General features: G+C 36.6%; 1 protein-coding gene, 1 long non-coding RNA gene and 1 other non-coding gene across 3 annotated transcripts; 2 read left to right on the forward strand and 1 right to left on the reverse strand.

The window, feature by feature from the left end:
• The first annotated feature begins 15412 nt into the window (after positions 1–15412).
• On the forward strand, positions 15413–19033 carry LOC141639568 (uncharacterized). Its single transcript, XM_074448657.1, has 3 exons — positions 15413–15515; positions 17757–18685; positions 18774–19033. Exons 2-3 carry the CDS (start codon positions 17782–17784, stop codon positions 18815–18817), a joined length of 948 nt encoding a protein of 315 aa, XP_074304758.1. The 5' UTR covers positions 15413–15515; positions 17757–17781; the 3' UTR covers positions 18818–19033.
• Positions 19034–27398: 8365 nt separating this feature from the next.
• Positions 27399–27505, reverse strand: LOC141639569 (small nucleolar RNA R71). The gene has a single exon (XR_012542578.1). It is a non-coding gene; the product is annotated as a small nucleolar RNA R71 (small nucleolar RNA).
• Positions 27506–37445: 9940 nt separating this feature from the next.
• LOC141639567 (uncharacterized) lies at positions 37446–40481 on the forward strand. Its single transcript, XR_012542577.1, has 3 exons — positions 37446–37648; positions 39519–39892; positions 40227–40481. It is a non-coding gene; the product is annotated as an uncharacterized LOC141639567 (long non-coding RNA).
• The last annotated feature ends 27660 nt before the right edge of the window (positions 40482–68141 follow it).

The following is a 68141-nucleotide window of genomic DNA, read 5'->3' on the forward strand; positions in this document are numbered from 1 at the left end:
CTTGTATTGTTATATTAGAATTTAGATGAACAACTTATGTGAGATCTAAAACTATTTTAGAGAAATAAAGAGAAGCATCTTAGAGAGAATAAGAGGAAAATGTATGAATGAATATAATAGAGAACAATTTCTCTATCTTAAAGAGGGGGAGCCGGTTTTTTTTTGGGGGGGGGGGGGGGGTGTTATAGAAGGTCAATGCATGGCCTTCACCCTTTTGCTTTTTCTCTTTTCTAAATGCATAGGCATGCAAGGCTATTATATAGGTTATGATGATGTTTTATTTATCAACTAAATAAAACATCCACTATCCCATAAACCCCTCTATATTTCAGTCCATATATAAAATGGACTTCCATTTTATTTTGTAAATTTATCTTTTGTCACACAATATGTCACATGTAGCATGTAACATGTTATTAATTAATTTAATGCATATTTATCAAATAAATATCATTATATACATTAATTAAATTACATATAACAAATTGTCTAGTAATTCACAATTACATGATATAGAATGGGACATGTTAATATAATTCACAATATTTTGTAATAGTAATTAACCATTCATTCATATCTCAATTGCTTCATAAACAATAATGAATTTTAGTAATAAAATCTTTTAATTACCAAAATAAATCTTATTTAATCAAATTACAATAAGATATAAATATTCTCACTCACAAATGAATTGTTCAAATTTAAGGAATTGATTAACTTGTATCAATATACAATTAATCAACTAGTCTATTAAGGAAATTGTCCTATAGGTGTGACCTTAAGGGATCAACTGATCACCACCGTCAAACGACAGTAATGTCAAACTCTAGTTAGCCAATCATTACTGATTAATGTTGATCAGTTGACTATATAAATGAATCATTCCTTACGTATTCTTAATTTGAGATTTAGACATGTGATCGCACTATTGTTGAGGAGACATACTCCAACAATCTCCCACTTGTCCGAGACAAGTGTGCGTCACCAATTCTCTTGTCCTATTACAATCTCTCACTCAATGCAGGGTGTCTTGCAGGTTGTACTTGCATTTGATCATATCTTGAGTGGTTTCCTCGATCTCGAGAGTAACTGTCTGACCGGAATTATCTAACGTAGATACCTTCTGAGCGTGGCCACGCATTTTCAGTTCACTTCTCCTCGAGTGGCCCTCAGATTTTCAACAACCCTGACAAGGGGGTGGACAATTCCTATCGCACTATTCCCTTCGTTTAGCCACAGATCATCATGACCCAAAATACACTCATTTGACTTCAGTTACGGCAGTAGTAGAGTATAAATCAAAGCCAATAAGAAACCTGTGCCAACTTGGGCGAATAGTCTCTAGTCAAAAGAATTGTCTCATAAGAATACTATAGTAGCTCTTGCCACGACCAGGCTTTATGAATTTCCAGAAATCTATATGCGGTCACTGCCCGACAGAGTGTCTCATACAGTCTGTCTATGTGATCGACTAGTCATCCCATATGACCCTATGGCACTTGAACTTGCCATCAATCACATCACACTCTAGTCACTTCGAGACGTCACCTCCTATAAGTAACGAGGGGCGAATACTCTGTTAATCCAGTTCACTTAATAGGGTTCAAAATTTTCTCAACAACCTATTTGGATATAACAAAGTACTACACAAATGAGTTTGCATAAAGAAACTCAAACGATAAATGCGATTATCATATAAACCAAAAACAAGGTTTTTCATTTCATATCTTATAATCTAATACAAACTTGGCATGCGTTTCAGACCCATGGAAATAACATGTTGGTCATGCTTAGCCTGCGATAAAGGTTTGGTTAAAGGATCAGCAATGTTATCATCCATCCCAACCTTACAAATCGCTATTTCCTTCCTTTCAATGAAATCTCTAATTACATGAAATTTTCTAAGTACGTGTCTAGACTTGTTACTAGACTTGGGATCTTTAGCTTGAAAGATAGCCCCACTATTATCACAGAAGATCGTGATAGGATCTTTGGCGGTAGGAACTATCCTTAGCCCCTCCAAAAATTGCCTAATCCACACGGCTTCTTTGGCAGCTTCAGATGCTGCAATGTACTCAACCTCCGTCGTAGAATCCGCAATGACCGACTCTTTTAAGCTCCTCTAGCTAACCGCCCTACCATTAATCATGAAAACAAAGCCAGCCTGGGATTTCAAATCATCCCTATCAGTTTGAAAGCTCGAGTCAGTGTAACCCTTCACACTTAGCTCAGAATCTCCTCCAAACACCAAGAATGAATCCTTAGTTCTTATCATGTACTTCAGGATATTCTTGATGGCTATCCAGTGACTCTTACCTGGATTGGCTTGATATCTACTTGTCATGCTCAAAGCATACGATACATCGGGACGAGTGCATATCATGCCATACATGATTGATCCAACGGTGGAAGCATAAGGGATCAATTTCATGTGTTCAACATCTTCAGGTTCTGTGGGTGACTGATACTTGCTCAATATAACCCCACTACCCATTGGAATAAAACCCCTTTTGGAGTCGTCCATGTTAAAACGTCGACGAACCTTACCAATATAAGACTCTTGACTTAGTGCCAATATCCTCTTAGATCTATCTCTATAGATCCGGATACCCAATATGCGTAAGCATTGGTATATCATTGCCAATGAGAAGTATGTCGTCTACATACAAGATTAGAAAGATGACTTTGCTCTCACTAAACTTGCTGTATAAACATGGTTCTTCGACACTTCGAGTGAAACCATTCTCTTTTATTACATGATCAAAACGATGATTCCAACTTCTCGATGCTTGCTTAAGACCATAGATGGATCTCTTAAGTTTGCATACCATGTTAGGATTTTGAGGATGTACAAAACCCTCAGGTTGTGTCATATAAACATCCTCCTCTAAATACCAATTTAGGAAGGCGGTTTTGACATCCATTTGCCATATTTCATAATTATGAAATGCGGCAATTGCTAACATAATCCGAATTGATCTTAGCATGGCTATGGGGGCAAAGGTTTCGTCATAGTTTAGACCATGAACTTGGGTGAAACCTTTCGCAACTAGCCTCGCTTTATAGACATCATCATGCCCTTCTATACCATTCTTTAATTTAAAGATCCATTTGCATTGAAGGGGTTTCACACCTTTAGGCAAATCAACCAAGTCCCATACTTGGTTCTCATGCATAGATTTTATTTCGGATTGCATGGCCTCTTGCCATAAAGTTGAATTTGGATAAGAAATTGCAGCTTTGTAGGTTGCGGGTTCGTCACTTTCCAAAAGTAAGACGTCCAGTTCGTCGTCCAACTCGATGATACCCACGTATCGATTGTGTTGGCGACTAACCCTACCTGACCTCCTAGGTTCGGAAGGAACAATAACTTGATTAGACGATGAAGGAACATCTTCTTGCACCTCTTCTCCAGTTTGTGGTTCTTGAACTTCGTCAAGTTCAAATTTTCTCCCACTCTGTCTTCTAGAAATGTAATCCAATTCTAGAAAGATAGCCTCATAAGCCACAAACACTTTGTTCTCATGACGTTTGTAGAAGTAATATCCACGAGTGTTCTTTGGATAACCTATAAAGTAACACTTGTCAGATTTGGGTGCTAGTTTATCGGTAGATTTATTCTTGACATAAGCATCATAACCCCAAATTTTCATATATGACAAGTTTGGGACTTTTCCCTTCCATATCTCATATGGAGTCTTATCTGCAGCTTTGGTTGGGCATTGGTTTAAAGATTTTATTGCCGTTAGAATTGCAAAACCCCAAAACGAATCCGGTGGATCCATTTGACTCATCATAGATCGAACCATATCTAGTAGGGTTCGATTCCTCCTTTCGGCAACACCATTGAGTTGAGGTGTGCCTGGTGGAGTGAGTTGTGATACAATTCCACAATCTTTTAAGTGAGAATCGAATTCATTGCTAAGATATTCTCCACCACGATCGGATCGTAGTGCTTTAATCCTTTTGTTCAATTGGTTCTCTACTTCCTTTTGAAATTCTTTAAATTTCTCAAATGCTTCACTTTTATATTTGATTAAGTAAACATACCCATATCTACTTAAATCATCGGTAAAAGTGACGAAGTAGTCATAATTTCCCCTAGCGGTGATACTCATTGGTCCACATACATCAGTATGTATTAGTTCCAACAAATCACTTGCTCGTGTCCCTTTACCACTAAAGGGAGCACGAATCATTTTGCCAAGGAGACAAGATTCGCATATTCCATCTGACTGAAAATCAAATGGTCCAATAGTTCCAGTCGACACTAGCCTTTTGATACGTTCCTCATTTACGTGACCTAATCGACAATGCCAAATGTATGATTCATTTAGATCACTTGTTTTGAGTCTTTTGGATTGTATGTTTTAGATATCTTTGTTTGAGTTAAAAGTTTCAAGAACATAAATGCCATTAATTGAAGTGCCTTGGCCTATGACCAAGTTATTCCTAGAAATTTCCCAACAAATATTCTTAATAGCAAAAGAAAATCCTTCCATGTCTAACATGGCAACGGAAACGATGTTCTTAGATAAAGAAGGTACAAAATAACAATTATTTAAGTACAACTCAAAGCCATTAGCTAAAACAAGTACATAAGTCCCTTTTGAAGTGGCGGCTACCCTAGCTCCATTTCCTAGTCGGAGATCTACATCACCCTTGTTTAGCTTTTCCACGTTTCTAAGCCCCTATAAATGATTACAAAGGTGAGAACCACAACCGGTATCCAATACCCACGTTGAGGTGGAAGTATAATTTATATCAATAACAAAGATTTCGGAAGAAATATTACCAAGTGGAACGTCAAGTCTATCATTGATATCTCCCAAAAACATGGGGCAATTCCTTACCCAATGGCCCATGCCATGGCAATAAAGGCATACATTATTGGTAGTCCCACTAACCAATAAAACCCTACGGTTTGGACTAGTGATGTGACCATAATTAGCGCATATTTAGCCCCCGAATTAGCCTTGTTCCCATGCTTTTTAGTGCATATTTGGGTCATTTATTATCTTTAGTTCTTTGTTTTGCATATTCTTTGAGATTTTGATCCCTTGGTAGGAAAGGAGTATGAATCTTGCATTTTCATGGCAAAACGAGACTAAATTGATCGAATCCAATGACCAAGCATCAAGGAGAGACAAGATTAGAAGGCCTTTGTACATATGATAGTAGATGAGCAATGTTGATAAAGGATCCTTAAGTCCCCAAGGAAATCCCCAAGGAATTTATGAAGAAAATGGAAGAAAAGAAGAAGATGTCTTGCTGAGGCACAATCCGTGCGGATTGTCTACAATCCGGCCGTCCTCCACCTGCACAATCCGTGCGGTTTTCCACCAAGACGCTCGGATTCCATCACCACAATCCGCCCGGATTCTCTTGAATCCGCTCGGGTTCCTTCGCCAGAATCCGCCCGTCCCGACCCTGATCCGCTCGGATTCTTCTACAGCGCATTTTCGTCTTCTCCAAGCTACAAATAAAGAAGCCCTTCCTTCGGAAAATACCGGCTCCTCCCTGCTCAATCTAAAAAGTGTAATTACTAGTTTAGCCCTTAGTTAACCCTAATGCATCCCCCTAATTTCCACTATAAATACCCCATTAGTCTAATTAGAAGAGCATGTTCTTCTTATCAATAATTAGAGTAGTTAATATCAATCAAATCTCTCTTTAGTTTTGTAATAAACAATTAATCAAGTTCTAATACAAGTTTTATTTCCTTAATCTCTCTTTTGTTCATCCTTTATTTTGGGTAATTGAAGATTATTTGGGTTATTATTGGGAGATTGACAACCTCTCAATCAAGCATCAAGTACTTCTTTTATCTTTGCTTTATTATTAGAATCATTAGTAGGTATAATTCTCTTAATTCCTTTTTAATTATTATTAATTACTTTCATTTATTCATCATGTTTCATTTTGTTGGTATGATTGACAACCTTGCTAGCATGATCAACATGATAATGAGTGAGTAGTCTCTTAGCTAGGGTTAATGGGTGATTAGGGGAAATCAACATGGGGAATGATTCATGCTTAAATTAATATGCTTTCATGTTTTATTTGCTTGCTTGTTTTGATCTCAACTCATGCACATGTTATGTTTGATGAAATGCTAAGCCTATGAATCCTTGCATTTACTACCATCACCTATCTTTTCAATGAGACTTGTAAGACATAAACCAACTCGAGTCTCCCTGAATTGCTTAATTGCTTCAAGCGACTCAAAATGACAGAATCAAGAGGTTTCTCAGGTGCCACTCTATCAACTTGCACCCAACGATGGCCTGCAAGCAAATTCAGCAGTCCATAATTAAAACAGCCCTTAAATAGCTGACACCCAGATTCGACAACATTAGCCCATTGCCACAAATAGTCCCGCAAATGGTGAGGTCACAAGAAGTCGTATGTACACAATCTTACCCCATCAAATGAAATGCTACTAACTGAACTCAAAATTAGTAATTTTTACCTGGCTCTTTGCTTGCTTCATGTCTTCCATGTTCAAAGCTCTCAAAACGATGGCCTCTTTCGGCTTCACTTCTCCTTTTACCTCAGATGAAGCATTAGTCGAGTCTACATTCTCTTATGCTTTCTTCTTCATTTCCTGTAAGAATGACAGTTGAAAATCGAGTGAAAAATAATATTGGACAGGCATATATAATCCATTACTCCATCACTAATACATCAATTTCTACCAATTAGCATATCCAAACACCCCAATTTATGGCTATACTCGTATCATACTCTCTACAAAGACCATTACAACTATTCAAACTTTCAAAGAGGCGAATTTATAAAAGGCTAATTGTGTTGGTTCACAGCAAGTGAATGTTTAAGTCGAGAATTACTTTCATTTAAGCAAATTTTGGAAGTAAGACTATCTAATACTGAACTACTTCTTCAATTATAGTTAGTAAACACCACTCGTCATAATTCAATCAATGTTGTTGTTGTCGTTTGTACGCTAAATACCGTATCATTCACCATTACAACTAAGTTGATCAACTGCCACCTTCCAAAACAAACACTTCAAAGATAATTCTACTTTATCAAACTAAATTAAAACCAAAACCAACCCATTAAACAGTTTAAATCCCTTTCAATATACTCAACTTTGTCCCAATCAATTGTTTACCTTTTCACTTTCGTGAGCGGGAATTTAAACAAGATAAACAAAATGACGGTACGGAAAATAACTGAAAGTGCTCATCTTCATCAAATTAAACATACCCAACTAAAAAGATTGAATCATTATACTTCTAAATAATAGTAAGGGAACAAGTAGGATATTAGTTTAGGTATAGAGAAATTACAGTAAGATTTATAAATCATCGTTGTCACTGATAACCTAACACAAGACACAAACAAAGCGTACAAATAAATAAGTAAATAATTAAAAGAAAAGGACAACTTTCATCAAAAAGCATTGATTTTTAACAATTGACAAAAGGCTCGAATGCATACTCAATCTCATACTTATCACCAACACGTCCGAACTTGTATCGCATTAATTTTTGTAATCAAAATGCGTTTCTTGATTGAGCAAGAAAGGAGGCACTGCATCCAACTCACATGAAAATATCAAATCATTATATTTTGCTCTGAATATTCTACTCCGTAATACCATTAACAAAAATCTTAACGAAACGAATACAATTGAAGCAAAGAATCGAAACAAATCACTCTCCCAATCTTCTTACCACAAACAATTAATCAAAAATCAACCTATCATCAATCTCAACATCACAGTCAACAACTTTACAATTCCATTACAATGTTAAACTCTCTAAAATTCGCGATATCAACTATCGCAGGCGGGCGCAATTTTACGACAAAATGAAGTAAATTAAGCATCGTAAATCGGAATCATTTGATATTATCAAATAATAATTCTCAGCTATACAACAATTCAAAATCATAAAAACTCAGAACAAATCATCATTATTATGGATGCAAATCGAAACGGAATAATTAACAATTCAATTAAACTACAAATTCAATCGAAATTGATAATTAGGGTTTTACAGTCGTTGATAAACATACCTGATTAGAACAAAAGAAAGAAAAGGGGGAAAAGACAAGCAGGGTGGTGGTGGTGCGGCGGCGATGCAAAGCAGACGAGGAGGGGGCGGTCGGAGATCGTGGGGGAGGGGTAGGAGAAGGAGAAAAAGGAAAATAAGAAAAGGAAGTAGAAGGACAAAGGAGGTTGTTGTGGTGGTCGGAGTTTGTGGGTGAGGCAAGAGGAAGGCGGAAGTGGAGAAGAAGGAAAAAGGAGGTTGTAGAAGTTAGGGTTTAATCGATTTGGGAAATGAATGAGGAAGGAGAGTGTCAGGTTTTAAGAATGTTATATATGTGACGGATTTTCCGTCAGAATTTACGACTTTTCTTACGGAATTTCCGTCAGTAAAACACCCATTCTGACGGATATTCCGTCAAAATCCGTCACACTATATTACCGCCATTAACACTGGTCAACGCGCCAATATTATTTGACGGATTCTGACGGATAATCCGTCAGGAATATTTTCTGACGGATTATCCGTCCGTATTCCGTCAGTTTCCCGATTTATCTGACGAATTTTTATTTTCGTCAGGATTCCCGTCACTATTACGCGTTATTTTAGTAGTGACTAAGTCGACTTGTAGGTGTTGTACAATCTAATCGATTCGGCTCCGGGACCCAAACTTTCCTAGGATCTCAATCCATCACAACAATAATTGCTTGCTTATAATTTGAGAACATGTTTGTATGATCAATTCCCATGATTCCCCTATGATCCCATGACACCCTTGTGCTTTTTAATCAATTGTTTACACCCCTTTTTATTCATCTTGCTTGTTTATTTTCATTGCTACTTTAGTTAGTGACCTTCTACATCAACCCAAATTGTGACACCCCTAAGACACCACTAGTTGCAATAGAAATCTCATTTCAATACCCGTCCCTTGGGATCCGACCTTTACTTGCCTCTTTACTAATTGTAGAGTTGTTTGTGAAGCTATAAATTGTGTTTTGATTCGGACCTGAACCAACGACCACATCTTTCTATTTGTGAACACGAAACGGACCGATCAAAAATGGCGCCGTTGCCGGGGACGGTGTTTGCTTGATTTAGATTTCTTTACATTGTTATCAGTTGTGTCTTTTCTTTGCCTTGGGGAAGTAAAACTCCTCAATGTTTGTTCTAATTGTTTTCAAGTTGTTTGATATTTTGCATGTCTAGAAGATCACAAGGTGATTTGTTACCTTTTGATCGTGAAATTGAAAGAACCTTGACGAACAATAGGAGACATGCTAGGAGGAATTTGAGAGGTATTAGTGAAGTTATTCAACCAACTATTGAGTTCATCAACCCTTTCGCAATAGAAGGAGAGGAGTGTTGGAATATGTGTCCTCCGACAATAATGCGATCACGACTGTTGATCATGATGATCACATATTTAAGTCTCATTAAAATGAATACAATTGGGAAGTAATATTGTTACTGTCAACTGGTCAACATATATCGGTAATGATTGGTCGACTAGAGTTTGACATTATTTTTGTCGTGTGACGGTGGTGATCAGTTGACCCCCTAGGTCATACCTATAAGGCATCACTCTTAATTGATTATTTAATTAATCGTATAATGTTACGAGTTAATTAAATTACTTGGAAATTGACGGACGATTTTGGAAGTAAAATTTACGTATCATATTGAAATGTGATTAAATAAGGTACGGTCTGAGTGATTGAATTGTATCATTACTCGGATGAAATAATTGTTTAATGTAACAATTAAATTGAATGAATTGTTATAAATGCAATCAGTTGTAATTTATAATTGGTAAAATATTTTGGTACAAGTAATTATGATATTACTAAGTCGATTTTGTATATGACGTTTTTTTATTAATACGTTGATTTTTAATAAGTTAAAAATACATAACAAATATATGTGACATGTGACATGTAACATATAGACAATTGACAAAAATAATATGGACACCATATTATGTAAAGTGCCGAAAATAAGAGGAGGAATAGACTTAATATTGTGTTTATATTTTAATAAGAAAACATAATGATTAAAAAGTAGTCTAGCCATGCAAGCCTATGAACATTGTTAAGAGCAACAATTTCATGCATTGGCTCCCCTAATTACTCCCTTCTACCCGGTTTTACCAAGGAAAGGCAAGGGTTTTTGCCTTAAATTTTTGCTTAACACTTCACTTCTAAGTGTAGAGTATTCATTCAATTATTCAATCATCCAAAATATATAGTTTTAGAGAGAATAAAATCCTCCTCTTTATCTCTCTAAAAACCGAAATATATAAGAGTTTATAAATATTTTGGTTCCTTTTTCCTACCTTGATTAATATTATAACTAGTATTTGTAATATTAATTATATTAAGAGGAGCCTTGGGTATAAAACATAGGGAGAGATCTTACACTTAGATCTTTATTCTTCCATTGGAAAAGCTCAAGAACAAGGGAGATAGGTGATCTCTCTTGTGCCCTAATAGCCGAAATCTACAATGTAAGGACATGATTTCTCCTCTATTTATTTTATTGTTTGCATGCATAAGATCCGTTTTAATTTTATGAAAAATTAGTTTAGACATATATGAGTATGTTAATATGTATAAAGATCTACATTTCCTTCAATTGGTGTCAGAGCCACGGTTGTTTGCATGCAAATCGGTTAAAAGTTTTTCCGAGTTATATGAATAACAAATAAAACTTGTAAAATTTGTGTTATTATGAGATATCACTAAATTAATCCATGCATGTTAATATTTCTGGTCCTAAAATGTTTTAGGATATTTTGGTTAATTTTACGGATTTTTATTGTTCATATTTCTCTATAATGACATTTAAATGTGATTTTATGAGTAAAAATGTCATTTTTGTTCGAAAATTAGCTATACTTCGAATTTTAAGTTGGTTTTTGGATATGTTGTTACATATATTATTTTGAGATAACCTGTAAATTTTCATAATTTTTGGACTTGTTATGCTCGAAAAATGAATTTTTCATTATTAAATACGGATTTAAGAGAAAAATAGGTTAATATGAGTTAAATTTCGAATCTGGTCATAGAAAATTAATATGTTGGCACATGCAATTTTACAAGATGTGTGTAAAATAATTGGCTATAAAGAAGTCTTTTAGCATGATTTATGAATTTTTGAAGAAAAATAGCATAAATAGTGACATTATTAGTGAAAAATTAATAAAACATAATCTATGACTTAGGAAAAACGTCCAATGTTGCATTTTATTATATTTTTCAGATCTAAAATTGAAAAGTTAATGAAAAAATTTTTTTTCCATTTTTTTATGATTATTTTAATTAAAAATCGATAAACCGCAACATTGTTTTTCCGGAAAAATTTCGAAATTTTTAACCTAAGATTTTGAACATTATGAGTGTCATGGAATTTTTCCAGAATGTTCATGAATTTAAATTTCAAATTTCGAATTTATTTGGAATTTTTGGATTTATTTGAAGTTTAATAGCTTATTTTTGTAATTTTTGGTCCATTTATGAAAAATTTTGTATATAAAGGTTAATTATGGTCAAATTTTTAGTGAAGACTAAATTTTGAGTCCTAAGAGGTTAGGGTAATTAACTTATGCATAAATATGAGTTCATGTATTTTTGTGATTATAAAATGTTGAAATCACGCAAATCCGTAAAAACCGAGTAATATACGATATTGGCTAATTAAAAGGCGATTTAGCATAAAAATTGAGCATGTTCATACATATTATAATGCTGCATTTTTCTTTATGATTGTCATAATTTTAATTTATGTAATTTTGAATTATGTAATTTTACTTAGTATGGCCTTAGATTTTAATTGATATTTCCCGAAATGTATGAGAATATCGATTCGGTTGTAATTTTTTGTGATCTCGTATCACCGTTTTGTAATTTAATAGATTTATTTTATTTTAGTTACAAATGTATAATAGGAAATTATGTAATTTATTATGTAATTTTATTCATTCCGGAGTTCCTAAAGACGGATTTCTTCAAGAATGGCGATACATAAAGACGGTGTTACCTCGAGATGCGTGCCACAACCGAAGTTCAAGGGACCAATGGAGTTGGTTTCCGAATATGTAATAGATTAATAGTTTTTCTATTTTTTAGGAAAGGCCATACTAGGATTTATTTATCTTTATGCTTGCATTTTATTTTATGTCACATGCATCGCTAAATCGCCATAACTAAACATGCATTGTTATTTTATCGAGTTTATCGACCGTGTCAATTCGAATTATCGTAGTTCACCGCTTTAGTTCACTTAAAACGTGATAGATAATAAATTGACATGACCTCTCGCTAAAACAAACAATTGAGACATAGCCTTACCAAATAGTAGAAACCATGAAAACCTATTTCGCGAGGGAGTGCACTCGGCTACCCCGGGGTACAAACCTTGTTACGTAGGGGAAGTGGGTGATAAATGTCTAATCCACCGAATTCATGTTGATAAGGGTTTCATCGGCTACCCCGTGCCTAAGTTAATGTGGGTTTGGACAATGGACACATTTATTCGAAATTTGGATTGAACTCAACAAAAGTAATTGATAAGGGTTTCATCGGCTACCCCGTGCCCTTATTGATGTGTTTTGGGCTATAGATAAATATTAGAGTAATTTTATCGACCAAGAGTTCTAAAAGTAGAATCGATTAAAAGGTTAATCCAACGAGTTATATTGATGAGGGTTTCATCGGCTACCCCGTGCCTAAGTCGATATGAATTTGGGTCTTGGAATCATTTATTCTAGTTGGGTAGAGGTCACTAGAAAAATGCATAAAACTTGTTTAAATCATTCATTTTTACGAGTATGATTAAAACGACAATTGTTTTACTCCTTATATTTTGTTTTGTAGACCACTTCTTTTTCATAACAAATGGCAACACCAACTCCTAATGCTACACCACTCGCTACTTCATCTTGGCTCTGATCCTTTATGGATCGATGTAAACTTGAATAGAATGGGTCAAATTTCTCCGAATGGGATGCCCAACTCAAATTAGCCGCCGAAGGTGACGACAAGCTTCGTTACCTTACCGAGGCCTCTCCACCCGAACCCTCCACTAGGTCCACCGCGGCCACAAGGGAAGCCTATGAGACTTACCAAAAGGAGTCCGCCGCAATGAAAAATGTCTTAATATTTGCGATGGAGGCGGAACTCCAAAGGAGAGCCTTTAAAATGGGCAATGCTAATGAGATTTACTCCAAACTTGTGACCATGTTTTCACAAACTCCGCGGATCGTCCAATATGAGGCGGCCGCGGCATTCTTTGATCTCGACTTCAAAGAGGGCCAAAAGGTTAGCCCTCATGTGCTCAAACTCATGGAGCTTGTCGAGACCTTGAAGATTCAAAAGGTTGAAATCCCCAAAGAACTCATCGTAGATAGGATTCTACACTCCTTGTCTAAGGTTAAGGCATATGTGCAATTCCGGGTGAATTTCAACATGCAAGACAAGGATGTGTCTCTTGAGGAGTTGCACAAGTTACTTGTGCAAGCCGAGAGAGACATGGGGTTAAATATGAACCCTCCCAAGGATGTGCTTAACATAAGCACAAAGAGTAAGGGGAAGTTCAAGAAGAATGGGAGAAAGGGCAAGAAGCTAGCTTCCACATTCACCAAAGCTAAGTCTTGTGAAGCTAGCACATCCAAAGTCAAGAAGGGTCCTCTTGACAAATGCCATTATTGTAATGTCATGGGACATTGGAAAAGGAATTGTTCCAAATACCTTGGTGATATCAAAGCTGGAAAGATCACTCCAGTAGGTAAATGACTAACCTTCTTTTATGTTTCTAATTCAACTATGGTATTATGATGCAAAGTTGTGATAATGTATCTCCCTTTTATTGTAAATAGGGCCTCCACCAAGCAAAGACAAAGGAAAAGAAAAACAAGCATGATAAACCATGGAGAAGCTAAGGATAGCTCTTGTGGAGCTTTGTTTTTCATTGTCTTATTTTAAGTTATGTTTTGAATTTTTAGAACTTTAAGTTTCCGTGTTCGACATGGAAAGGTATTTTGGATAATGGTTTGTATTTTGGATGATAGTGACTTGGTTTGCAACCCAAGTCACCCGTTTTATCATTTATCCTTTATGTTCTAAAATTTCATCTTTAAATGCTTGCGTTTTGAAACATAAGATTATTCACTTAAAAGTGATCCAATAGACAATTATAATGACGGGTTTCATTATATGTCCACATGCTTAAGGCTTGTGTATGATCATTTATAAAGTGATTTTGAGTCTATGAACTCTCTTAAGGTATGTCAATCACCAAGTACACATATTGTTGGGAAATGTGTCCTCAACAATAGTGCGATCACATGATTTAAATATCATTATTAAATCTCATATAAAGAATACGTGAGGGATGATTATTTATAAAGTCGACTGACCTTCATTAATCGGTAATGATTGGCTGACTAGAGTTTGACATTACTGTCGTGTGACGGTGGTGGTCAGTTGATCCCTTAAGGTCACACCTAAAGGACAATTCCCTTAATGGATAAATTGATTAATTGTATGACGATACGAGGTAATCAATTCCTTAAAAGTGAACAATTTACTTGTGAGAGAGAAGATTAATATCTTATTATAATGGGATTACATAAGATTTATTTTAGTGATAAAAATAAATTATTACTGAAATTGCTTATTGTTTGAGAAACAATAGAGATAAGAATGAATGGTTAATTATAATTACAAGATGTTGTGAATTATAATTTTATGACCCATTTTATTTACGTGATCAAGTATCACTAGTCAATTTATTATATGTAATTTAATTAATTTATAAAATGATATTTATGGGATAAATATGCATTAAATTAATTAATAACATGTAAAATACTACATGTAACATATTGTGTGACAAATGACAAATTGACAAAATAAAATGGTAGTCCATTTTATGGTGAATGGACCGAAATTGTGAGTGTGCTAATGGGTAGTGATTATTTTATATTATGTGATAATATTCATATAAATAATTGTGCCTACCTTTATGTAGCCTTACACATCTAGGATTTTGATAAGAGAAAAAGAGAAAGGAGATTCCAATTTTTGTTTGGTTCCCCTTGCCTCTTCCCACCCGGTTTCCCAACTCTCTTTATAGAGTTTTTGGTCTCTTATCTTACTTACTCAATTCATTCAAAGTATACATGCAAGTGTCTTTGCTCTTCCTTCTCTCTAGTTTTCTCCAACAAGTTTTTGGAGATTCATAAGTTATTGTTCATCATTTCTAATATCAAAACAACATTACTAGTGTAGTAATAATAATAATATTAGAATTATTTAAGGATACTAGTATAATAATCTAGTTAATTAGTATACTAGTTTAAGGGTAAGTCTTGGGTGCAATCTAAGGAGGATTTCTATACTTGGGATCTTGGAAGATCATCCATCATTATAAGCTCAAGAACAAGTGAAGGAAGGTGACCTTACTTGTGCCCATAATTTCGAACCAATCTACAATGTAAGGAACATTGTTTTTCTCATAAATCTTTCATTTTGTTATGCATGCACTAGATCTAAAGAACAAATAATTAACAAGTTAATTAGTTCACTATTAGAGGAGTCTAATAATAGGTATATGAACCTAACAAGTGGTATCAGAGCATAGGATGTTGCATGCATAATCGGTTATTGTTTTTCCGAGTTAAAAGGTTAACATATAAAACTTAAAAATTTGTGATTTATGAGCATAAGCCACGAAATCACTTTGCATGTTATATATTCTGGTCCTAAAATGTTTTTAGGTCATTTTTATGATTCATGGAAATTTATTGCTCATTTTAAGGATTTTTGGTCATTTTATTACATTTTTATGACTAAAATGGGAATTAAAATGCTAAAAATAGTTAAATTTCGTTTCTGACCTTGAAAAATTTATATGACCTCACATGCATATTTTACAAGTTGTGTGTAAAAGGACGAGTTAATTTGATTAATTTTGCATGATTTGTGATTTTTATGAGATAAAAATGGATTAAAAGAGGTAAAATGGTTAAAATTAGTTAAATTTCGAATTAAGCCATGATCTTTTAATATGATGTCACATGCAAGATTTACAGAGAGTATGTAAATTTCTAGATTTAAATATCTTCTTTAGCATGATTTATGGATTTTTGAGTAAAAATGGCATAAATAGTGACTATTTTAGCAAAAATTAGCTAAAACATATTGCATAGCTTGAGAAAATTATTTTAAGTTGCATTAATATCCCACTAATCAGATCTAAAGTTGTAAAAATTATTGGTTTATTTTTCGTATGCTTTATGCATTTTATGAGATAAAAACGATACAAATGCAACTATATTTTCTCAAAATTAATTCGAAAATTTTAACCATGTTTTTTGACATAATGAGGGTCATGGATTTATTCCAGAATGTTCAAAAATTTAAAATTCAAATTTTGAAACTTTTATGATTTAATTTGGATTTATTTCGTATAAATTATGATTTTAAGGTCAAAAATGAGCATAAAATTAAATCAAGTTGAATTATTGTCAAAAATTTAGTGTTGACTGATTTTTGAGTCCTAAAATGTGTTAGGATAATTAACTTGAGCTTAGATGTGATTTAAGTGTTAATTAGTGATTTTAAAAGGTTATTATCACACATTTCCATGAAACCGGGTTATATGTACGACATAAGTTAAATAGGGCGATTTGGCACATGATTTTGCATGATAGGTACATATTATAATGCTGCATATTTCAATTGTTGAATGTCATTTATTTATATAATTTTGAATTATGTAATTTTATCTTAGTATGGCCTTAGTTTTAATCAATATTACCCGTAATGAAAGGGAATATTGATTCGGTTGTAATTTAATGTGATCTCGTATCACTTTTATTTTTATTTCATTAGTTTTTCATTTTACAAATGTATAATAGGAATAGCTTTGTATTTTTATTATTATTTGTAATTATGGAGCTTCTTCAAAGACGGTGCCATTCGGAAAGGTGATCCGACAAAGACGGTGTCTTGGGTGGCGTGCCAATTGAAGATTCAAGGGACCAAAGGAGTTGGTTTCCGAATATGTAATAGATTATTTGATTTTCTATTTTCAGGAAGGCCATACTAGGAATTTTATTTATTGCTTTGCATTTCTTTTAATATGTTGCATGCATAGCCAAATCGCCATAACAACACATGCATATCATATCGAGTTATCGACCGTGTCAATTATAATTATCGTAGTTCACCGCTTTAGTTCACTTAAAACGTGATAGATAATAAATTGACAAGACCTCTCACATATAATAATTGAGATAAAGCCTTACCAAATAGTAGAAACTCATGAAGTACCAATTTCGCAAGGGAGTTAATCCGGCTTCACCGTAATACAAACCTTGTTACGTTGGCGAAGTGGGGTAGTAAAATGTTATTACATCGAAATTTGGATTGAGCTCAACTGGAAGTATTGTTGACCGTAGTCGCATGTGTTCCGGGCTAAAGATGAGAATTAGAGTAATTTTTATCGACCGAGAGTTCTAAAAGTAGAATCGATTAAAAGGTTAATCCACCGAGTTATATTAATAAGGGATGAATCGGCTCACCGTGCCCAAGTTAATATGAATTTGGATCTCGGAATCATTTATGTAGTTGGGTGGAGGTCACTATATAAATGCAATACTTGTAGTTATATTAACAAGTATTATTAAAACGATAGATGATAATTAAAATTCCTTCATTTCTTATTTTGTAGTCAAAATTTGTTTTAATCAACTGCAATGGCAACTCCAAACGCGTCCGCATCCACTAGTTCCACCCCGCTTTCCAATGTGTCATGGCTCCGATCCTTCATGGATCGATGTAAGTTAGAAAAGAATGGGTCCAATTTCGCCGATTGGGATGCACAACTTCGCTTGGCCGCGCAAGGTGACGACAAGCTTCGTTACCTTACCGAGGCATCTCCCACCGAACCACCTAATACTAGGTCCGCCGCTAGGCAATCCTATGAGGATTACCAAAAGGAGTCGGCCGCAATGAAAAATGTATTGATCTTTGCTATGGAGGCCGAACTCCAACGAAGTGCTATAAAGATTAGCACCGCTCATGAGATCTACATGAAGCTTGTGAACATGTTTTCACGAGCTCCTAGGGTCATTCAATATGAGGCGGCTTCCGCATTCTTTGATCTAAACATCAAAGAGGGCCAAAAGGTGAGCCCACATGTGCTCAAGTTGATGGAGCATGTTGAGACCTTGAAAGCGCATAAGGTGGAAATTCCCGATGAACTCGTGATTGATCGAATTCTTCATTCCCTAAGCAAAGTCAAAGCATATGTTCAATTCCGGGTGAATTTTAATATGCAAGATAAGAAAGTTTCTCTTGATGAGTTGCACAAAATGCTTGTGCAAGCCGAAAGGGACATGGGGCTAAGTGTTAGCACCACCAAAGATGTGCTCAATGTTAATCAAAAGAGCAAGGGAACTTTCAAGAAAAGTGGGAAAAAGGGAAAGAAGCGAACTCCCAACAGGAACTCAGCTAAGACTTATGAAGCAAGCACCTCCAAGCCCAAGTACAGTGCCCCCTCCGGGGACAAGTGCCACTACTGTTGTGGAGTTGGGCATTGGAAGAGAAACTGTTCCAAGTATCTTGGCGACATCAAAGCTGGAAAAGTTACTCCAGTAGGTATATATGACTATCCCTATCTTTTATGTTTCAATCTCAATTAGTATGTGATACAAGTTGTGATGATTACCCTTTTTATTGTAAATAGGGCCCCCTCCTAGCAAGGACAAAGGCAAGGAGAAGCAAGTCTAGAGGATCACGAGGGAAGCTAGAGTAGCCGACCATGGTGATGGATCAATGGAAGCTTGGCTTTTTAATTTGCTTTGTCTTTAAATTTATGATGAATTTCATGTTTTTAGAACTATTTTGATTTCCTTGTGTGACTTGGAAATTGGTTTGTATCCTTTGAACACGGGTTGTATTTTGGATATTGGTGATTTGGTTTTCAACCCAAATCACTTGTTTTATTATGTTGTTTGTTCTAAAATCATCATCATTAATTACTTGCGTAGAGAAACATTAGATAAACAACTTAAATTGATCAAGTAGACAATTATGATGATGGGATCATTATATGTCCATAAGCTATGAATCAGATTCTCCTTATGTCCTTGTTACTTAAAGTAACAACTTATTTATATAAGATCAATTCTAAGAGTTGTAATGAGTTTTTGAATTCATCAAGTAGGGAATTCACGATACCATATGGACATATTATTCTAATTGGATGGTCAACCGTGAGAAACCTAGAATAGAGAGTCTATTAAACCAGATTACATGGATCAGACTGTCATATTATCAAGCTGCCATGTGAGGATGGCCTCTTGAAAGTTAATATATAGTCTTTGAAAACTCCTAATACTCCGTTAAATATATCTTTGTGACTCACAAAGCTATCTCTCAAGAAATTAGGTGTATTTCTGAGAGATAGAGTGGGAGAAGATTGTATCGTCACAAACATCTCTTATAGTAAAAATGTTACTTTGTGAAAGTAATAGAATTATAGAGTGGGAGTTGGTATTGAACTATAGTCTATGAAGATAGATTGAGAGTATAGTTCAGTGGGAGTTTATCGCACATGTCTTTATTGTTTAAAAATGTTACTTTGTGAAAGTGATAGTATTATGACCATGTTACATTTGAGCCGAACATGACCATGTTACATTTGAGCCGAAGCATTACAATCCGAAAATTGTTGCTCATGAGTAGATTTACTTTAAAGTGAGGGTCTCTTTAAAGGGAAATAGAGCTTTAGAGTACACAAATGCATAAGATTTACATAAAGATGTTGATCAAGATAAATTGTGTTAGGGATTGCCACATTTCATTAAATGAAGAATGGCAAATAAAATTTCGCTTTTCTAAAATGGGAATTTAGAGAAGGAAGTGTTTTAAAAACACAAAACCTTAGATGAAGATCTAAGAATCCTAACATATTATGCGTAGCTTTCTTCAATGATCATTAGAATGATCTTAAGCAAGCATTAAAGGATTATACTTTTCGTTCATGTGATTATAGTGAATTGTTTCATTCACATGATTGAAGAATCATGATCTACATGAAGTTAAGTGGGAGCTAGAATTGTTTCTCCATGTCATATATGTTGATAACATATTACTTATTGAGAATAATATACCAATGATCTCTTCTGGTAAGAGTAATTGGGAGACATGGAAAGGGATGCAAAGTATTCTAGATTTTGAATCTATGTGAGAGAAAATTGGCATAGAGTTGAGAGTCTTATGAAGATAAGATCTTTCGTATCTGTTGTAACATCAACAAGGTTGAATGGCTTATTCATGATGATGAAAGTGGAATCACTATGATGGAATCATAGTCGTTCACTGAACCCATTAAATTGTTGATTACATGAAATCGATTACTAATGTTTCCGCCATTAGAACGATTATGTATGCCAACAGACGCACGTGCTGTGATGTACCATATTCTAGGTGCATGATAAGTCAATAATAAGTTAATTCATATGATGGGCCTGTGAAAGCCTTAAAGTACAATTGATGACTTGTACACATGTTTGGATGATAAACTAAGTTAAGGTGTTGAAGTGTTGCACAAACTTTAGTTTCCAAACCAAAAGGGATTTGTTGAAATCCTAGGATGAATTGTTGACAAAGGAGTAAGAGACTAAGAAAGGTGTTTTAGTTTCGCGCATTGCAAAAATCTACAAAAGGAATCCAAGTTGTGATAAAATAGTCAACGTAGGGATTAAGGGTGAATCCCTCTACAAGTGACTTTATCACAAGTTATGCGATAATAGTGGGAGCGTCTTTCAAGTTAAAGAGCTGAGGTCTAGTATGAAGTCTAGACATATACTTAGCGAAATTCATGTCATTAGAGATGACATTGAATGGAAGGAAATAGAAATTAATAAAGTTGGAATATATGGATATCGGGTATATCCACTTGCCAAGCTTGTATTGAATTTCAACTAGTGTTAATAATACACTAGAGATTATAGAATATGAAGTAGTAATAGTGTATTGACTATTCATATGTGATAATCACATTTATCGTTTGAGTTTTTAATTAAACTCACCCGGTACCTTGTCGTGTCCGAATGGGTTGTAGAGACAAATTGAACCCCATTAAAGTGAACTGGATTGACATGGTATTCGCCCCTAGTTATTTATATGAGGTGACGTCTCGAAGTGACTAGAGTGTGATGCGATTGATGGCAAGTTCAAGTGCCATAGAGTCATATGGGATGACTAGTCGATCACATAGACAGAATGTATGGGACAATCTGTCGGGCAGTGACCGCTTATAGAGTTCTGGTAATTCATAAAGCCTGGTCGTGGCAAGAGCTACTATAGTATTCTTATGAGTCAATTCTTTTGACTAGAGACTATTCGCCCAAGTTGGCACAACTTCTGATTAGCTTTGATTTATACTCTACGATTTCTTAAACGAGGTCAAACTGGGTATATTTTGGGTTATGATGGGTGTGGTGAACGAAGGAATAGGGCGATAGGAATTGTCCACCCCTTGTCGGGTTGTTTGAAATCTCAAGGCCACTCGAGGAGTAGTTAATTGGAAATGCGTGGCCACGCTCGGAAGGTATCTATGATAGATAATTCCGGTCAGACGGTTAATCTCGGATCGAGAAAACCACTCAAGATATGATCAAATGTAAGTACGACTTCAAGACACCTTGCATTGAGTGGGAGATTGTAATAGGACAAGAGAATTGGTTACGCACACTTGTCGAGGACAAGTGGGAGATTGTTGGGAAATGTGTCCTCAACAATAGTGCGATCACATGATTTAAATATCATTATTAAATCTCATATAAAGAATACGTGAGGGATGATTATTTATAAAGTCGATCGACCGTCATTAATCGGTAATGATTGGTGACTAGAGTTTGACATTCTTGTCGTGTGACGGTGGTGGTCAGTTGATCCCTTAAGGTCACACCTAAAGGACAATTCCCTTAATGGATAAATTGATTAATTGTATGACGATACGAGGTAATCAATTCCTTAAAAGTGAACAATTTACTTGTGAGAGAGAAGATTAATATCTTATTATAATGGGATTACATAAGATTTATTTTAGTGATAAAAATAAATTATTCTTTGAAATTGCTTATTGTTTGAGAAACAATAGAGATAAGAATGAATGGTTAATTATAATTACAAGATGTTGTGAATTATAATTTTATGACCCATTTTATTTATGTGATCAAGTATCACTAGTCAATTTATTATATGTAATTTAATTAATTTATAAAATGATATTTATGGGATAAATATGCATTAAATTAATTAATAACATGTAAAATACTACATGTAACATATTGTGTGACAAATGACAAATTGACAAAATAAAATGGTAGTCCATTTTATGGTGAATGGACCGAAATGGTGAGTGTGCTAATGGGTAGTGATTATTTTATATTATGTGATAATATTCATATAAATAATTGTGCCTACCTTTATGTAGCCTTACACATCTAGGATTTTGATAAGAGAAAAAGAGAAAGGAGATTCCAATTTTTGTTTGGTTCCCCTTGCCTCTTCCCACCCGGTTTCCCAACTCTCTTTATAGAGTTTTTGGTCTCTTATCTTACTTACTCAATTCATTCAAAGTATACATGCAAGTGTCTTTGCTCTTCCTTCTCTCTAGTTTTCTCCAACAAGTTTTTGGAGATTCATAAGTTATTGTTCATCATTTCTAATATCAAAACAACATTACTAGTGTAGTAATAATAATAATATTAGAATTATTTAAGGATACTAGTATAATAATCTAGTTAATTAGTATACTAGTTTAAGGGTAAGTCTTGGGTGCAATCTAAGGAGGATTTCTATACTTGGGATCTTGGAAGATCATCCATCATTATAAGCTCAAGAACAAGTGAAGGAAGGTGACCTTACTTGTGCCCATAATTTCGAACCAATCTACAATGTAAGGAACATTGTTTTTCTCATAAATCTTTCATTTTGTTATGCATGCACTAGATCTAAAGAACAAATAATTAACAAGTTAATTAGTTCACTATTAGAGGAGTCTAATAATAGGTATATGAACCTAACACATATGAATTAAATAACAATTAGTCTACCTATGAGGTAGTTCTCCTTATAATTCAACATCATTAATTTGTGTCTCATATGCTATCTTTGAATGATTAGTGTATTTATTCTAAAGATAGAGTGGGAGAAAAATGAGGAACACAACACACAAGACAAGATTAAAATTGTGTACTTGTGTAAATGAAGATCTACGCAAGAGAGAATGATTTGAATGAAGGTATATCTAATTACATAGTATACCGAATAGATGAGATCTATGATCTCAAGTTAATTCTATATAACTAAAGAGACCAAATGTAGTAATCATAAGAGTATATTCTCAAGATAACTACACGAGGAGACCAAAAGAAATTTTGGATGAAAATGACTAATGTAAAGTCTTAACAAGTTTTGACTAAGTTCTATATGATGAATTTTGACCAAATAGTTTCAATCATGAGTTTTACTTAAGAGCCTAAATGAATCAAAGTACCATACTAGTTATAATCAAGATTAAGTTGCAAAGATTTGATATACCGATATCCTCAATTGCTAAAAGTTAAACCATACAAATGTCATTGCTTAACCTCCCTATGAAATGGTTAAATTTCCTTCCAAAAGGGTATTTGTGAAGGACGTATTCTAGATATTGTTTATATTTGAATAATGACATTGTTACACATCATTATGACATGAGTGTGTTGGAGATTCAAAACCTCTTTCCGTAAGGTTAAGAAGAGACCACTTCAAAATAGGTATTTTGAAAAGATATGATGGGAACATATATGGTTTTATCCTAATAACTTGGCAGTGCAATTTATATTTCAATTCTTGACATATTCCGATTGAGAAGTCAATTTCGAAATATGTAGAATTAAGTGGGAGTTAGGAAATTCTCATGTGAAGACATGCAATTTAGTGGGAGTTATCATCTTTTGAATTTTACGACTCATAACTCATTAAAGAATGACGAGCTAATGCCTTCTTTCATAAAGAAGCCTTTGAGTTTTCAATTCTGGATGAAAATGGACAATGATGAATCCAATTGCATCAGGGATGTTGGATTAGTATTAAGAGATACACATCACATCAACATACACATAGGTTATTCATATGAATGAAAATGGGATTACCATTAGCTTGATCATGGTAGTTCATTGAACACGAGAACGGTTGATCTCATGATTATTAGTAACTAATGTTTCCGCCATTAGAATAATCATGTACATGTCCAATTTTGAATCATATGCATAAGAGCATGATGATTGGTTGGTGAGCCATAATAGAAACGTCATGAATTCTCGAGTAGAATCCGATGAGCGATTTCGGTGTTTGACGGAATACTCGATTATGTGACAATAGGTTGCACATATATATGAAATCCGAACACATGTAAGGATTTATGAGAATCCTAAAACTTTCGAGCTAGAAAGAGAAACAAGAAGTTGTGGGAAGACACTTAGTTGAACAAGAAGTTGCTTGAAACTAATTTTTCCCAATAAGCTAGGACTTGTTAAAAGTGCTAGGCTAATAACCTTGTCAATTGTTGTAAGATTCTACAAAACATATACCTAGTGCATTGTGTGTGGATGGAATACTTGATCGGTACAAGATTATATCATTCATCACAAATTCGTTCGTTATGTGATAGTCGATAAGAAAGTTCTTTCAAGTTAAAGATCCAGAACCAAGGTCGAGAACCTTGATGTGTACTTGGTAAGATTCATGCTATGAGTGAGAACATGAATGTGAAGGAAAATGCAAGTGTAAGAAGTTTGAACACGTGGACACATGGGATGTTAAACTTCTATTGCAATCAATAAGTGTTTACACTTATGATAAACATCACAAGGTTGTAATATGATATTGACTACCCGGGTGTGATGTCGACACTTGTCGTTTGAGTTATTATTAACTCACCTTGAACATTGTTATATCCAAACGGGTTGTAGAGACAATTGAACCCCGTTAAAGTGAACATGGATTAACATTGTTTTTGCCCATAGTTACTTATATGAGGTGACGTCTCGAAGTGACTAGAGTGTGAGGCGATTGATGACAAGTTCAAGTGCCATACAGTCATGTGAGATGACTAGTCGATCACATAGACAGACTGTTAGGAACATTTTGTCGGGCCTAATGACCGCTTATAGAGTTCTGGCAAATTTATATAGCCTGGTCGTGGCGAGAGCTACTATAGTATTCAAATGAGTCGATTCTTTTGACTAAAGACTATTCGCCTAAGATGGCACAGTTTCAGATTAACTTTGATTTGTGTTACTACGACCTTCGTAAATGGGGTCAAATGGGCATATTTTGGGTTATGATGGTGTGGCTAGTCGAAGGGAATGAGTGCGATAGGAATTGTCCACCCCTAGTCGGGTTATAGCAATATCTCGGGGCCACTCGAGGAGTAATGAATCGGAAATGCGTGGCCACGCTCGGATGGCATCCAGTGGATAAATCCGGTCAATCAGTTATTCTCCAGATCGAGGAAACCACTCTTGATATGATCACTTGCAAGTACGACCTGAAAGACACCTTGCATTGAGTGGGAGATAGTAATAGGACAAGAGAATTGGTGACGCACACTTGTCGAGGACAAGTGGGAGATTGTTGGAATATGTGTCCTCCGACAATAATGCGATCACGACTGTTGATCATGATGATCACATGTTTAAGTCTCATTAAAATGAATACAATTGGGAAGTAATATTGTTACTGTCAACTGGTCAACATATATCGGTAATGATTGGCTGACTAGAGTTTGACATTACTGTCGTGTGACGGTGGTGATCAGTTGACCCCCTAGGTCATACCTATAGGGCATCACTCTTAATTGATTATTTAATTAATCGTATAATGTTACGAGTTAATTAAATTACTTGGAAATTGACGGACGATTTTGGAAGTAAAATTTACGTATCATATTGAAATGTGATTAAATAAGGTACGGTCTGAGTGATTGAATTGTATCATTACTCGGATGAAATAATTGTTTAATGTAACAATTAAATTGAATGAATTGTTATAAATGCAATCAGTTGTAATTTATAATTGGTAAAATATTTTGGTACAAGTAATTATGATATTACTAAGTCGATTTTGTATATGACGTTTTTTTATTAATACGTTGATTTTTAATAAGTTAAAAATACATAACAAATATATGTGACATGTGACATGTAACATATAGACAATTGACAAAAATAATATGGACACCATATTATGTAAAGTGCCGAAAATAAGAGGAGGAATAGACTTAATATTGTGTTTATATTTTAATAAGAAAACATAATGATTAAAAAGTAGTCTAGCCATGCAAGCCTATGAACATTGTTAAGAGCAACAATTTCATGCATTGGCTCCCCTAATTACTCCCTCCTACCCGGTTTTACCAAGGAAAGGCAAGGGTTTTTGCCTTAGATTTTTGCTTAACACTTCACTTCTAAGTGTAGAGTATTCATTCAATTATTCAATCATCCAAAATATATAGTTTTAGAGAGAATAAAATCCTCCTCTTTATCTCTCTAAAAACCGAAATATATAAGAGTTTATAAATATTTTGGTTCCTTTTTCCTACCTTGATTAATATTATAACTAGTATTTGTAATATTAATTATATTAAGAGGAGCCTTGGGTATAAAACATAGGGAGAGATCTTACACTTAGATCTTTATTCTTCCATTGGAAAAGCTCAAGAACAAGGGAGATAGGTGATCTCTCTTGTGCCCTAATAGCCGAAATCTACAATGTAAGGACATGATTTCTCCTCTATTTATTTTATTGTTTGCATGCATAAGATCCGTTTTAATTTTATGACAAATTAGTTTAGACATATATGAGTATGTTAATATGTATAAAGATCTACATTTCCTTCAAGGAGAACCCATTACACAATACCCCACAAAATCAACCTACAATGCCTAAATTCTCGTCACACTCCGTACCTACCGAGGAGAACCTACCCAATGGTACTCCTACACCACAACATCTAACCGGAAATTTTATTGCCAAATCCGCCTTTATCCAATTAGTCGAAAGGAGCCAATTTGGGGGGATGCCTAGTGAAGACCCTCATTCTCATATGGAAACCTTTTGCGACTATTGTGATGCGATTTCTCAAACCGGTGTGACTCAAGACCAAATTCGATGGGTCTTATTTCCTTTTTCTCTAATCGGCACCGCGAAGCAATGGTTGAAGGGCCTTGATAAGGCCACTCTCGGAATTGATTCTTGGAAGAAGTTGGCTCTAGCTTTCTACAAAAAATTCTACCCACCGGAAAAGACTAACATGCTAAGAGCTCAAATTACGGGTTTTAAGCAAAGGGATGAAGAATCTTTGTATGAAGCTTGGGAGCGGTTCAAGGGAATTTGTCGCTCATGTCCTCACCATGGACTTAGCGAATGGTTCTTGGTACAACAATTTTGGAATGGTTTATATGAAGATTCAAGGAACATTCTCAACATGGGATCAAATGGAATGTTCACCGAAGTTGATGACAATCAAACATGGAACAAGATTGAGGAAATGGCGGTCCATAACTCACAATATAGTAGACCTCGCAAGGCTACTAGAGGAGGAAAGCATGAAGTGGACTCCGTTACTCAATTGGGTGCTCAACTTAGTGCTCACATTGACCCAATCAATTTGAAGTTTGAAAAAGCTATGGCTAGACTTGAAGAAGTCTCAAAATCACCAAAGCATCATGTTAATGCCATGACGGCATCTTCATCAATCCCAAGTGGGATATGTGAGAATTGTGGAACTTTGGGACATGACCAAAGTGAATGTAGGGGAACAAATGAACAAGTGAATGCTTTCCAAGCATACAAGAGTGGTACCCCTTATTCCAACTATTACAATGAAAACACCAAATTCCATCCAAATCTCTCATACAAAAGCCAAAATGTTCAAAACCCTCAAACAACATACACCTCACCTCCCATGAGAAACCAAAATCAAAGACCCTTTTACAATCAAAACCAAGGTTACCAAAATCAAAATCCATATAATCACCAAAATGACCAAGGTTTTGATGTCCAAAAAGCGGTCCTCCAAATGCAAAAGAATCAACAAGAATTTTTCACTCAAATGCAAAAAGATAGCCAAGCAAAGGAAACAACCATCAACAACATCCTAGCTCACACCAAGATGTTGGAAACCCAATTGACTCAACTAGCATCTTCAAGCTCACAAAGACAAAAGGGGCAATTACCACCTCAAAGTAATCCCCCAAGACATGAAACGGTTAGTGCCATTCACTTGAGAAGTGGTACAAGGTATGAAGCACCGAAGAAGCAAGTTGAGGATGAAGTTGTGGAAGCTAGTGATAAGGAAGAAATTGTGCAAAACTCCAAAGATGGAGAATCATCAAAGGAAGAAAGTTCAAAGAAAAATGAAGACAAGGTCAAGGAGAAGGAGCCCATTGTGATTAGACTTCCTTTTACAAGTCGTCAAGCCAAGCCCAAATTTGATGACCAACTTGGAAAGTTCATGGAAATTGTCAAGAATTTGGAAGTCTCGATTCCTTTCACGGAATTAATCAATCACGTGCCGGCCTATGCGAAATACATGAAAGATATCCTCACAAAGAAGAAGTCGATCCGGAAACTTGAGACTATCGCCTTCACTAAGGTGAGTAGTGCAATACTTCAAGGGAGTTCACCTCCAAAACTAAAGGATCCGGGAAGCCTCTCAATACCGTGTACCATTGGCGACACAACGATCAACAAAGCCTTATGGGATCTAGGGGCTAGTGTGAGTGTCATGCCATACTCGGTGAGTAAAAGGTTGGGTATGGGAGAGCTTAAATGCACCAACATCACACTCCAAATGGCCGATAGATCGATGAAGACACCATTAGGGATATGGGAAGATGTCCCCGTGCGAATTGGGAAGTTTTTCATCCCGGTGGACTTTGTCATTGTCGATATGGAGGAAGATTCCAACATTCCGATCATTCTAGGAAGACCTTTCCTACACACCGTGGGTGCGGTGATTGATGTGAAACATGGTGAGCTCACTCTAGAAGTGGGAGATGAAAGCATAACCTTTAATCTTGACAAGACTATGAGAGCTCCTCGTTTGCATGAACCGTCTTTTATGATTGATCATTATAGCCGAAAGGATGAGAGGAAGAAATCGGAACTCCAATGGAAGAAGAAAATTGAAGATGCTCCTTTCAAAGAGCAAGTGAATTGTGACAAGGAGAGCTTGCAAAGCTCATCAAAATCAATCAAAGAAGAAGAGGATGGCCTCATTGGCCAAGAAAAGAAATTGGGAGAGTTGTCCCCATCAAATCAAGAAATTTTTAATGATCAACTTAATGAAGTTTGTGGTCTTTGGGACGACGAATTTGAAGGGATTTTTAATCCCTACATTGGTAATGCCATCGATCAAGATCGACAACAAGGGCAAAGGTCTATTGAAGAGCTTTACAACGATAATGAACAAGCTTTTGATTATTTTTTCAAGGTGTTGAGCAACATCAACAACACCTTGAACATGCCCCCTTGACATCTCATCAAGAATGAGAGTTTGGTGGAGTCCTCCCTAAACCACCATTTGTAAATATTTCTAACTCCCTAACTCGCATTTCAATTCTTGTATTACATTTTCGTCATCTTTGGATTTATTTTATTTACTTTGATCAAGATAATTGTCATGTTTGAGAGAAGTGAGGGAGGGACTAACAATTTCAATTGATGTGTAGTGCTTTACCTTAGTGTGGGGATGACAATTGCCTAGGCTATCCATGCCTAGTAGTGCCCCCACAATGAAGAACACGAGACATGAAGAAGAATAGAAGAATGGTAAGGGAAATGCATTGTACACGCATGGAACTGAATCCGGGTACAAAGGGGAAGAATCCGAGCGGATTCAGGAGAATCCGCCCGTTTTCATGCAATCCGAGCGTACTGGGCAGAAGACGCACGTCCCTATGAGATGCAATTTTGAAAAATTTTTGACTGTAAGAGAATCCGGGCGTCCTGAACAGCAATCCGCCCGTCTCTGAAAATCCGTCCGTCTTGGAAAGAAGACGCCCGTCTTCTCTGCTGAGGAAAACAAGAAAATTCCTGGACTGAAATCCGTCCGTCTTCTGAAGAATCCGCCCGTCCCGTATCAGCGAATCCGAGTGTCTTCTCTTGAATACGCCCGTCTTTAGGCGAGTTTTATCAAACCCAGAAAGTGCAGAATCCGCCCGTATTGGGCAGAAACCGCACGGATTGCCCCTGCAGTTCGAAAATTTTGGTCTTTATAAAACCCCTCCCACCTTCATTCATTCATTCATTCATTCATAACACTACTTCCAAACATCAAAACCCTCATCCTCTCCATCACAAAAACAAAATTCCTCAACTACATTCACCAAAATCAAATCAAACCACCCTTCTAACAACAAATTAATCACTCCTTTTCCAATAACAAACAAAACCAAGCACAAATCTTCAACCTTTGAGTCAATTTTTGAATTCATAAAGGCAAAGCCTTTCACCTTTAAATCGATTTAGGTACACTACAAATTGAAGATTTTGCATTCTTTTCTTGGTTAATTCATCAATGGCAAGGACTAAGGGAGCAACAAAGGCAACAAAGGCACCAAAGACACTTTCACAAAGGCAAAAGGCTCCTCAAGCAAAGAAAGCATTGGCTATGGTGGTAGCAACCCCAAACTTGAAAGTACAACAACAACAACAACCTTCTATGGGAGCAACAACATCTACTACTCCGGAAATCGATCAACTCTTGCATTATCCGGAGGTAACTTTTATTTCCAAAACCCATAGAGATACTTTTGCCAAGTTTGCTAGGAAATCACTTCAATCCACCAAATTTATTTGTGAAGACACCTTGGATAAGTTGGGTGTCCTTGAGCAAACTAGAGCCTTTTCCAAAGCAATGGGGTTGAAGAAATTGTTTGAAACAAAGGAATTGACATACCCCTCCCTTACCTTGGAGTTTTTGAGTTCTTTGAAAGTCACCAAAGTTGAGAGTAGGGAGAATCTCGAGTTTCGTCTAGCAAATGTTAGTAGACGCATTTCCTTTAAGGAATTGGGTGAAATTTTGGGTCTTAGTGATGAACCGAGTTATTTTAAGAATTATGGAAAGTATGACCCCGACCCTCTTTGGGAGGCAATTTCCGGAAGGAAATTTGAGGACTTTCATGCGAGTCGTGCTCTTTTAGTCCATCATCCGGGCATAAGAGTATGGCACAAGGTCATAGGAAACAACATTATTGCAAGGAAAGATACCAACCATTTCATCAAACTTGATTTTATTCTTCTTGAATCGGCTTTGAACATTGGAAGAGTACACACCAAGCCTTTCAACTCTTTGAGGCTTTTGGTAGATAGATGGCTCAACATTGATTGTGGGAAGAAGGGCACTACTGTTATTGTCAATGGCGGCTTAGTCACTATCCTAGCCAAATACTTTGATCCTAACTTCAACAAGGATAGCAAGTATGAAGCAAAGGAGGGTGGTCATCTTGTTGATATGCATACTATGATAAACAAGTACAAGTGGGTTGCCCATAACCCTCTTGACACCAAGTATGGATGGCTCACTAGTGAAGCTAAATCTTTTACTTTGCCTTCAAAGATTTGTCGTCTACGTCCACATAGGACCAATTATCTACTTCCCCTTTCTAAAGAGGCCGAGTATATTATCCAACAACAAAAGGGTGAACTTGAAATGCCCTCCTCTTCCATTGTCATACCACCTTACCCTTTTGAGTACGAAGAGTTCAAGCCCGAGGGGGTTGAAGCAAGAAATGATTATGTGACTCTTCTCATGCAAGCAATGCATAAGCAAGCCTTTGAGGATCGGAAAAACGCTTACTTGGCTCAATATCCACCCCTCCTACACTTAGCTAGGCAAGGACTACTTGATCCATCATGTCCTTTGCCTAGTTGGGCGGATAGAGAAGTCCTATTTCCGGGTGCATCTAGGGTCGTTTCGGGTGACAATGAGGTTGTTGGTAATGAAGAAGTTGATGATAACATTGGTGAAGAAGCAAGTGAAGAAGGAGGAGAGTATGGTGAGCAAGATGGTGAACAAGATGAAGAAGAAAGTGAAGAAGCAAATGAAGAGGGAAGTGGCAATGAGACCACCTCTAATGAGGAAAGTGGTGATGATGATGATATGATGGAAGATTAGCAAGCCTTGGAGACTCCTACCCTCTCATGGTTTGTCTATTTCTCTCTTTGTTTTAAATATTTTTCTTGATCATTGATGGAGTAGTCCTAGCACCATAGAGGACTCACACCTCGGTACCATTGAGGTGTTCTCATTTTATTGTTCCCATTTTCAAAATCCAAAATGACAAATTAGTTTCATGCATTGCATAGTGTGTGCATGAATTATACCCATCCTTGGACATTAGCAATAGTGTCTCACTCGGTTTGGGGAAGTTAATGCATACACAACGGGAGGTAATCCAAATTATCCTCTCCGTCATAACAAAAACCATGCATCATATAGTGTAGCTTAGTGTAGATTGCATTTAGTATAGAAATCATGCATCATCTTTGTATAATTTCCATCATTTTGGCCATTGAGGACAATGCCCATATTAGTGTGGGGATGGGAATTCTAACATTTAACTCTTATTCAAAAAATCCAAAAAAATTGAAAAATTTCGAAAATCATAAAAATTTGAAAAATTGAAAACCCAAAAACATGTTTATTTCCTTTTGTATAAATTGTCTTGTATATATTGTGTTTGTTCTATCCTTGTTCACATTGATCGACTACGCCACATCCGAGACATGAGGATATTGAAGACCGCATGGTATGATCTTTCCAATCTCCTTTTTCCTCTTTATGTTAATGACTATGTGGCTTTATTTTGATTGATGCGGTATAACAATGTGAACTTAGGACTTGCATTTAGTTTATATGTCATATTAGTTGATAGAATCACTTGCATTAGGATGTTTATATTAGTTGCATCATAGCATTTAGTTGCATGTTAGAAAAGTTTTGAAAAATGCCTAATTAGGAACTTTGACAAGAGCAACTAAGCCATTACAAATACTTGTTCAACTTAAGACTTTGCCTACTAGAATGGTTGTAAAACACCCTAGATAGTGTCATAATAGTGTCTTTTGACCCATGACCCAAAGCCTAGTCAAGGGTTTGCATATGAGTCACCTATCCAACCCCGTGATGCGATGTAGACTTGGTTAACTTGTCTAAGTGACCTTGTGGTAAGGCAACCCAAAAATATTTTCTATCAATAAGTTTGAAGTGCTCATTTCGAAAGTTTTGTCATGTGGAAGTAATTTAATGCCAAGAAAACCTCAAATGTTATGAATTGTTGAATATTGAGAAATTTTAAGTTGTTTTGATGGAGGCGTACCACTTCGATGTGCTTTGGTACGGGATCCATTGAATTGGGCCCCCACACGGTTGTGAATTCGGCCGCCCAGAGACAGAGTGACTATCACCCCGAAAAGCTATTGTCTAGAGGTTAACCGGTTGCCTAATAAGCGATTGGCGAAAGCAAAGGACACTAGCCCGGAAGGGACAAACCCCATCTAAAATTTTTGAAATGTGAAAGTTGAAATGAGGACAATTTTGAATACTAGTCATATCCACCCGTTGTGTATAAAGATTTGAGCATTTCATTCCCAAAAAGCCTTTTTGTCAAGCCACTTTGTCGAGCTTGGGACGATCCATGACCTTTACTTTTGTAGATAATTCGAGACTTGTCATGTCATATGCTACTAGCATCATAGAGATCATCATTCCACCACCATCCGATCGCTCTTGACGAAAGCATTTGGAAATTGAGGACGAAAGTAGTCTAGTTTAACACCATTTGGAGGTGATTTAGTGCCATCCTCTTAGCCTTAGTAATTTGTTGAACTAGTATTTGTGAAGGATTACATGCTCTTAAATTTGTTCCTCTTTAGTGCCTCCGCCACTTGATGAGGAAGTGGCTATTCTTTTGTAGATGCATCCATTATGTGATTTTGTGTGCTTAATGTTTGGATGTGTCGCCATTTTGGCAAGACCCACCTTGCCTTGCAAGAAGGCATCCTACCTCATGGTTGTCTTGTTGTGAGTTGAAGGGGCGGAGTGAGACCCGCTAATTGTCTCATATCGGCTATGTTATTAGGTTAGTTTAAATAATGGTCCTAGCTTTGTCACCTCTTTACTCGGGACGAGCAAAGGTTCGGTTTGGGGATATTTGATGTGACCATAATTAGCGCATATTTAGCCCCCGAATTAGCCTTGTTCCCATGCTTTTTAGTGCATATTTGGGTCTTTTATTATCTTTAGTTCTTTGTTTTGCATATTCTTTGAGATTTTGATCCCTTGGTAGGAAAGGAGTAAGAATCTTGCATTTTCATGGCAAAATGAGACTAAATTGATCGAATCCAATGACCAAGCATCAAGGAGAGATAAGATTAGAAGGCCTTTGTACATATGATAGTACATGAGCAATGTTGAGAAAGGATCCTTGAGTCCCCAAGGAAATCCCCAAGGAATTTATGAAGAAAAGGGAAGAAAAGAAGAAGATGTCTTGCTGAGGCACAATCCGTGCGGATTGTCTACAATCCGGCCGTCCTCCACCTGCACAATCCGTGCAGTTTTCCACCAAGACGCTCGGATTCCATCACCACAATCCGCCCGGATTCTCTTGAATCCGCTCGGGTTCCTTCGCCAGAATCCGCCCGTCCCGACCCTGATCCGCTCGGATTCCTCTACTGCGCATTTTCGTCTTCTCCAAGCTACAAAGAAAGAAGCCCTTCCTTCGGAAAATACCGGCTCCTCCCTGCTCAATCTAAAAAGTGTAATTCCTAGTTTAGCCCTTAGTTAACCCTAATGCATCCCCCTAATTTCCACTATAAATACCCCATTAGTCTAATTAGAAGAGCATGTTCTTCTTATCAATAATTAGAGTAGTTAATATCAATCAAATCTCTCTTTAGTTTTGTAATCAACAATTAATCAAGTTCTAATACAAGTTTTATTTCCTTAATCTCTCTTTTGTTCATCCTTTATTTTGGGTAATTGAAGATTATTTGGGTTATTATTGCGAGATTGACAACCTCTCAATCAAGCATCAAGTACTTCTTTTATCTTTGCTTTATTATTGGAATCATTAGTAGGTATAATTCTCTTAATCCCTTTATAATTATTGTTAATTACTTTCATTTATTCATCATGTTTCATTTTGTTGGTATGATTGACAACCTTGCTAGCATGATCAACATGATAATGAGTGAGTAGTCTCTTAGCTAGGGTTAATGGGTGATTAGGGGAAACCAACATGGGGAATGATTCATGCTTAAATTAATATGCTTTCATGTTTTATTTGCTTTCTTGTTTTGATCTCAACTCATGCACATGTTATGTTTGATGAAATGCTAAGCCTATGAATCCTTGCATTTACTACCATCACCTATCTTTTCAATGAGACTTGTAAGACATAAACCAACTCGAGTCTCATTAGACCATGCATGTTGTTGAGTAGGGAAGACTAAGTCGACTTGTAGGTGTTGTACAATCTAATCGATTCGGCTCCGGGACCCAAACTTTCCTAGGATTGTAAGATATAACCCAACTCAATCCATCACAACAATAATTGCTTGCTTATAATTTGAGAACATGTTTGTATGATCAATTCCCATGATTCCCCTATGATCCCATGACACCCTAGTGCTTTTTAATCAATTGTTTACACCCCTTTTTATTCATCTTGCTTGTTTATTTTCATTGCTACTTTAGTTAGTGACCTTCTACATCAACCCAAATTGTGACACCCCTAAGACACCACTAGTTTCAATAGAAATCTCATTTCAATACCCGTCCCTTGGGATCCGACCTTTACTTGCCTCTTTACTAATTGTAGAGTTGTTTGTGAAGCTATAAATTGTGTTTTGATTCGGACGTGACCCAACGACCACATCTTTCTATTTGTGAACACGAAACGGACCGATCAACTAGACCTCTTACTTCTCTTCCTCTTTTTGAATTTTCTCTTCTTGATAGCAAGCCTTTTGCCAAAACTCCCACTAACTTTCACATTCTTCCTTGCTTACAAAGACAAGGATCCCATGGTGTTAGTGAGGTTGTCTTCACAAGAGTTATTCATTAAGTTGCTAGTTGTGCTAGGAGATGAGGAAGTAGTAATGAAGTTAAGAGTACCATCAGAACCAATGCCAAAATGAATTTCTCTAGTCGTATCAAGGTTGTTTTGAGAGCAAATTTCGTCGAATGATTTGTGACATGATTCAATAGTGATCAGTGTTAATGAGTTGGATGAATCCATTGCAAAAAAGATAACTACAAAACGGATATGAAGTAAATTAATTAACATTTATCGTTATAATACTTGTAAATATTAATACAAGTATAACATTTATATAGTGACCTCTACCCAACTATAATAAATGATTCCGAGATCCAAAATTCATATTAACTTGGATGTGAGCCTACGGGCCCTCTACATCTTTACTAATATAACTTGGTGGGTTAACCCTCTTAACCGATTCTACAATTAGAACTCTCGGTCGATGATTTTACATTAAATTCATCTTTAGCCCGAACCTATTGCGGCTACGGTCGCAAAATACCTTCGTTGAGATCAACCAAACTTTCGAAGTTTAATAACTACTTATTACCCCACTTACCCAACGTCAATAGAAGCACCCCGAAAAATCGTATTGTACCCTTATGAAATTGAGATTCATGGGCTCCTACTATTTGGTAAGGCTAAGTCTCAATATTTCAAAAGTAAAGGTCTTCTCAATTTATTATCTATCAATTTTAAGTGAGCTAAAAGTCGAATTATCGATAATTATAATTGACACGGTCGAAAACTCGATATGATATGCATGTGTTGTTATGACGATTTGGCAATGCATGCAACATATTAAAAGAAATGCAAAGCAAATAATAAATTCCTAGTATGGCCTTCCTAAAATATAAAATCAAATAATCTATTACATATTCGGAAACCAACTCCTTTGGTCCCTTGAATCGTCAAGTGATACGCCTCCCAAGAACAACGTCTTTGTTGGAACGCCTTTCCGAATGGCACCGTCTTGAAGAAACTCCGGAATTACAAATAATAATAAAAATACATAGCTATTTCTATTATACATTTGTAATATGAAAAACTAGGAAAAATAAAAGTGATATGAGATCACATTAAATTACAACCGAATCAATATCCCCTTACATTACGGGAAAAACCTGTTAGATTTTAGAACCGGTTTCTTAACAAAACAAACCATTGATTTGCTAAAACCGGTTTCTTAGAAAAGATAACAAATGTGTTAAACTATAACCCGGTTTCTTATATTTTTCCATTTCTCAACCAAAAGGTCAAAAATGGATGCAGTTCTGTTTTTTAATTCATGTTTTTAATTAACCAAGCTCCTCACCACGCGGCCACTTCCCTTTACTCACACATTAAACCTTGCGAAACCGTCACTACCTTCGACGTTTGCCAAGCCGCACGCCGACCACCACTGTCGCCTCGTGTCGTGTGCGCCTCTATTCAATCGATTCCTCCTTAATAGGTACTCATTTGTTTCACTGGTTTCAATATCAATTTAATTAGTTAGGGTTTCATTGGTAATTTGATTTGTGCTTAATTAGTTGCATTGCAATGTTGTATGCTTTTTTTGGTTGTTACTTGATGATAATAGAACATCATTGTTGTTGTGACTTGTGATTGAAGCATTTGGCTTAAATTTTCCAGATGGGAAAGCCGTACTCGATTCATCAGTTTATGCAAGTTTTTTTTTTCATCTGAGTATCATAATTCATCAGCCGCACCCATCATAATTTGATGCAAAGGTAACACACTAACACCGGTATAATTCGATTAACTTAAGTTTTAGCTAATAGTATGATTGAATCAATAATGTTATCGGCTTTTCTGTTATGCTAATCTCTTTGTCCTGATATAAAGACAATTACAAGTAACACTTAAGAGAGAGTACCCATAGATGTTAGGCAGTAGAAGTTATTAGAAGCAAGTGGAAAGGTAGCTCTCGATTGATTGAAGCGTGATAAAGAGATGCCATGCCGAAATAAACCAAGAAATTGGATGGGTGGCAAAGCAAGTGGTATGATATTTATGGCATGCGGCTGATGTGAGCTCTTTGTGTGTACCTACAAAGTCTCTCTCCATGCTTTCTGTTCTATATTGATTTGTTCATCTCAATCGAGTGTGTCCGAATAATTCGTCATTCTGTATAATTTACTAAAGTATTTATTTTCCACACATATTTGGTTAGATATAATGAATTATTACTGGATTAAACCATTAATATCTTTAACGATCATTTGGAGGAATGTAACCTACTTCCAAATAATATAGCTTAAAATAAGAAGAAAAATGAGAAGATTGGTGTCTAGTAATTGTTGTTGTGATTGAAGATTGAAGCGTTGAGTATCATAATTCATAAATTTCAGTGAAATTTACAAGAATGCTCTTCTTCACCTTGCTTACATTTCGGTGGAATATCTTTATACTCATTCAAGCTGTTAAGCTTACTTGTTAAATAGCTGTCATATTTCTAGAATCATGCCGATGAGGTCTTCTTTGATTTTCTCCTGATAATTGAGGTGGTTCCATATCCTTACTTATACAGGAATGTATGTAGTACTCCTTTCATTTTTATATCCTTGGTAAAAAAATTGAACTTTTTTATTTGGAGTGTGATCTAGTGTTGTTGTCCAGCAAATAGTTATAAGTAATCATAGTAACACTACAACTATACAACACTTGATGTTCATTCATCATTAGTGTGAGTATAACTTTAACCTTTAAGCATCTAACGAGGTATGATACACAGTATTTTAGGATAAAAATTTTGTTTCCCAGGTTCACCCGAGAACTTTGGCCATGTGAAATGCTAATAAGTAGGTTCAAGGCTTTTTGGACTGTCCATAAGGCGAGCTTATATATAGATTATACTTTTCTATAGTTTAATTCTGATATTGATGTTGGTTGGTGTTGGTTGGTCATCGAAATGTAGAAGAATCTTCAGAATCTTTTGTTGTGTCTATAACAGATCATGTTGGTAACATAGATATTTGTTGTGGACATACATACGGATTCAATTGACTCTCTAGCTGCGATGAATCTTATTACGTGTGAGATTGACGCAGCAACCATGACTGAGAGCATGACATATTTGGCTATTTCTAATTCTAATGTTAATGTTAATGAACCTCGTGGATTGTCACCCTAATGTGATATTCAGTTTAGGAATAGGCAGATATATGGTGATGATAATGAAGCTGAATTGGCATTCAGAAAACGAAATAAATAAAATTGGGTTACTCTCTAAGTATTGATGTATCGATGATGATGTTCCTTATACTGATTGTGCTATGTTGACATCAACTTCTGACATTGAAGTTACAAATGGTATTTAGGACGCAGGAGCACGAGCAACGGTGTACTGGTGGAGGGACCATATAAGTCAATGATGAAGCCAAAAGAAAAGAAGAAAGTTATTTTCGAAGGCTTTTGTGTCCATGGGAGGTAACTTAGGTCATCTACCTTTTCCTTTCATCAAACAAGACGTATTTTCACTTGATAGAATCCAGGTTTCTGCTGTAGTTTCAAAAGATGCAAATAGAATTGTTGTAGGTTTCACCATGGTAATTTCCAAAGGCTGAAGACGTAGGTGAGGCCAGCAGGTCAGGCGACATAAATCATTCTTGAAAAGAGAAATGAATATGATCTGAGTGGAAAGTACTGCGTCATCTAACGCCTCTCTCACTGAATATGATCAAAATTGTCTTTGGTTAGTTTTCCTCCTTTTTGTACTTTGAGCTTAGATTTCTTCTATCTTGGAGAAAATTTATTCATCATTCTGATAGATGATATTGATGTTTTATTCAAGTGATTTATTTTTGTTATACTCTGGTTTTAATTATGCCTTATTCATATATTTTCTTGCTTTCGCACATATAATATTAATCCAAGTTGCTCAAACATATTATAGTGTCTATTGGAGTAATTCTCTTAGTTCCTTGAGTATGGAGTGCCTAGTACGTATCTAGCTACTCTCAATCCATGTTGAAAATTATCAAACAAGAATTCAGTTTTTACCGCTTGTTTTTTCTCCCTTCGTGCAGGAGCGAGGCTAGTGTGATGATCTCGAGTTTGGGTACATATTAGTTGATTTCAACGATAAAGTTAACTTGAAGAGTTATTATTTTGATAGATTTATTCCTTTTATAATCGGAGATTAGTTTATACGAATGAGAATACTCATAATTGTAAGATTGGTTGCTTCTGAAAGTTGACGGTGATTATGTAATTTAATAATTGTAATATTTTAATGATTATATTTTTTTTATTAATATTATGTAGGTCTCGACTTTTTTGAATTCTTTTTTTTTTTTTTAAATAAAATATAAGAGACCGGTTTTAGTTTAAAACTGGTTTTAAAGATAATATCAAAGAGACCGGTTTTAGCCCAAAACTGGTTTCAAAGATAATAGCAAAGAAACCGGTTTTGACCAATAACTGGTGTCTCACCCACTAATCAAAGAAACCGGCTTTTAGTGATAAATGGTTTCTTTGATATTACCAAAGAAACCAGTTTAAAAACCGGTCTCTTAGGCTAAGACACCTATGAGCTAGAGACCGGTTATAAACCGGTTTCTTATACCTTTTTTAACCGGTTTCTTTGACATTTTTTGTAGTAGTGTTAATATCGATTAAAAACTAAGGCCATACTAAGATAAAATTACATAATTCAAAATTACATAAATGAAATATGACATTCAACAATGAAATATGCAGCATTATAATATGTGTCTATCATGCCAAATTATGTGCCAAATCGCCCTATTTAACTTATATCGATTATATAACCCGGCTTTATGGAAATGCACGATTTTAACTTATTAAAATCGCTAAATAGTGCTAAAATCTAATTTTAGTCCAAGTTAATTATCCTAACTCTTTTAGGACTCAAAAATTAGTCATTACTCAATTTTTGACAATAATTCAACTTGATATAATTTTATGCTCATTTTTTACCCTAAAATCATAACTTTTATGAAACAAATCCAAATTAAATTACAATAATTTCAAATTTTGAATTTTAAATCTTTGAACATTCTGGAATATATACATGACACTTATAATGTCAAAATCATGGTTTAAAATTTTGGAATTTATTTCGAGAAAATATAGTTGCAATTTATCGGTTTTATCAAATAAAACATCTAAAGTATACAAAAATTAATCCAATCAATTTTACAACTTTAGATCTGATAAGTGGGATATTAATGCAACATAAAACAATTTTCTCATGCCATGTAATTTCTTTTTGCCATTTATGCTAAAATAGTCACTATTTATGTCATATTTACACTAAAAATTCATAAATCATGCTAAATGGATCAAGTTTATCTTAAATATTACACACAGTGAGTAAAATATGCATGTGACAACATATTAAAATTTTATGGTCTATTTCGAAGTTTAACTATTTTTAACCATTTTACCTCCTTTTAATCCATTTTTATCTCATAAAAATCATAAATCAAGCAAAATAAATCAAATTTATACGAAATTTTACATACAATAAGTAAAATATGCATGTGAGGTCATATAAAAATTTCAAGGTCAGAAACTAAGTTTAACTATTTTTAGCATTTTAAATACCATTTTAGTCATTAAAATGTAATAAAATAGCTAAAAATCATTAAAATGATCAATAAAATACCATAAATCATAAAAATGACCTAAATATATTTTAGGACCAGAATATACAACATGCATCAATATTTCGTGGCTTTATCTAATAAATCACAAATTTTTAGTTTTAATTAAGTTACTAATAACTCGAAAAAACTATAAATCGATTATGCATGCAACATCCTATGCTCTGATACCAAATGTTAGGTTCAAATACCTATTATTAGACTTTTCTAATGGTGAACTAATTAACATATTAATATGAGTTCAAAAGATCTAGTGCATGCATAACAAAATAAGAGATTAAAGGAAAAATAATGTTCCTTACATTGTATATGATTCGAAATTAGGGCACAAACAAGGACAACTTCCTTATTTGTTCTTGAGCTTAAATGAATGGATGATCCTCCAATCTCAAATATAGAGATACTCCTTACAAATTGCACCCAAGACTTTCCCTTAAACTAATATATTAATTAACTAGTTTAATATATTAGTAGCCCTTAAATGTATTCTAATAATAATATATATTACTACTCTAGTCACCTTGTATTGTTATATTAGAATTTAGATAAACAACTTATGTGAGATCTAAAAGTATTTTAGAGAAATAAAGAGAAGCATCTTAGAGAGAATAAGTGGAAAATGTATGAATGAATATAATAGAGAACAATTTCTCTATCTTAAAGTGGGGGAGCCGGTTTGGGGGGTTATAGAAGGTCAATGCATGGCCTTCACCTTTTTGTTTTTTCTCTTTTCTAAATGCATAGGCATGCAAGGCTATTATATAGGTTATGATGATGTTTTATTTATTAATTAAATAAAAAATCCACTATCCCATAAACCCCTCTATATTTCGGTCCATATATAAAACGGACTTCCATTTTATTTTGTCAATTTGTCTTTTGTCACACAGTATGTCACATGTCACATGTAGCATGTAGCATGTTATTAATTAATTTAATGCATATTTATCAAATAACTATCATTATATACATTAATTAAATTACATATAACAAATTGTCAAGTAATTCACAATTACATGGTATAGAATGGGACATGGTAATATAATTCACAACATTTTGTAATTATAATTAACCATTCATTAATATCTCAATTACTTCATAAACAATAATGAATTTTAGTAATAAAATCTTTTAATTACCAAAATAAATTTTATTTAATCAAATTACAATAAGATATAAATATTCTCACTCACAAATGCATTGTTCAAATTAAGGAATTGATTAACTTGTATTAATATACAATTAATCAACTAGTCTATTGATGCGTGTCTTTTATATGATGTTTTACACCTCATTTTACACGCATTTCAGAGCTCATTTATGTAGTTTATGCTACTATTTGCCCCATTTCGTCTACTTTCGTATTTTTATGTAATATTGCAGATTTATGCGGAAATGAGTATATTTTGAGCTAAATCCGTCCCCGAGTTTCTTGCATCGCATTTGACGTGAAGTATTTACTCAAGGAACGAGCTTGGTGCGCATTTCGAGGTCCGAAAGACAAATCCACGAGAAGTTAGAAGTCAAGCATCAGCTACTTCAGTCTATCGACCGTTGCCCTTAGTCGATCGACCAACCCACGAGTTCGAGTAGCCACTGTTCAGCGAAGAGCAGTCGATCGACTGCCTTGCATGGTCGATCGACCAAGACGCTCTTTCAGACGTGAATTAAAAGATCGAGAAGTTTGAAGCCCATTGTATTAGGTTTTAGGAATTAATTACTACGTTGTATTCTATATAACGTAGCTTTTGTATTCAGTTTTCCAGGGAAGTTTTACATCTAGTTTTCCTTCAGTTCTTTATCAGTTTTAGCATATCAAATAATTAGGGTTCGGAATATTGTTTCGTATTCAATTTTCGTTCGTGCTTTTAATCTTTCCGTTACAATTCCTCTGCAATTCCGGTATTCCCCTATTCTTATTTCAGTTCATCTTTATTTCGTTGATAGTATAGAAATTGCTAGTTAGTTTCCCGAAGCCATAATTATCGTTTTATGCTAATCTTTTATTCCGTTAATTTAAGCATGAATTCAGTAGTTTATTTCGTTTATATTGTTGTTGTTTTCATCAATATTATGAGTAGCTAAATTTGTCGTGCTAGGATGTAGGGAATCAGAGATTAAGCAGAGAATAGTGACTGAATCGCATGCCGGTCGATCGACTGGGTTCCATGGTCGATCGACTGGCCACGTGAGGTTTTGCTTCGTTTTAATTGATTTAAATTCTATATTTGACAAATCGAGTGCACGCGACTAGTTGAATGCTTAGTAGTTGACTGACCCATTAGATCGAAAGATAGGGAAAGTTGTTAGACCACCAATTAAAATGACTAAACTATGCTGAGATCGAAAGATAGGTAAAGTTTAGGTTATTAGTCACTTTTCAGGACGAGAGTCAGTACTAGTGATATTAGGGACCCGTAGCGAGATCGAAAGATGCTACTTGTTGAGAGTGGACCGAGAGGACCTCCTGTTTTCCCGTCTCACGTTTTTATTTCAGACCTACTTAGTATGCTGCTGCCGAAACTACAGTGAACCGACCATCTTAGTACCCTTTTTATATTTGATTTTATACATTTCTTTAGTTTATTGCTCATTAGTTATAGACCAATTCAATCAAATCCCCACATACGTTACTCTAAGACTGAAATTAGACAACTATCAATTACATCTACCTCTCTGTGGTTCGAACCTGTTACCACTAGCTTCTGTTAGTTTTAATAGGTTTATAAATATTATTTTTGGTGCATAACGACAGGCATCATCTATTAAGGGAATTATCCTATAGGTGTGACCTTAAGGGATCAACTGATCACCACCGTCAAACGACATTAATGTCAAACTCTAGTTAGCCAATCATTACTGATTAATGTTGATCAGTTGACTATATAAATGAATCATCTCTTACGTATTCTTAATTTGAGATTTAAACATGTGATCGCACTATTGTTGAGGACACATACCCCAACAGTTTGGTGGTCGAAAGTGGTCAATCGAGGAGTAATATGGTCGATCCAGTAGAGTAGTTGGTCGATCGAAAGGCTAGAGTGGCCAATCGAGAGGAATTGTGTTCGATCGAACTCAGCGCGTACTTCCTGCTTTGCGCACTGAACTTCAAATGGCCGCCATTTTTTCGTTACTTGGGCAAATCAGGCATTTTCGGTGGCGTTGGAAAGCTAAGAGAATAAGCTTTCATCTCCAATTAGAATAACCTGGATATACATTGTAGAACTCGAGATATGTCTCCTCAAAGTAAGCACTAGTAATTTGAAGCTCTCCTTTGCTCGCCTAGCTTCCTTACTTCTATGTGCATCCCAAAATAGTAGTCTCCAAGCTCCGACTCAACTCATATTCTAAATGCATGTATAGGGACATGTTTTAGGCTTGATTACGCTCCTCTCCGCTTCATACCTGCAATTAACACAAGTGAAACCAAAGTAGACAGTTTTGGGGGACATTTGTAGCTAAACACTACACAAAATGCATAGATATGCGTGCAAATATGGTACAATAAGTCTATATAAAATGCACGCATCAAAATTCCCCAAACCAACCATCAAACTATATGCAAAACTAATGGAACAGAAAAGAAAACTCAGAGCTAGCTACAAATCGTCCACCTAAACTATTTTAATGCAATGAAATCAACACTATAACAATATTGTCAATGCAAACGAGTTATAGAGGTGTTCGTAAAAGTAGCTGAACTGTCGACCTTGCAAGACCTTCAAAATTGGACTCTCACGGGTCACTCTTCTCTCAACAAAGCAAAGGGTAAGCATATATATGTAAGAGAGAAATAAAGATAGTCGCTCACCTAAATTACGACCTACATAAACATGCATGCAATATAATATGATAAACAATTCTAGCTACCGTACACACACACTCCATCCAATCAGGTCCTATCTCATGCCGAGTGCTTATAAAATCAGTTCTACAATGGGCTCTATGACGATCAGAGGGCTATCCTGGATGCTGCAGCTAGTGGCAGATTCTAGGAAAATATGGCAGAGACTAAGGGGTGGAAGATCATTGATGACTTGGCCACCCACAAGGCTGAGTATGGAAATTCCAGGGGCAATCAAAGGAGAGCTGCTGAATCTCCTTCTGTAGCTGCATTAGAGGCACTCACGGCGAGGTTTGATAAGTACGAGTTGGGAGGAGCTTCAAAAGGAGGGATTTACCATGTAAATGTTGTTTCAGACGGTCCTTTCGTCTGCAAAAGATGTGGAGCTGAGGGACATGTTTCAGAAAATTGTCCTAGTCCCTTCGAGTCTTGTGCTGCCTTTCAACATTATAGGCAGACAAACACTTACTATGAGCCGAATGTCCATCCAAATCTGAGGTGGAGTAGCCAAAATGTCTTGAATCCGACTCAACCTCCACAGCAGCAGCAGCAGCAGACTTATGTGCCCCCTCATAAGCAAAGAATGACCATATCAAAAGCCTCCGTATATCCAAAGCAAAAAGAACAATCCCGAAGTTCGATTTCAATGAGTTGAAGAATTTGTTGCTGAAGGAGTCTCAAGCTAGAGAGGCCGGGATGAAGATGTTGGAGAGCCAAATTGCCCAATTGGCTAGCAAGAATACAACCCGAGCTCCGGGACATTTACCGACTCAAACTGATCAAAAGGAGACCTTGAATGCCATTACATTGTGGAGTGGGTCCACCCTTGAGGGGCCCGCTATGGTCGAGAATGCCACTGATAAAGATGAGGCGGAACCAAGCAAGGAGAAGGCTGCGACGAACAAAAACAAGAAAAAGACGATCGGCGGTATGCGGTCGATCGATCGACATACCCGATCGATCGATCGGGTCGCGATAACCGAAGCTTCGGTCTGTTGAAGTCAGTCGATAGACTGACCAACCTGGTCGATCGACTGACAGCGCTGCTGAAGGTGATTCTTTTCGTCCTCCAATGCCTGATAACTTGAGGGACCACTTGTTTCGGGGTACGACCGCCCCGAAAATATTGAGGCAAGACCCAAATGCTGATGGGTCGGTTCCGGTTCCGAAGTACAACCCTATGTCAATTAATGGTTCACATTTGAGACGGTCTGAAGAGGGATCAAGCTACAACAAGGAGAAGTTTGTGGACGTTCAGCCTAAGTCCACCGATGCCGGCATGCGAGATTTAGAGGAGAGGGCTAAGTTACTTCTTACAGCCCCTTATCCGGAGAGATTGGTGCCGACGACGGAACAGGTATCATTTAATAAGTTTGAAAAGGTTATTCGTAGCTTAAATGTACAAGTTCCTTTCCTTGAATTAGTAAATAAAGTGCCTGCTTACACGAAATTCATGAAACAACTTTTGTCTAAGAAGAAGTCACTTGAAACTGTGCATACTGTCGCACTCACTGAGGAGTCATGCTCTTATTTGACCCATACTGCACCCCTTAAGCTAGAAGACCTGGGTAGTTTTTCAGTCCCATGTAATATTGGCACCTTTCCTATTGAGAAGGCCTTGTGTGACCTAGGAGCCAGTATTAGTGTAATGCCTTTGAGTCTTACTAGGAAGTTAAAGTTGAATAGGTTTGCAGTCACCAACATGACCGTTCAGATGGCTGATCGTTCTGCGGTCCAGCCTATAGGAGTCTTAGAGGACATCCCTGTGCAAATAGGGAAGTTTTTCTTCCCTGTTGACTTCGTTGTGCTTGATATGCCCGAAGATGCACACATACCTTGTAACACCCCCATACTCCAAGTGCCTTACCAGGACCACTCAGGTATAAGGATACTACCATCTCGGTTGCCCGAGGTACTGAATATCATAAGACAATAAAGAAACGTACTTTTAAAGTAATTATAGATTAAGTGATTACATGTTCAAACCAAAACTAATAAAAGGAACTACAAGGTTCTCATACAGTCTACAGCTAAAACTATCAAAGTTACTAGACTTCGTCTGATACAGCGGGAGACTTCTAACTGCCACGTGATGACTCATCCCAGCTATCCCATACGCATCATATCACACCGCTCAACAATCGCTCACCACCCCGAATGGATCACCACAGTTTTAAAACATTTAAACGGGTCGATACTAATCACACAATTCAATACATATATCAACAATAATAAGACAAACAGATACCGAATGAATCACACACACGCACACACACCACCAACTCCCATCATCTCAATACTGACTGTCCACTGGACCAGCCCTGCCAGTGGGGGACCGCAGCCGTTCCCACCTAAGCCCCGCTCATCGTACGAGCGATAACCCTGTCCCATTAATGTGCACATCCCTTTCCGTGGCGGGTTCCACGAAGGGCGAAACTAGGGCGTGAGATCACTCCCGCAAGTGACCCCACTCAGCCGAGAACGCATCTCGAGAACCATCACAAACACAACCACAATCACAATCACAATTACAATTATAATCATCATATCAATCAACTAACTACAACACATCACCAATATCCCATTATGGGACTAATACTGAGTAGGAAATCCTACCTGGAAAGCACAACACGCAGACGGTATCTACAGCTGTATCAAAACGGCTCCTCTATGAATTCTCCTCCTACCATACAACACATAGATGCTACTATTCAATTACTATTCCCAAAAACCCCCAAATCCCAAATTAGGGTTTCATCAATCTTAACAAAACATTATAGAAATTATATTAAAAGCTTACCCTCGACGCAAGGAATCCAACGACACAAACTACGATGCAAACCGACCGTCTGAACTCCGGGAATTGTCAAGAACGCGATTAGGAAGAAGACAAGTTGCTTTCTCTCTTAAACAGGTTTTAGGTTTTGTAAAAAGTGATTTAGAACAAAGACGAATTGGTTTAAATACCTTAATCGCGTAATTAACAAAACCCGAGAAAACTCCCCGTAAAACCGGACACTCGATCGAGTACCCAAGGTACTCGATCGAGTACCCCTTTACTCGATCGAGTACCCCAGCTACTCGATCGAGTACCCAACAGTCAGAAACTATTTTATTTCGCAACTTGCCCTTACTCGACAGAGTAAGGGCTACTCGATAGAGTACCCCAAGACTTATAAATACGGAGTATTACAGTCTTCCCTCCTTAAAAGGAACTTCGTTCCCGAAGTTCAACCCATACATAAAAACAACCATACTGACTCGACCAAGACACAACAACTTAGCTAAGGACTCGAGAACTCGACCGAACATAGAACATGAACTCTTAACCCCCATTCTACCAACTATGTTTACTTCCACAACATGACTCACTATATCGTATCTACCACATATATATCTCTCACGACACCAACTCCACACATAATCAACTACCATCCTCTAATGCTGCTAGCTCCATAATATCATCAACTATCAACATCAACTATCAAACCCAATTCCAAGACACTCATAGACCTCAAACGGAATGTTACATTCCACCACCCTTAAAAGGAACTTCGTCCTCGAAGTTTACTCACACTCATAACATCATCCTCCATCATCAACATTAAATAAAATATTCCCACACTCTGAAGCATCACACTACTACGAGCACGGCCATGGCCTTTTATAAGTATTGTCCACAAAACAAATCCCTCCTTTACGCTACGCTAACACTCTACTTCCAATTATATTACCGCATGCACCACCATGAAACTCTCTTTTATTGCATCCTACTCCTCTTAAGACAAATGTTACGTCCTCGTAACTCGCTAATACTAAACCCTTAGCTATATTATCTCATTATCCTCATCACCACCCTATGTCAAAGATAATCGCCTATAACCTCATTTCCATAATCACTCCTATTTCTCAAGGCTCTCTTACTTCAACAGTTCTCATACTTCAAATCAATCTGCACACCCCTAACCTATACCATAAGGCTCGTAGCAAAATCACCATACTAACTCTCCATTATCACTGCAAACCAACATACCTCGCTATGTAAAGCACTTATCTTCCAGAAGCCTAACTCACGATCCGCACTCGTTACGTACACGCACACTAGATCCTCAAGTTCTTTCTTTCATTACCGCAAAATTCATACACAACTTAACATGACACTAATTTCCCCAACACCCTACCCTCACTGTCTCAACAAAAGATTATGAACTACCTGCCGCTTTCAGCTCATTACAACACATGTTCCACGAATCATTTTCCATTACCATGTCTAACGATGTCTCATCTGAAAACAAGATCAAAATTACCGTAACAACCTCTCACAACCGTGTCCCATCAACAGATTATCACTATCCCATGACAACAACGAAACATATACAACTCTATTTCACATCATACTCTACCTCATTCCCAACTTAACCTAGTAAAGAAAACATAAATAAGCAAGACAACTGTCTATCAGCACAAACTGAAACTCGTAGAGAGCAACATCAAACAAAACAACAATCTATGTATAACTGGTATGTACTTTCGAAACTCGAATCATAATCACCCCGCCTACTCCACCACAACCGGTGACGGCATCACAACACCGCCACCAACAGCCACACCGTAGTGCGAAAATACCCGCATCACAACACTAAATATCGTGCCCGGATCACCACCCGAGGCACCACAACCACACCGATAGACATCACAACTGCATACGATTCCCATAAATACTGACTCGGCGTAACTTCTCAGACAAGAAAAACTTACTTAAATCCACCTTATTAAATTACCACGCAACATATTATATGGATAAACAGATAAGCATCTCATAAACATCATCTCTACCATTTCCCGGGATACACATGTGTTATCAATACACATAAAATTATAACTAGCCATGTCAAATCAATCAAATTATTACCTTTTTGGGTATCATTCAATTAAATTACCGTGCCCAACATATATATTACAGAACATTCATAAAACAACTTTATAATTATCACACCCTACCACTTCTTGTGAGGTCAGAACCTCACACAAACATTTACACATATAATAGACCCGTAATCACAACCAACTAGTCAATCCTGACCACGTAAGTCACCACTTGAAAAAAATTACCTGCCGCCCGAGTTTAACTCATATGCCCCTCATAACATATTCCTCCATTCGCACAACCATCACTTCCTGCCAAATACAATCACACCTTCACTATTCAACTAATAGCGTCCGCCTCATCTAACCACATCTTATACCCTCTCTCAATCATACACAACAATCAGGTCCCTACCAAATCAACCTCTTTAGAATTGCTACCCTTTCTAATATTCCATCACTCTTAGTCATTAGTGATAACACCACAATGCCACCATTTGCTCAGTATATCAAATCTCTTACACTCATATCAAAATAACATGGTTTTTCTACCATTTTTGGTTAACATTGCAAATAACGAACATCAAACCCATCCACAAAATTACCTCAACATTATACCCAATGCTATCTTATTTGTATTGTCATCCAACTCTCCACCAAATATCTCGTATCGTGCCAATACTCCACCAACTTCTTACTCCCTTAATTCCTCGAAACTCATTGCCAATCATGTTGCCCTGAAACTCCTATATAACCTTTAGCTAACATCCTCGTGATACCATCACATATTTCGATGATTTCTTATCTTTACATCACATAGCTCCGGTGAACATTTTCCTCAGCTTACTTTTATCCTTCTTTTCTCTTTACACTCAATAATACCAATTAATAGTTCAACTCCTTATTCCTTCTAGCTAATTCTTTAGAAATCTGGTTACCCCTTCGTTGCTCCAAAACTTAATTCCATTATTTTCTACCGACATCATCTCACTCTTTCTTCCCATGGATCTTCTCTTATTATGCTATCACTCATACTTGCCACTAATCTATCCATAGAACCAACGTTTAATGTTCAAACAATTGCATCTCCCTTTTTACATCTCTAGAAATCAGAATTCATTTAATACCGTTAATTACCCAAGGAAATCACACCGTAGTTTCATCTTTTAATAAACCAAACCTCCCAAACTCACTTACTGTCCACAAATACACCTCGCAACATGTCTCCACAAGGTTCACTATATATTACTCTTCTCAACTCCTTTAAACGAACTTTCACTACATAAATCCATAACCCACACGACTCCTAACCATTTCCCTCCTTAACTCTTTACACATCTGCCGCCACCATCCACATTCTTACTTTCAATCTTTTCATTCTCACGTTCATTATACTCACATCATCCCTTGTCTATATTCACTTATTTTTACATTACTCAACACACAATCATATCACTCATCCCGTCTCGCAAAACGTGCGCCATGCCTCAATAAACTATACCAATCTTCCTTTTCTTTTTCCACCATCTATCATAATCACATATAACTCATGTCCTCCCCACCGGACTCATACTCATCATAGTGCCACTCTTTACATCATAAGATTGGGTAACTTACGCTTCAGGACCAACACATACGTAAAACAATGCATAAAGAAGTAATACAACACCTTTGAATTAAACATCATATGCAACGAATGTCAAAAGACAAACATATGACCCGAAACACGCATATGACCCGAAACACGCATATGACGCAAGACGGACCCACTCGATCGAGTACGAACCTACTCGATCGAAGTTGAGGCTACTCGATCGAGTGCCAAACATGCTCGATCGAGTGCCCGACTCTTAACCCAAACAGACCTTCGATCTCGACTTACTCGACCGAGTAGCCCGGCTACTCGATCGAAGTGATTCCATACTCGATCGAGTGCCCGAGGTACTCGATCGAGTGCCCAAAAACACGATTCTGGTCAAAATAACGACAAATACCCACTCGATCGAATCAACCCACTCGATCGAGTCATGCAGACTCGCGAATACTACCCGAATGTTATCTCACATACCCTAACGTACTATACATTCATTATTATTTCAACATCATGATTACAACTACGCATTCAAATCTGCGCGACTCCTCATACAATTAACAAAATAATGTACTTCGTGTTATCAAGTGCCACGTTGTAAACAACCATCATGCTTTTCATCCAATTCGTTATATAAAACACATATCATTGAACCTCTTCATGTTACTACTTACCAAAAGTCAAACATTACCATCTATCATGCTCATATAACATTCAACTTTCAATCATGTATTACTCGCATGTTTTAAATTTTCATAACTTTTCATAACACAAACCACACCCATACACTACAAATTCTATTTCCATGTTGCTAATACAACAACATTACAAATCCACTTCATCACACATCATCATATACGAACTACTTTCTTTTTCTACCATATCATTCATCATTCTCATATACTTTTTCAACGATTCCAACCAACATGTCAACCAACTATCATGCAACATGCTTTCAACAAACCATATACAGCACAATTAACATACACGTCACACATATACACACGGACTCCACGTTCCCATACCATTTGACTGGCTTAAGTATCATGGGGCCAAGATTTTGAAGTGAGGGCGCCTACTCACCCAAAACCTAGCATGTGGGCTCCCATTACACATACACCAGGTTCATTTTATTAGACTCCCTATGTTCATTATGTTCATTTATTACAGGTTCCAAAATCGTCGCTCTGATACCATTTGTAACACCCCCATACTCCAAGTGCCTTACCAGGACCACTCAGGTATAAGGATACTACCATCTCGGTTGCCCGAGGTACTGAATATCATAAGACAATAAAGAAACGTACTTTTAAAGTAATTATAGATTAAGTGATTACATGTTCAAACCAAAACTAATAAAAGGAATTACAAGGTTCTCATACAGTCTACAGCTAAAACTATCAAAGTTACTAGACTTCGTCTGATACAGCGGGAGACTTCTAACTGCCACGTGATGACTCATCCCAGCTATCCCATACGCATCATATCACACCTGCTCAACAACTGCTCACCACCCCCGAATGGATCACCACAGTTTTTAAAACATTTAAACGGGGTCAGTACTAATCACACAATTCAATACATATATCAACAATAATAAGACAAACAGACAGCTGAACTGTCACACACACGCACACACACCACCAACTCCCATCATCTCAATACTGACTGTCCACTGGACCAGCCCTGCCAGTGGGGGACCGCAGCCGTTCCCACCTAAGCCCCGCTCATCGTACGAGCGATAACCCTGTCCCATTAATGTGCACATCCCCTTTCGTGGCGGGTTCCACGAAGGGCGAAACTAGGGCGTGAGATCACTCCCGCAAGTGACCCCACTCAGCCGAGAACGCATCTCGAGAACCATCACAAACACAACCACAATCACAATCACAATTACAATTACAATCATCATATCAATCAACTAACTACAACACATCACCAATATCCCATTATGGGACTAATACTGAGTAGGAAATCCTACCTGGAAAGCACAACACGCAGACGGTATCTACAGCTGTATCAAAACGGCTCCTCTATGAATTCTCCTCCTACCATACAACACATAGATGCTACTATTCAATTACTATTCCCAAAAACCCCCAAATCCCAAATTAGGGTTTCATCAATCTTAACAAAACATTATAGAAATTATATTAAAAGCTTACCCTCGACGCAAGGAATCCAACGACACAAACTACGATGCAAACCGACCGTCTGAACTCCGGGAATTGTCAAGAACGCGATTAGGAAGAAGACAAGTTGCTTTCTCTCTTAAACAGGTTTTAGGTTTTGTAAAAAGTGATTTAGAACAAAGACGAATTGGTTTAAATACCTTAATCGCGTAATTAACAAAACCCGAGAAAACTCCCCCGTAAAACCGGACACTCGATCGAGTACCCAAGGTACTCGATCGAGTACCCCCCTACTCGATCGAGTACCCCAGCTACTCGATCGAGTACCCAACAGGTCAGAAACTATTTTATTTCGCAACTTGCCCTTACTCGACAGAGTAAGGGCTACTCGATAGAGTACCCCAAGACTTATAAATACGGAGTATTACATACCTATCATACTAGGTAGACCATTTCTGCACACTGCTGGTGCAGTTATTGATGTTGGTTCGGGTACTTTGACCTTTAAGGTAGGCAAGCATTCCACTGTCTTTGCCCAGACGGCTAGGAAGAAAGACCCCATGTGGCCCGTGACTTGTAATACGGTTTCTGAAAAGAAAACTTATTTTATACTTCCTGATATGCCTATCTCTACTCCTACTCCTGTTATAACACCTCCACCCCAGATTGGGAGCAAAGTGGAGGAAGATTCTTCTGTTTTAGATATTGCAGGAGCTGGTTTGGGGAAGGAAGAGCCGCATGTTGCTTCAGCTGTGAAGGAACCAATCGTCTCAAGAGGCGGCTTAGGATGTCTTAGCTATGGCACTGATGAGGAGCTTGAAGATGAGCCAGTCAGAGTGAGAAAGTCTGACTTGGACTTTGATGAGCCAGAAGAGGTCATTGATTGGGGAGATGATGAAGCTGTTGATCCGTTGAGTCCTGCGGACGCTGGAGCTGAGAAGAGTGCAACTGAGAAGATGAGCACTATTGAGGCTACCTCTTGTAGCCAGAAGCCGACCAAGTGGGCCATTCCGTGGCCATTCTTGATCAACTATTAGTTGATTAAGACTTTTTCAAAAACTAAACGCTTTATTGCTTTCGTTGAACTTTTTATTGTTTTGTGTGCGCGAGACTTCGCATTTTAAGTTTGCTTAGGATTTTTAGTACTTTATACCGTTACTTTGGGTTTTGCGCAATTTTTGGCGCGGTATTATGTGCGTTTGCAGGTTTATAGACCATATTAGCTCAAGTTCTCGAGCTAATTTGAAGAAATCAGAAAATTATAGCAGTATTTCCAGTCGATCGACCGCCTACCCTGGTCGATCGACTGAGGTGCGACTTCCAGGAGCTTCTGGTCCTGTTCATTCCGGTCGATCGACTGCCTGCTATGGTCGATCGACCGTTGTCGCTGCTGTACCTGTTCACGACCTCTCCCCTGCTGTGTTTGGTCGTTTTGCGGGATTTAGGGAGTCTTTCTTCCTCTTTGTTTTCCGCCATATTTCTTTTGTTTTCCATTTCTTCATCTTATGCACATAATTACCGCTTCCAATTTTGCTTTCTCAGTTTTATGCGTGGTATTGTTATCTTCTCAGGTACCTATTAGTAGCACTGCTGGCTACTGAAACCTCCTAGCTCACGCTGGTTTGGGGAAGGGTTTTGCTTATTTTCTCGGAAATTCCCGTTTCCTTTTATTTCATTACATGATTTTGCACAATGGGGACATTGTGCGATTTGGTTTAGGGAAGGGTTTTGCGTTGCATTTCATATGTTTTTTCATTCACGTTTACATTTTGTCTTGCATTGTTGTTTAATTTCTCCATATTTACAGAAAATTTCAAAAAAAATTGAAAAATTTCAAAAAAAAAAAATCAAAAAATTCACGTTTATTTTAGCATATAGGTTGAGTCGGAACGGTAGTATTTCAAGGATGATATTGCATTTGCATCTGTTTTGCCTAAGCCTTGCTAATTGACACGTTATTAGTAGAATCATATATGCATAGTCTACGAGTTTTCGTTAATTATTTGCTGGACTTGAAACTTGACTTTGATCTTTGGCAAGCTACATCATATTTCTAAGATTTAGAGCCTATAACTGGTGACATCCATGACCAGTTTATCTAGGATTGTGAGTAGTTACTCCTTATGAGGCATGTTACATAAATTTGCAAAATTTGAACTTAATCTTCTCAATACCTGTATGCATTCGGTTCGTGGTTTGTTGACACATGTGGAAGAGGTTTCCCCTTATTCATTATGCCCATAAGCTCCACACTGCCAAAAACAGCTTTTTTGTCCCATTACTACATCCTACATTTAGCCTGCCCTTGTCAAGCTAGTAGTTTACGTTCTTGGGGTTGTTACTTCGTTTTTGGTGGCATATGCTCGTTTTGAGATGATGTTGGGAGGATGGAAAAAGGAAAGAAAAGTTGAAAAAAAAGAAAAAAAAAGAGAAAGAGAAAAATGTTTCGAAAAAAGAAAACAAAAAGAGTGCTATACTGTAGAGGCGGTCGATCGACTGGCATCATTGGTCGATCGACTGGAGTCCGAAAAGAAGAAAAAAATCAATTCCCATATTCAAAGTCTTTATTATATGGCGATTTTTGCTCCCATGTTGTATTTATATCTTATGGGGAGTTGGTTGATTACTATTATTTTGGAGATTGTGAGATTTGTGCTTCTAATTAGCACCAGTTTTATTGAATTTTGAGCAAGAAGTTGGATGTGGCCATATGGTTCTGTTTAGGTACTAGCTTGATCACCTGTACCTCCACTTTTCCATAAATGTTTTGCCTTCTTCTTACCCATAGCCTCACATATCCACATTTACCTCGGCATGTGTCATGGTCATCTGTTTGGTTGGAATGCGTATGCACGGTTGTAGAGGTTACTTTCATATTATATTGCAGGCATGTTCTTATAGGTCGTAGTTAGGTGAGAGTCACTACAATTTTACTTCTTTCTATCTTATACATTATTCACCTTTTGCTTATTTGAGTGATTTGAGCGACCCGTGAGAGTCCAATTTGATAAGTCTCTACAGTTGACGGTTCAGCAGTTTTTAACGACTCCATAACTCGTTTGCATGATTCATACGCTAATTGATTGTTAGTTAATGCATTAAACTGGTTTAGGCCTAACAGTTTGCATTTCGCTCTGAGATTGAACTCGTTCCATTAGGTTTTAGGATCGAGTCTAGTTCTTGCTTGGGGACAAGCAAGGGTTTGGTTTGGGGAAGTTTGATGAGTGTCTTTTATATGATGTTTTACACCTCATTTTACACGCATTTCAGAGCTCATTTATGTAGTTTATGCTACTATTTGCCCCATTTCGTCTACTTTCGTATTTTTATGTAATATTGCATATTTATGCGGAAATGAGTAGATTTTGAGCTAAATCCGTCCCCGAGTATCTTGCATCGCATTTGACGTGAAGTATTTACTCAAGGAACGAGCTTGGTGCGCATTTCGAGGTCAGAAAGACAAATCCACGAGAAGTTAGAAGTCAAGCATCAGCTACTTCAGTCGATCGACCGTTGCCCTTAGTCGATCGACTAAATCACGAGTTCCAGTAGCCACTGTTCAGCGAAGAGCAGTCGATCAACTGCCTTGCATGGTCGATCGACCAAGACGCTCTTTCAGACGTGAATTAAAAGATCGAGAAGTTTGAAGCCCATTGTATTAGGTTTTAGGAAATAAGTACTACGTTGTATTCTATATAACGTAGCTTTTGTATTCAGTTTTCCAGGGAAGTTTTACATCTAGTTTTCCTTCAGTTCTTTATCAGTTTTAGCATATCAAATAATTAGGGTTCGGAATATTGTTTCGTATTCAATTTTCGTTCGTGCTTTTAATCTTTCCGTTACAATTCCTCTGCAATTCCCGTATTCCCCTATTCTTATTTCAGTTCATCTTTATTTCGTTGATAGTATAGAAATTGCTAGTTAGTTTCCCGAAGCCATAATTATCGTTTTATGCTAATCTTTTATTCCGTTAATTTAAGCATGAATTCAGTAGTTTATTTCGTTTATATTGTTGTTGTTTTCATCAATATTATGAGTAGCTAAATTCGTCGTGCTAGGATGTAGGGAATCTGTAGATTAGGCGGCAGTAGAATAGTGACCTGAATCGCATGCCGGTTGATCGACTGGGTTCCCTGGTCGATCGACTGGCCACGTGAGGTTTTGCTTCGTTTTAATTGATTTAAATTCTATATTTGACAAATCGAGTGCACGCGACTAGTTGAATGCTTAGTAGTTGACTGACCCATTAGATCGAAAGATAGGGAAAGTTGTTAGACCACCAATTAAAATGACTAAACTATGCTGAGATCGAAAGATAGGTAAAGTTTAGGTTATTAGTCACTTTTCAGGACGAGAGTCAGTACTAGTGATATTAGGGACCCGTAGCGAGATCGAAAGATGCTACTTGTTGAGAGTGGACCGAGAGGACCTCCTGTTTTCCCGTCTCACGTGTTTATTTCAGACCTACCTAGTATGCTGCTGCCGAAACTACAGTGAACCGACCATCTTAGTACCCTTTTTATATTTGATTTTATACATTTCTTTAGTTTATTGCTCATTAGCTATAGACCAATTCAATCAAATCCCCACATCCGTTACTCTAAGACTGAAATTAGACAACTATCAATTACATCTGCCTCTCTGTGGTTCGACCCTGTTACCACTAGCTTCTGTTAGTTTTAATAGGTTTATAAATATTATTTTTGGTGCATAACGACAGGCATCATCTATTAAGGGAATTGTCCTATAGGTGTGACCTTAAGGGATCAATTGATCAACACCGTCAAACGACATTAATGTCAAACTCTAGTTAGCTAATCATTACTGATTAATGTTGATCAGTTGACTATATAAATGAATCATCCCTTACGTATTCTTAATTTGAGATTTAAACATGTGATCGCAATATTGTTGAGGACACATACCCCAACAGTTTGGTGGTCGAAAGTGGTCAATCGAGGAGTAATATGGTTGATCCAGTAGAGTAGTTGGTCGATCGAAAGGCTAGAGTGGCCAATCGAGAGGAATTGTGTTCGATCGAACTCAGCGCGTACTTCCTGCTTTGCGCACTAAACTTCAAATGGCCGCCATTTTTTCGTTACTTGGGAAAATCAGGCGTTTTCGGTGGCGTTGGAAAGCTAAGAGGATGGGCTTTCATCTCCAATTAGAATAACCTGGATATCGGTTGTAGAACTCGAGATATGGCTCCTCAAATTAAGCACTAGTAATTTGAAGCTCTTCCTTTGCTCGCCTAGCTTCCTTACTTCTATGTGCATCTCAAAATAGTAGTCTCCAAGCTCCGACTCAACTCATATTATAAATGCATGCATAGGGACATGTTTTAGGCTTGATTACGCTCCTCTCCGCTTCATACCTGCAATTAAAACAAGTGAAACCAAAGTAGACAATTTTGGGGGACATTTGTAGCTAAACACTACACAAAATGCATAGATATGCGTGCAAATATGGTACAATAAGTCTATATAAAATGCACGCATCAAACTTCCCCAAACCAACCAGCAAACTATATGCAAAACAAATGGAACAGAAAAGAAAACTCAGAGCTAGCTACAAATCGTCCACCTAAACTATTTTAATGCAATGAAATCAACACTATAGCAATATTGTCAATGCAAACAATTTATAGAGGTGTTCGTAAAAGTAGCTGAACTGTCGACCTTGCAAGACCTTCAAAATTGGACTCTCACGGGTCACTCTTCTCTCAACAAAGCAAAGGGTAAGCATATATATGTAAGAGAGAAATAAAGATAGTCGCTCACCTAAATTACGACCTACATAAACATGCATGCAATATAATATGATAAACAATTCTAGGTACCGTACACACACACTCCATCCAATCAGGTCCTATCTCATGCCGAGTGCTTACAAAATATGGGAAGGTGAGGCAATGGGTAAGAAAAGGCAAAAAAATTATGGGATTGTGAGGCAATAGTCAAGCTAGCTACCTAACGAAACCATACTACACCATATCCGAATCTTAACCAATTATAAAATTAATCACAAGTGCCCTTCATTTGGCACATAAACTCACTCAACCAAACACAACTCCTCAAAAGATATAAGTAAAGCATAGGAGTGAAACCGTCTCGACAATCAAACTCTTTTTTTTTCTTTTTTTTTCCACACGGTCCTTTTTTTTTCTTTCACGTTTTTTTTCTTTTCTTTTCTCATTTTTCTGCTCACCTTTTTCTTCTTTTTCATTTTTCAACTCTTTTCTCCTCCTTCTCTTCATTTTACCAACATATTCTTTCAAAGCAGACCAAACCAACAATAAAACATACCCAACAATTAACTACTAAACTAACTTGACTACAGAAGGCTTAAGATTTTGATTGTAGTTAAAAGGGGTCAAAATAACCAAATTTGGCTATGTGGAGCTCATGGGTATTAATGAAACAAGGGGAGATTGTAATCATTCTCCTACAGGTGACATCAGCCACTAACCCGAATGTATGCAGGCAATAAGCAATTGAATTTCATATTTATGCAGTTTGATGTTACATGCTATGCAAGGAGTACTACTCACAATCCTATATGAAACTGGTCATGGATGACACCAGTTTATTAAAAGCTCTAAATCCTTAGAATTTATAAGTAGTTTGCCAATTTTATCAAGTCAAGTCTATTCGTTCAGCTAAATTAAAACAAAAACTCGTAGGTTATGCAAAAGACTATGCTAAAGGATTCTAATTATGCAAGGCTTAGGTAAATAGACAAAGTGTAGTGCAATTTCCTCATTGAAAACTACCGTTCCGACTCAACCTATATGCAAAAATAAACGTGAATTTTTGAATTTTTCGAATTTTTTATATTTTTTTGGGATTTTCGTGTGTTTTTTTTTTTGAATTAAATAACAATGCATACGTAATATAAACGTGCAAACAGAAATACAATAAAAACAATATGCAGACACATATATGGATGCATCATAGATGATAACCGTTTCAGAGGAGGAGGGAACGTTATCCTCCACGTTCTCCTCTACCTCATTCTCGGTTTGTGGCTCTCGAACTTCGTCAAGTTCAAATTTTCTTCCACTCTGTCTTCTAGAAATAAACTCTTTTTCTAGGAAGACAGCATCACGAGCCATAAACACTTTGTTCTCGTGTTTATTGTAGAAGTAATAGCCACGTGTTTCCCTTGGGTATCCTACAAAAAGACATTTGTCAGACCTGGGTGCAAGTTTATTGTCAGACTTGATCTTGACATAAGTCTCGCACCCCAAACACGCATGAAAGACAAATGAGGGACTTTCCCTGTCCATATCTCATATGGAGTCTTATCGGCCGCTTTAGTCGGGCTTCGATTTAGTGAAAATATTGCAGACAAGAGGGCAAAACCCCAAAACGAATTAGGAAGCTCGGTAAGACTCATCATAGACCGAACCATATCTAGTAAAGTTCGGTTTCTCCTTTTAGCTACACCATTTAATTGTGGTGTGCCAGGAGGAGTCCTTTGTGATACTATACCACAATCTTTCAGGTGTGAATCAAATTCAGAATTTAGGTATTCACCACCACGATCGGATCGTAGGGTCTTAATCTTTTTATCCAATTGATTCACTACTTCATATTGAAACTCCTTGAACTTGTCAAAAGCTTCACTCTTGTTCTTCATCAAGTAGACATACCCATATCTACTCAAGTCATCATTAAAAGTAATGAAGTAGTGAAAACCTCCTCTAGCGGTGATGGTTAATGGTCCACACACATTCGTATGTATGAGAGCCAAAACCTCACTAGTTCGTGTCCCTTTTCCCACAAAAGGTGCACGAGTCATCTTGCCTAAAAGGCAAGACTCGCATATACCATAACATTCGAAATCAAATGGTTTGAGCACTTTAGATGAAGCAAGTCTCTTAATGCGTCTTTTGTTTATGTGACCTAAACGACAATGCCAAAGGTAGGATTCATTTGGATCACCCGTTTTGAGCTTTTTAGTTTTCACATGATGAACGTCATTAACATCATTTAAAACATAAACCTCCAATTTAAATGGCCTTGCTATAAACCACATCATTCAATGAAAAAGTACAACTATTGTCCTTAATCATAAAACAAAAGCCTTCCGCGTCTAACGCAAAAATGGAGATGATGTTCTTGGTTAAAGTTGGTACAAAATAACACTTATTTAAATACAACTCTAGACCACTAGCTCAAGTGAGCACATAGGTCCCCACTGAAACGGCCGCTACTCTAACTCCATTGCCCATGCGGAGATCCACATCACCTTTTGCTAGTGCTTGCACGTCCCTTAAACCCCGCAAATGATTACCAAAGTGAGAGCCACATCCGGTATCTAGTACCCAAGTGGAAGTGCAATCATAATTAACGTCTGTCACATAGAGAGAGGAAATCATACCAATAGGCATCACACGCCCTTCCTTGAGGTCCTCCAAGTATTTGGGACAACTCCTCCTATAATGCCCCTTCCCATTACAATGGAAACATTCGGCCTCAGAGAGTTTGACATTCTTTGCCTTGGGTTTGCCATTCTCAACAGCTTTCCCCTTTCCCTTGTCTTGTTTCTTTGACGATTTCTTGAATTGGGACTTTTCCTTCCCCTTTCCCTTGTTAACTCCAAGGGACATGTTCTTTAACTTCATGGTTAGAACATCCCCTTTTTCACTCCCACTAGCTTCCATATCCCTCTCCGCTTGGGTAAGGAGCACATGAATTTCATGATAACTCTTATCCATACCATTCATGTTATAGTTCACCCTAAAATGGGCAAACTTGGAAGGAAGTGAGTGGAGGATGCGATCCACCACAAGAGTCTTAGGAATCTTACACCCTACACGCTCAAGAATGTCGACATATTCCACCAATTTTAGCACATGGGGGCCAACCTTTTGGCCCCTCTCAAGCTTTGCTTCAAAGAAGCATGCCACCGCATCGTATTGGCGGACTTTTGGTGTTTGTGAAAACATAGTATTCATACGAGTGAATATCTCGTACGCATTCAAAGAAATGCATGAAAGCTTGAGATTTGGGGACATCGACCATATCAACACATTTTTGATATCATTCGACATCCTCACATGGTCATCGTAGGCGGTCCGCACCACCGATGATGCCCTTGAACCGGGCTCGATGGGAGGGGCATCGGTCAAGTAAGTAAGCACATTGTCGGACAACACGACACTTTTGATGTTGGATTCCCATTCAAGAAAGTTACTACCGTCATCTTTTAAGATACATTTGTCCATTAAGGACCTTAGCCATGAATCTTTGCCTAGTGTAGTAGTCGATGGAGTTGAAGAAGTTGCCATTGGGAATTAAAATGCTACAACAAAATAAGGAAAAATTAACATTCATTGTTTTAAAAATACTTGAGAAAACATGTTTAACAAGTTTTAACATTTATATAATGATCTCCCACTAAATTATATAAATGATTCCAAGACCCAAATTTTAAACAAAAATGAGCATCGCTTGGGCGAAACATCCCATAATCGTGTAAATTCGGTAAGTCAACGGTTGACTAATTTTACCTCTTGAACTCTAGGTTGACGAATTTCCTTAAATCCATCTACTAGCCCCGGAATACAAGACCGTCTTATACCCCGTTGAGTCCAACCAACTTTGGCGCGTGATAACCGTTTACCACCCTACTCACTCGAGGTAAAAAGAGAACACCCTGCTTGGGCGAGCGTGGCTCTAATGAACAAAGGATTCATAGGTGTTACTAATTGGTAAGGCTAATCTCAATTTTAGTTATGTGAGAGATCTTGTCAATTTAGTCATAAATTTCCTATAAATGAACTAAGTCGGTGAATGTATATGACGTGAATTGACAACCGCGGAAATAAAATGCATGTGAATGGCGATTTTGGCATGCGCGGAAAAATAAAAGCAAGCAAGCATATGAATAATCCTAGTATGGCCACCTAGTTAATAAAAACTAGACTATTACATATCGGAAACCAAATCCTTGGTCCCTTGCCTCTTCATTCCAAAAGTGGCTTCTTCTTGTGGGATTTGAAACACCTTCCAAAAATAGACTCCGTCTCGATGTAAATCCGTCTTTTGGAAACGCCGGTAAGAATAACTATTACAATTAAATTACATAGCTATTCCTATTATACATTAATTAATAAAATAAATAAAACTATTAATTAATTATAAATCGACGATACGAGATCGTATTTAAATTACAAACAAATCGTTATTCCCATTCATTTCGGGTAATAACGATTAAAATAAACTAGGTCATACTAGGTACAACAAAATAAATACTTTAAATAAATGACAATCATTCATTCAACTTAAATAAATATGCTTAAAATGCTATAAAATGATGCCGAAATTGCCCTATCTAACAATCGTTGGTATCCATCTCGGTTTTGTGGATTTAATCGATTTTTAACTTGTAAAAATCAATAATCAACTCTTAAATCTCATTTAAGTCCAAAACAATTTTCCAAATTGTTTTGGACCTCAAAATTAGTCCTCACTAATTTAATGATGAATAATTAGTTTGTTTTGGTGATATTTGCTAAATTAATCGGAAAAATCATAACTTTTAAGTAATAAATCCAAAATAATTGAAAATATTACCAAAAATTGAAACAAATTTTTTTGAGTATTCTCGAACACTTCTAAGAACACCAAAATGACAGGAAAAATGCCAAAAAAATTCGGATAAATTCTTATGAAGAAAAAGATCGATATTTATCGGTTTTTAACGACTAAAACCAATAAACATCAAAACAAGGTGAAAATACATTTTAAATTTCACTTTTAACTTTTAAATCATATTCTTAAATGTACATAAATATATCAAGGGCAGGAACAAATGTTTCGAGTATATGATTAATTTATTTCTCTTTTATCGACTTTTATCTCATAAAATCAATAAACATGCAAAACGTCAAACCAACCTTCGAAATTTTACATACAATCTGTAGAAAATATGCATGAAACACCATAAAAATTTTATTACCCGAATCAACATTTAACTATTTTTAGTTAACTCTTAACCAAAATACGGCATTTTGACTCGGTTTTCTACCAAAAGTCATTAAATATAGGAAATAACTTCACAAATCACCAAATTTTACCACAAACCTTTTGAGATCAGTAGGTATGCATGCCCAAAAATTTTTGTGCTAAACCCTCATCTAACACAATTTTTGAGTTTTTCAAACTAGCTCATAATTTGTTTAATATGCTTAAAATCAACATGTAAATTACAAGCCTAACTCTGATACCACTTAAAAGATCATAGATCCTAATTAGACTCTCTAATTAAAAACAAGTTATCTCATAAAATGTTGTTTTAGTGATCTATGTAACATGCATGCTAATATAAAAGCATAAAAATAAAGATTAAGGAAAAATAATTTCCTTACATTGATATTGATAGTAATATGGGCACAATCAAGATCTCCTATCTTGATTGTTCTTGAGCTTAAAATAAAGGATGATCCTCCTTACCAAATCTTCAAAGAGAAGATCTCCTAACAAGGTGTGGCTAAACTGGTAGATTGGGTTTATAACAAAGCTGATAAGCTATGGATCAAATGGATAAGTCAAGTTTATCTTAAGCAGCAGGACTGGCACACCTACACTCCCGCAGCTGGTGTAGCCTGGTCCTGGAGAAGTATTTGCAAAGTCAAGGAAGTAATGAAGGCTAGCTATCAGAATGATCAATGGTCTGCTAGCTCGAAGGGGTACTCCATCAGAGAGGGGTATGAATGGCTTAGAACTAAACAGCCTAAAAAAGATTGGGTTCAGATGGTCTGGAATAGCTGGAATTACCCAAAGCATGCTTTGATTTCGTGGATTGTGATGAACCAAGGTCTTAATGTTAAAGCCAAATTGTTTCAATTTGGCTGCTGTCCTGATAACAGATGCTGCATCTGTGATCAGGAACCTGAAACTCAGGAGCACATTTTTTTTGAATGTTTATATAGTAGACAGGTGCTGAGGTTAGTTGAGCAATGGTGTGGTTTCAAAGTTGCAGTGGGTTCTTATGCTAGCAGTGGTAGCAGTGCAGGGACAAGACTGAAGAGGCAAACTCATTTCTTCATTTGGTCTTCCTGTTTCTACCATATATGGAGTCAGAGGAACAATACGAGGCTGAACCTAGTCCTTCCCAGGCCTGAGACTCTGGTTGTTAAAATCAGGGAGGATGCCATGAGAAGGATCAGATCAAAATTTGGAAGACCTGCAGTAAATGAAGAAAGATCTTGGCTTCAGAAATGGGGCATTGTAGTCTAGTAGCTGGTGATAGTTTGTTATAAGTGTTGGTTGTCAGGGAGTTTGTTTGTTTTCATTAAGCTGTTATGACTCTCATATAATTGTAATTGTTTGATATCCATTTATATATATACTCACATTTCACCAAAAAAAAAGATCTCCTAACAATGTGCACCCAAGAACTAAACCCAATAATCTAAAAAGTATTTACTAGAAACTTGTTAAATTTATTCCCTTGATAATATGTAAATATTACTAACACTGTTAGTAATTATTTTTGATTACTAACTTCTTAGTAAAAATGGTTTTTATTATTTTTACAGAGAGAGATGATTTTCACATGCATAATGTTCAAAGTATGAGAAAATGAACAAAATGAATAGGGTGAAGGAGGAGGGGAGGCCGACTCCTATAGAGGGAGGTGGAGTGTTCTTTTTGCCTTTCTTTTTTATGTCTAATAGAACATAGTTTAGAAAAGAACAAAAGTTATTTTGGGAAGAAAAATGTGTAAGTGGAATGATTGTGTTTAAAGCAACATAAAATCCCATTTACACGATTTCCATGACCCATTTACGGGTCGAAATCGGTTCTTATATTTGTCGCACAAATATGTGCAATTTTACTTTAAACATCGTTTTATTTTTAAATGCTTCCCTATTAATTTTGTCCAAAACACTCTGTAAATATACGTATACCGCTTCACGTATTATTTACGTACTAATATTAATCACATTAATCAATTACTACAATTTTAGTGAATTAACAATTAATTTACTAAAACCCGTCTCATATAAATTTATTATTCAATTATCGCATAATTAAATAAAAACAGCTGCGCCTCGAGTTCGTAACTCGAAATCTCTCTAAAAATAATCGACTAACCTATTATTCAATAAATCAAGGGACTAAATAAATTGTATCTCATACAATTAATTAGTTGTCAATTGGGGTTCGTTCCTTTAGGTGTGACCGAAAGGGGTCAGTTGATTACCGCCGTCTCACGACAATAACGTCAAACTTCTAGTCATCCAACCGTTATCGATTTACGTTAATCAACTGACGAGGATCAAATAAAATAAATATCCTGATGATATTCCTTTAATGAGATTTATTATGTAAATGCACTATTCTGGAGGACACTAACTCCAACAAAGACATCCCCATGTAGCAATTATCCATCAAATAAGAATAAATCATTAGCATATAAGCTATCATTAGGATAAGCAAGAGGGCATAAGCACAATTTCCATGACAATAGTAGGCTAAATGGAGCATAAAAAGCAAAAAACAACACAATTGTCTTTCACTTTTCAGATTTTTTCCTAAATGCAAACTACACTACAATGCAAATGCAATCTACCCCAAGCTAAACACAATATTGTCCTCAATGTGCTAACATGTAATCCAACCTAAATAACCGAAAAAACGGTTCAAAGCACATAAAAAGCAAGACAAGAGGTTATATCTAATGGGTTGCGAGAAATGTAAACTAAAATGCAAAGGAAAGAACACTTACTAGACTAGCTAGCCTCCCCCCAAGCTAGTATGTATACGGGGGGACTCTTCCAATCATCAACAATTTAAGAAAAGATACTTACTTGGTGATATTAATGGATGAACAAATATTGAAATTTTGATGAAGAAATGATG

This window comes from Silene latifolia, unplaced genomic scaffold (assembly GCF_048544455.1).
Source record: "Silene latifolia isolate original U9 population unplaced genomic scaffold, ASM4854445v1 scaffold_447, whole genome shotgun sequence".
Classification (NCBI taxonomy): Eukaryota; Viridiplantae; Streptophyta; class Magnoliopsida; order Caryophyllales; family Caryophyllaceae; genus Silene; species Silene latifolia.

What these genes read in the sequence shown, in the direction of transcription:
- LOC141639568 (XM_074448657.1), top strand. Translation starts at nt 17,782, where the DNA reads ATGGCAACTCCAAACGCGTCCGCATCCACTAGTTCCACCCCGCTTTCC. An exon ending in TGGAAAAGTTACTCCAGTAG is followed by an intron (nt 18,686 to 18,773) that starts GTATATATGACT and finishes TATTGTAAATAG; the next exon opens with GGCCCCCTCCTAGCAAGGAC.